Source organism: Coffea arabica, chromosome 2e (assembly GCF_036785885.1).
Source record: "Coffea arabica cultivar ET-39 chromosome 2e, Coffea Arabica ET-39 HiFi, whole genome shotgun sequence".
In the NCBI taxonomy this organism is placed as follows: domain Eukaryota; kingdom Viridiplantae; phylum Streptophyta; class Magnoliopsida; order Gentianales; family Rubiaceae; genus Coffea; species Coffea arabica.
In genome coordinates, this window is record NC_092313.1 from 22,459,909 (window position 1) to 22,527,778 (window position 67,870).

The window sequence follows — 67,870 nt, forward strand, 5'->3', positions numbered from 1 at the left end:
AATTTCTAGACTGCATTAAGATTTAGAAAGGCCCAATCCTAACTAATAAACACGCTATGAGAGTTTGTTTAAATTAGATCGTATGTTTTCCTGACATAAATTCAATCATGCCAGTTGCTACCGGGACCGAGATAATTGAACAATTACAAATCCAACTACCCCTAATTAGCAAAATAGCATACGTGAATAATTAAATATTGCACACTATTCAATCATACACAAAGTTATAACAATTAGAAGCAGAAAACATATAAATATCAATAAATGGAAGAAGCAGTTAAAATAATTCAGATGTCACAGTAATTGCCGAATCAAATCTTCAGTTGTCCCCTTGACTAGAATTAGGGAATTAGTTCTCCATTAATGGAGAACAAGCCATGCATAGGGAATTTGGGAAAAGTTGTCAATTTTTGCCTTTCAATTTCGGTCAACCGCGGAAGAAAAGCACAAAGAATTTCCGTTGTTGCTTCCAAATTGTCTTCAAAGCAAGACACACGAGAAAGTCTGATGCTCTCTATAATTTCGGTCAAACAAAAGTAAAAGGAATTTCCACAGTCAACAATGGCGGCCACAATCGTTTGTTTTCTCCCCAAAGATAAGAAAAGTCCAAAAGTTCAACTAAAGAGAAAAGTACAATCCCCTTTTCTTTGTTGGTAGTCCCCCAAATGAGAAGGAAAAATCCTCCAAATTCAGCCAGACCCCACTAAAAAAAAAATGTATCCTTTCTAGTTTTTCTCCTAAAAAGTTGGTAACCAACTACCAAAAACTTCCTAATTAATAGATCCTATTACAGATAACTCTCTTCAATTTGGGAGTGACCCCATTGCTTTCCAAAGTTGTAGTCCGCAGCCTCGCTCAATATTCTGGAGCTTCCCATGTGCGACTGAGTACGGCCTTTTGGGTTGGGGTTAGGCGTGGGCACGCCTAGATGTCAAGAAGTCCTTTGGAATTCGATTTTTCAACACTTTTCAGCATTACTTCCTGCAATTAACACAAACCACCAAACTCGAGTAGAATCCATCCAACTAGTGTAATATTTAGTCAAACAATCATGCAATAATATCCAAATATCCCGCTAAAATGCACCCTATCATTTACCGCTAGCGACAGGAATGCTACTGGTGCAAAAAATAAGACCCTCACAGTGTTTAGATATCAAGCTCATGTTCGCAGAGCATGTAAGAATTAGTAGCCACCCTTGGACCTTGAATTCGGAGCTTACCATTATTATACTTGCTATTAATAGTGAATACATTGTTATTATTTAAGTACTCTAGTTGAGCAACTACGCCATTTTTGCAGGAATCCTTGAAACCATTCGAGCAGCATTGCATCCAAGGCTATGCTTTCTTGATGGGTTCAAAGCAAGCTTGACCTTCATTATACCTGGTGTATAAGAGCAAGTTGGACTCTTCACTTAAGATGGAAAATCATGGTTGGGATTAGGCTCTATGGAGAGAGCCTTTTAGCAATCAAAAACGGTGCCAGCTAGGTAGTTAGGGTTAGGTTTTATGAGGAAATCTGGTAGTTGAGTGACAACTAACAAAAAGAGTGAGGGAAAAGTATGGGGTAGATAGAGTGCAGGAAGCGGTAGTCTGGGATCAAATTTTAGAAGCACTTTCTATTGTAGATGTGTTTTATAAATAAAAACATGGAAAAACATCTTTACAAATGGAAGGCTGATAATAGTCGTAGTTATCAACATGAAAACATATGAAATCATTTAGACAATTTTGCAATTTCATATTATTTCTCCTATTGAAGAAAAATTCCTCTCTTTTAGCTTGTACCCTAAAAATCCATTACATTCTTAAATTACCTATGAACAATGATAAAAATAGTTTATTTTTTCAAACAACTACTTTTTCTATTAAAAAAAGATTCAAAAACAGCCAAAATAAACACAAAAACACCTAAAAGAGAACAATAAAAACATCTAAAAAGAGTAAAAATACACTATTCAATTTCACATGTCATGACTTTCCCTTCCATTTTTCTCACTACATGTCTCACCTGGCCACCCATTCCCTTCACACACATATCATGACCTTCTCTTCTATTCCCTTCTTTGCTACTTATCTCATCTTGTAATTGCATCTTTCGTGTTACTCTCCGCTTACCTTCATCGTATTTCCCTTAACTTGTAACATCACTTTTCACATTCTCCTTCATCACTATTATTCTCCTCAATCTACTACCCTTTTCTTACGTTGTTACCGTACTTTTCTCTCTTCTTGCAATCATTTCCTTCCTCCACCTTGCAAGCGCTACTTCTCTATTTCCTATTCAATATCCCATCTTTCCACCTATCCTCATATGCTTATCTATCTCTTGTCTCACCCTTTTCCTATTAATCCTATAGCTTAACCACCCTTTCAGTTGTAAATTGCCTTCTCTAACTTGCATGTTTACTTACCCTGCAACCTTTCCTGAGTCATTGTATCACTTTCTAGATATTTTTTAAAATTTTAAAAATAATACTCCTAAAAAAACCATGCAAAAATATTATTTTTTCTATTTAAGTTCATGCAAGAAAAAACCAGTTCACCTTAAAAATCACCCTCATTAAAAGATTATTATATTGGACATATTCCCAAAAAAAATATTTTGAGCACATGATATAATACAACAATTTAGGAAAAGAAGAGTGAAAGAAAAAGGAAAAGCAACGTACCAAAAATTTATCTATTAAATTTGTATATCTATAGCTCACAGATTATATTCTAGTTTCAATTCATCATCATCTTTTCTTTTAGCATGGAAATAACATTAATTTCTTCTTCATAATTATTCAAATTTATAAAATTTAGGCCAAAAGAGGGACTAAAGTTCTACTTTTATTTGATGTAAGGCATATTTAGTTTAATGGTGAGCTAATCATATTTTGGTTTTATTTTATTAGGTTATTTATTAAGTAGGTTTCCTTTATTTATTATGGAAAATGTGGTCTATTTGGATTTCATTAGTGGATCTAAAACAAATGAAATTGATATAAGAATTGATTTAAGTATTATAATTTTTGTATTTGTTTTATATATGTATAGAAGAACAAGAATAACTTTCTTTATACTCAATGTTTAGATTAATTAAGTGAAAAAAAATAAATCTAAAAATGGATATGGGTATACTAATTTATGTATCGGTTTTTCAAGTGTATAGTTCAGATTTTATATTTCAAGTTTAGTTCATTTTCATATATTCTTTTAGCATGAACTCAACATCTAATTTTTCTTCCCATTCATTTTAATTTGTAAAAATTAGGATAATAGTGGAACTAAAGTTATGCTTATTTTGATATAAACCTTATTTAGTTCAATAGTGAGCTAATCATATATTGTTTCCATTCTATTTGGTTACTGAATATTGAATGGGTTTCTTTGATCTCCTTTGTTTATTATGAAAATATGGCCCATTTGGATATCATTACTGAATCTTTCCTTATTCGGCTTTCAAAATTTATGAACAATATGAAATTCAAAGCATATTAAACTTTAAAAAATTATATATGTTTAACAAAAATATCCATTAATTTTAACCATACGATTACGTCATTTCATGTGCTACAGAAGATTGACAACATCTTTGGGTCTTGGTTCCACTACTGTCTATGTGTGCTTCAATAAGAAGCAACTCACTGCTTTATTCCTCAAGAATAAATCAAATGCCCCTCTACTTTTATTTGAATCCCATTCATCATAGACCAAGCACCTGTACTTGCAATGATTTTGTTGGCCAAAACCCATACTATTTTTTTATAAGATTCCAATTACAATTCTAATTCCTAATCTCCAAACAAGCGCCCCCTTAGAGTTTCTTTTTGCTATATGTATTCAGTTTTTACTGTTGAGAAAACGTACCTACATGTTTGGACTCATTAAGAATTCTTCTCTGATCTCTCAATTGGTGGAGTTATTGTTTCTTCAGAAAAAAAAAATCTTTGTTGTTGAAAGAATACAAGTTGCAAGAAAACCTTTTTTGGTTTCGTATGGGAACAAATACAGCTGATATAGTCACAATTCACATTATATAGCTTGTTTTTTCAGTTGCATCCTACGGCCGCCAAATAAACCTAGGATGGAAGGCATGAAGTTGAGTAGAAGTTAAGGTATGTATGTAAACAATGGTGTAACATTTTGTCTGAACTATTTTCCAAACTTTACACCACGAAAGCTCCAAGAAAATTCCAAAGCTTTTGTTCTTGGATTTTTACTCCTTTGAATATAAAGACATGTTGTACTTCATAAATTTAGATTTGGAGGGTGATAATAAAGAGGGTAATAGTAGCAGTCTTTTTCTACTGGAGAGTAGGAAGGGGGTGACAATGATATGCTTCAGATGTTGCCATCATCTTCATCCACCCATGATCTGACATGGCAGTGAATCTATACAACTTTTGTTGAAAATAAGGAAAAGGTGTTCGAATTAAAACCTTCATTGGTCTAGAAACTATTTTCCTAAAAAGTTGTGATTCTTCAATTTTTCAGACGGTTTCTTCTTGACTTTTGGTTAGGAAGTCGTGGCTTTTGGTTCAAAAACTATCTACCAATGGTTTTAAACTGCCTCTTGTTGTTTTGATCTATAAATATATGTTAGTAGGAGAGAAATTTTATCATAATTCTTTTTATCTTAAAAGTTTTCTGTAAAATTTCCGTAGAACCATCTTGAGAGAAAAGTGAAAACACAAAGTTCATAGACTTCCTAAATTCCTGTGCAAATTTGAGGGAGAATTCATAGTTGAATCCTGGGAACAAATTGCTCATGCACTTCTGCATAAAGGGAAGGAGCAAAATTCTATTTTAGGATATTGATCAAAGATCAAGCCTCTGTGATTTATAAGTTAGTAAAGTTATTGTTATTAACATTATTCTGCTTTATTGTATCAGTGATTTGAAATTGTTTAGTAATAAGATTTGTTACTGGTAGTTTTTCCATTTCTTAATTCTTAGACTACTTGTTAGTTCTTCAACATTCTAAAATAGAATTTTTCTTGGAGTTTTTCCTGAGTCTATCTATATTAGTTCATTGACTTTGTTGCACTTGAAAGTCGTTGAAATATATTGCTTCAAGTTCTGGTGTGAAATCAGATGTTCAAATCTCTAAAAAGGTCAATGATGAAATGCCAGAAAAGTTTGAAGGAGTAGATTTCAAAAGATGGCAGTAGAAAATGCTATTTTATCTTACAAACTTGAACTTGGCACACATCCTCAAGGAGGAATGTTCCAAGCCTGCGGATCCGAATTCAAGAGAGTCTCTCTTGACCGTAGAGACATGAAGCGGTCTGACTTCCTTTGCAGAAACTACATTCTTAATCATATCGATAATACGCTATATGATATATATTTCGCGTATTCTACTGTGAAGAAAGTCTGGGATTTATCTAGAAGAAATACAAAACGGAGGATGTTGGGGCCAAAAAGTTTGTGATTAAAATTCCTCAAATATGTCATGGTGGATTTGAAGCCTATGACAAAACAAGTAGAAGAGATTCAAATTCTACTGCATGAGTTACATGGGGAAGGATGCTCAATTAATGAACACCTTCAGGTTGGAGCAATAACTGAAAAGTTGCCTCCGTCTTGGAATGATTTCAAAATCTACTTGAAACACAAGCGTGGAGAGATGTCCATAGAGGATTTGATCTTGAGGTTGTGAGTAGATGAAGATCATCGCAAGTGTGATAAGAGCATGCGCCATCCATGGAGGCCAAAGCCAATGTAACTGAGGGATCGAGTTCCAGGTCAAAGTTCCAGAAGAATAAAGGCAACAAAAAAGTAGGAGGGGCTGGAAATACTAAGGCACCTGAAGGCAAGAATTTCAAGCGGATCAAAGGATCATATTAGATGTGTGGAAAACTAGGGCGTAAGGCAATAGATTGTCACTTCAAGAAGGGCCAAAATGTTGCTAACTCCTTGATGAACAAGGAAGCGAACATGGTTGAAGAAAATGTTCAGCATATGGACACCGATGAAGACAATCTTATTGTTATAGTGACTGAAGTGAACTTCGTTTCTGATGTCAAGGGCCGGTGGATTGATACTGGAGCCACAAAGCACATTTGTTCCGATGAAAATCTATTTGTGAGTACAATAAGATCACAAATGGTGAACAACTCTACATGGAAAACTCCTCTTCTTTGAGAGTGGAAGGAAAACGGCCTATCGAATTGATGTTCACTTCTGAAAAAGTCGTAACTCTCAGGGATGTTCTTCATGTACCTGATATTAGGAAAAATCTAGTTTCTAGCCCACTCCTTAGCCAAAAAGGATTCAAACTTATGTTTGAGTCCAATAAATTTGTACTTACTAGGGGTGAAATGTATGTGGGAAAAGGCTATTTGTTTGATAGTTTGTTCAAACTAAATGTAATGGATACAAATGCTGTGAATAAAGATAATATTTCTGCTTACATCACTGATTCCTTTGACTTGTGGCATGCAAAGTTAGGTCATGTTAATTCTAGATCTTTGCATAGAATGATGAATTTGAGACTTATACCTAAATTTCACTTTGATGTCAAAAGCAAATATGAAGTATGGTGACTTTAAGTTACTTCCTACATGTGGTGGGAAAAATTATTTCATCACATTCATTGATAATTGTAGTAAGTATTGCTACGTATACTTGATCAAAATTGAAGATGAAGTTTTGGGAATATTCAAAATTTACAAAGCTGAAGTTGAAAATCAACTTGGAAGAAAAATAAAGGCAATACAATTTGATAGAGGTGGAGAATACAAATATGCTGCCTTGCAGAATTTTGTGCTATACATGGAATAATTCATCAAACTACTACAGTATTTGCACCTCAACAAAATGGTGTAGCAGAAATGAAGAATAGAACACTTAAAGATATGATGAATTTCATGTTAAATAGCTCGGGTTTACCTCATAATTTGTGGGGGCAAGACATTACTTACTGTGAATCATATCTTGAATAGAATACCATATAAGAATACTAATAAGTCTTCTTATGAGTTATGGAGAGAACGGTTACCAACATATAAAACACTTAAAGTGTGGGGTTGTCTAGCAAAGGTCTTAATTCATATACCTAAAAGGACAAAATTGGGACCTAAAACTATTGATTGCGTTTTTATCGGTTTAGCAAATCACAGCGCAGCATACAAGTTCTTAGTGATTAAATCTAAGAATTCAAATGTTCATATTAATACGATTATTGAATCCTATGAGGCTGAATTTTTTGAAGGAATTTTATCTTACCAAGATAATGAGACAAGCTCAAAGAAAAGAGGTTATGACACGAGTCAAAATGAGTTTCCTAAATTAAGTGTTAAAGATCAAGTCATGGAACCAAGAAAAAGCAAAAGAACAAAAATCTCTAAGGATTTTGGTCCAAACTTTATCAGTTATCTAATTGAGGAAGAACCAAGAACTTATAGTGAAGCGAACTTATAGTGAAGCGCTATGCGGTCACCTGAAGCTCCTTACTAGAAGGAAGCTATTAATAGTAAAATCCAATCTATTTTACAACACAATACTTGGGAATTGGTTGATTCCACCAGGAAGTAAACCAATTAGTTGTAAATAGGTTTCCAAGAGGAAACTCAAAGCCAATGGTTCCATAGACAAGAACAAAGCACATCTAGTAGCTAAAGGCTATTGGCAAAAGAAAGGTTTGGATTATTTCGATACCTATTTTTCGATTTCTTGAATTATATCTATAAGGATGTTAATAGCAATAGTTGCCATATACAACATGGATATATATCAAATGGATGTCAAAATAGCCTTTCTGAATGGTGAATTAGATGAAGAAATTTATATGGAACAATCGGAGGGTTTTGTGGTCAAAAATCAAGAGAATAAGGTGTATAAACTTGTCAAGTCTCTTAATGGACTTAAACAAGCACATAAACAATGGCACAAGAAATTTGATCACGTGATGTTATCTCATGAATTTATGATAAATGAATGTGACAAATATGTGTACTACAAGAAAATGAAGAATTCCTGTGTTTTAGTAAGCTTGTATGTTGATGATATGCTCATAATAGGAACTAGTAAGGATGTGATAAACTCAACTAAAAAATTGTTAAGTTCAATGTTTGAAATGAAAGATTTAGATCGAGCAAATGTAATTTTGGGCATTAAAGTCAAAAGAAATGATAAAAGATATGTCCTTACTCAATCTCATTATATTGAAAAAATACTGGAACGGTTTAATTAAAAAGATTGTAAACCAGTAGTAACTCTTTTTTATGCTAATTGCAAATTACAAAAACATATAGGAGATCCAATTCATCAATTGAAGTACTCTCAAGTTATTGGGAGTTTGATGTATCTAATGAACTCTACTAGACCTGATACTACTTATTTAGTAAACAGGCTAAGTAGATATATAAGTAGTCCAGGACATAATTATTAGAAAGCAATAATTAGAATACTAAGATATTTGAAGTTTACTTCAAATTATGAACTACACTATTCAAAGTATCTTCTTGTTCTAGAAGGATTCAGTGATGCTCAGTGGATTTTCGATAACATAGAAACTAAGTCGACTAGTGAATATTACACTAGGTGGAGCAACAGTATCATGGGAGTTCTCGAAACAAACTTGTATTGCACGTTCTACAATGGAATCAGAGTTTGTAGCATTGAATAAAGCTGCTAAAGAAGCATAATGGCTTAGAAACTTTCTAGAGGACATTCCAATGTGGCCAAAGCCTATCACAACCATTTGTATACGTTGTGATAGTATGGCTGCTCAACTTAGAGCTAAAAATAGTGTATATAATGGTAAATCAAGGCATATTAAACACATACACAATACAATTAGACAATTGCTCTTAAATGGAGTTATTTCTATTCAATTCGTAAAATCAAAGGCGAATTTAACAGATGCTTTGACGAAAGACCTACCAAGAGAGCAAGTCAAGTTCTTATTAAGGGGAATGGGTCTAAAGCCAATCAATGAGTAGAACCCGGCGGAAACCTAACCTAGCAGATTGAAGATTTCGATAGGCAAACTAGTTGGATAATATTCAAATAAGTATAGCACATGAGTTGCTAATTTCTATGATAAATATGTGTTATTGTTGATTGTTGTAAGGTATGCATAAGCATTTAATGACAACTATAAGAGTTCTTCAGAACCTATAGTAGAGTTACCTATGTGATAGTAAATGTGGGGTCGCATTTATGAGAATGATAATGGCTAAGTTCTCTAAAGCTATAATGAAACCAAAATTTGTTCAGGACTAAAATTGAACAACAACGTTGTGACCTATTGTACTATTAGACATAACTATGTATGTAGTATATTGTCTTCATTACTACAAATGGCGATTGTTTCAAGATTAGCTATATCCAATGCATCATCAAGTAACTCTGGTATATTCTCATTAGGTAAAGTTCAAGTCTTTTATGACATTTCACCTAATACATGACATGTTAATTTTCTCTCAAAGGTGTATTATTATTATATTTATTTTTGAAGTTTTAATTCAAATATGGGGTATTGTTGAAAATGAGGAAAAAATGTTCGAATTAAAATCTTCATTGGTTTACGTTCTATCTTCCGAAAAAGTTGCGATTTTTCAATTTTTCAGATCAGTTTCTTCTTGACTTTTGGTGGGGAAGCCGTGGCTTTTGGTTCGAAAACTATCTACCAACGGTTTTCAAATTACCTCTTGTTGTTTTGGTCTATAAATATATGTTAGTAGGAGAGAAAGTTTATCATTATTCTTTTTAGCTTAAAAGTTTTCTGCAAAATTGCCATAGAACCATCTTGAGAGAAAAGTGAAAACACAAAATTCATAGACCTCCTAAATTCTGGTGCAAATTTGAGGGAGAATTCATAGTTGAATCTTGGAAACAAATTGCTCACGCACTTCTGCACAAAGAGAAAGAGCAAAATTCTGTTTTAGGACATTGATCAAAGATATTCAAGCCTCTATGGTTTTTAAGTTGGTAAAGTTATTGTTGTTAACATTATTTTGGTTTATCGTATTAGTGATTTGAACTTGTTTAGTAATAAGATTTGTTACCGGTAGTTTTTCCATTTCCTGATTCTTGGACTACTTGTTAGTTTTTCAACACTTTTATCTATTCAACCCTAGTCTCCAAGAGCTGATCAGGCTACCAGAGCTGGTGTAGCTCTCATTGAGTCCAACTTTGGTGATATATTCTGTCCTTTAAATAGTGTGGGGTTTTGATTCATTGCCACAAGGAATGAACATGTCGTGATCCACCTAATTTTCTCAAAAACCATGCCTTGTTCTATTATAGGGATGGAGGAAGGCTGGCGACAATAGTCCTCATGAGATAAAAGGTGAGGAAGTGAATCGGTGTGGAACATCTATAGACGGGATCTTTTACTGGAAACTTTTTGGACTATATAATCGAAGCATTCTCTCCTTCAATTTGGATGAGGAAAATTTCGAAAATTTTCTCCTCCAGCGGCTCCAGATTTTTTAGACCTAGATAGTGGGTTTTCAAATTTGGTAAATGAAAGGAAATCATTGTTTGGTGGATGCATCAGCAGCGACTACAGAGTCCACCCCAACAATGGAGATATGGATGCTAATAAAGGAGAAGAAAACTAATACCAAGACTATGATATCAACATGGACAAAAGAACTCAGCATTGCATTGCCAGGTTTTGACCCTGAACGGGGAGATTTCGCTGCTCTCGGGGATCGTGATGGCGATGGCAGCTTAATTATTTACCAGACAGGTAAGAGCACTACTGCAACTCTGCAGCACGGGGAAGAGCGTGAAAAATTCTTCATGCGGGAACCTAGTTTGTGGTACTACAACAGGCAGAGTAATGATTTTAGGCTTTTAGCAAATTGCAAAGCTTGAAAAACTTTAACATACCGCACTATGAAGCTACGCGTTGCTTGTGTCTCCACGCTGATAACTTCTTCTCGTTTCGGAGTGATACAAATATTGAGGCAAATAATAAGAGAAGCAAAGGATAAATGTTTATTTCTTTGTAAAACTCACACAACTTATAACATGAAATTACTCTATTTATAGAGTTTAAACCAACTCCACTAACTATCCCACTAACTCCACTAACTATCCCAATAACTCCACTCACTCCACTACTAACTCCACTAGGTACTCCACTAATCCCACTAGTTATTCCACTAACTCCACTAACTCCACTAATTAGGTAGCATAAACAAATATGATTAATTAACAACGGTAAATACTTCTAACAATTCCTCCCTTAAACTGAAAGTTTATCAAACGTTCAGTTTAATATGATTTATTAACTGCACAGACTCCAAGCAGCTTCCTTAATTTCTGAAACGTGGATAACTTCAATGGCTTGGTCATTATATCAGCAATCTGATCTTCACTTTTGCAGTAGAGAAAATCAATTATTTCATCTCTTGTGAGCTCCCTTAGAAAATGAAACCTCACATCTATGTGTTTGGTTCTTCCATGTAGAACTGGATTTTTAGAGAGCTTGATGGCAGAACTGTTGTCACAATAAATTGTAGTAGCTCCTTCTTGCTGAAAATGCAACTCTTCAAGAATATTCCTTAACCAAATTGCTTGACAGGCACAGGCGGTTGCAGCTACATACTCTGCTTCAGTTGTTGATAACGTAACAATTGGTTGCTTTTTTGAACACCATGAAATAGCTGCTGAACCCATCATGAACACATACCCAGACGTACTCTTTCTATCATCAGAATCGCCTGCATAGTCACTGTCAGTAAAACCAAACAAATTTGATTTTTCACCATTCTTGTAAAATAATCCATACTCAATGGTTCCCTGCAAGTATCGAAGAATCCTCTTGGCAGCTAGAAGATGTGTCTCCCTTGGACTTTCCATGTATCTACTAATAAGACTTACAGCATGCATAATATCAGGCCTAGTTGCTGTCAAATACATCAAACTTCCCACAATTTGCTTGTAAAGGGTGCTATCAACCCTCTTTCCTCCTGGTTCTTTGATGAGTTTTAAACCCACTTCAACTGGCGTACTAACAGAATTACAATTCGACATTTGAAATCTGTTCAGAATTTCTTGCACATATTTTCTTTGAGAGATAAAAATTCCATCAGCAGATTGCACCACTTCAATACCCAAAAAATAATGCATCTTTCCAAGATCAGACATATCAAATTCAGCCATCATAGATTTCTTGAATTTCTCAAACATGGCACTATCATTCCCAGTAAAAATAAGATCATCAACATATAAGCAAACAATCAGCAATTTACCTCCATCTCCAATCTTTATGAAAAGTGTATGCTCATATGGACATTTCTTAAATCCCTCCTTAGAAAAATAAGCATCTATACGACTATACCAAGCACGCGGGGCTTGTTTTAATCCGTATAATGCTTTCTTGAGTTTGTATACCTTATGTTCACTTCCAACCTTCACATAACCAGGAGGTTGATCAATAAATACCTGTTCCTGTAAATCACCATGTAAAAATGCTGATTTCACATCCAATTGGAAGATAGGCCATGAATTTTGAGCTGCCAATGCTATCACCATCCTAATCGTGTCATGCCTTGCGACTGGAGCAAAGACTTCTCCATAATTCACCCCAAACTCTTGCTTATAGCCTTTAGCTACCAGACGTGCCTTGTACTTGTCAACTTCTCCATTCTCCTTTAATTTCGTCTTGTACACCCACTTGACACCTATAGATTTTTGTCCTTCTGGAAGATTGGTTAACTCCCAAGTGTTATTTCGTTCAATAGCTGCAATTTCTTCATCCATTGCCTTCTGCCACTTCAAATCTTTGACAGCTTCTTCAAAAATTGTAGGATCACAATCGGAAAATAGTGCAAAATATGTAAGTGGGTCTTCAGATTGATCAATTCCAGTTACCTCATAATCAATCATCCATGCAGGTCTTTTTCTAATACGTTGAGGCCGTCCTTCATCTTCTGCTACTGTTTGGGAATTATCTGGACCATTTGATGGAATTTGTTCTGTCAACTGCTGCCTGTTTTCTTCATCAACTCTATCAAAATCAGCGGGTATTTGTTGTTTAATAATATTGTTGCTCCATGGCCAAAAATTTTCCTCATCAAAAATTACATCCCGACTGATGACAATTTTCTTGGTGATAGGATTATAAAGCTTATAAGCTTTTGACTGATCACTAACACCAAGAAAAATGCATTTCTCCCCTTTGTTGTCTAGTTTTGTCCTCTTTTGCTCTGGAACATGAGCATAATCAATGCATCCAAAAATTTTGAAGTGATCAACTGTTGGTTTCCGTCCGCTCCATGCTTCCTCAGGCGTCATATTTTTAACAGCAAGTGTGGGACTTCTGTTCAATATATGAATGTTCCAGTTGACAGCTTCGGGCCAAAATTTTTTTGGAACACCACTTTTTGTCAAAATGCTCCTCACCATATTCAATATTGTACGATTCTTCCTCTCTGAAACACCATTCTGCTGCGGCGTATAAGCGGTTGTAAGCTGCTTCTGAATTCCATGCTCCTCACAAAAATTTATAAATTCTTGTGAATTATACTCTCCACCACGATCACTGCGAAAAATTTTTATGGATTTATCTGCTTCCTTTTCGACAAGAGTCATGAAATTTTTGAACGTTGAAAATGCGTCAGATTTTTCCTGCAAAAAATAGACCCAAGTTTTTCGACTATAATCATCAGTAAACGTCATAAAATAACGTTTTCCACCATTAGATGACGGATTTATGGGTCCGTGACGGGTATTTTACATACGTACAAGTTAAAAAAAACCGAATTACACCCGTTCACTGCAAGTATACAGATCAACTAGTAGTTTAGGGTATATATCGAGTCGATCCCACAGGGAAGAGTGAACAATTACCGGTATTACTAAAGTTTCTCTATTATTTAGACTATCAATGAATTATAACAAATTAAAACCTACTGAAATTATGCAAGAAAATAGTAAATGAAAGCTCCTTAGGTTGTGGTATCCCTAACTACTCATGCAAATGCTATATTTGGATCATTAAGTACTACATCTAGGCTAGTTATGGTGTAATTTCCTTATGCATTTGAATCCTACTTTCGTAGTGAATCAATTATACTCATAACTAATCCATACCTATTTTCATGGTTATGAAATTAGCTACAAGTTCATTTCTTCAATGAAATTACATGAAATGAATCACTAAAAACCACATAAGTGCACCTCTACTTTCGTGAGTGTACTCCCTATGTTTAGCACTTCTTGAACTAGTGTTAAGTCTCAATTTCCATTGCAGAAACAACACCTTAGATAATCACAATCAATGGTACCAGATTAATCATGATTTAAGCAGCCAAAGTGCTAAATAACTTGCTCAAATCATAGCAGTCAAATAACCAAATAATAAACACTAACAATTATAGGAAGTTCAACCAAACCCAAGGTATAAACTTTAGAAACACATAATGAACACAAAATCCAGAACTTGTATATTAACTAAAATTGGAATCAAATACAAAAGATAAAGAATTTGGAAGGAATACAACCCTTGTCACATGAGCTTTCTTCCTTGCCTTCTTCATCCTCCATCCTCATCCTAATCTAGATAATAAACAAGAATGGAAAAGCTACACTACTCTATACTAAGCTAAACTAACACTAGGAAGATGAAAGAGCTACATTTCTGCAACTTCAAGCTTCTCCCGTATGTCTCTCTCTATATTTTGCTATGGACTCCCATTCCCCTCTCTTGCAATGAATTTGGCTCTTTTAATGATGAAATGTGGTCAAGGAATGAAGCTTTACACTTTCTCCTTACAGCTGGTAATGTCTCTCACATGTCTAGCATCATATGTGAGTTGGTGGAGGTGAAATTGAGTTTTACGCGTACAGAGCAACCTTTTCTGACCACAATCCGGCCAGGAATCCGGCCACAAATCCGGCCAAATTCAGGCCGGATTGCTACAGTAAATCTGGGCTGCTACAGTGATCCGAGCTGCTACAGTACCTCGGATCCGTATGGATCCGAGCTCGGTTCCACTAACCCAGAAACAACCGAGGGTTCGGATGAATAGTGGATCCGAGTGTGGATCACTTGCTCTGTTTTTGGCCCAACTTCAACCAATCTTTTCTTGATGTTAGAGGCTGAACCAGCTCATGTATAAAACACGAAAGTTGTAGCCTTTTGAGTTATCTTTCTAATGCATCAAGAATCACCTCATTTGGATCTGTGTAGGCTGAGATATGACTGAAATATCCTTGCCTGCTCCATGCCTTGTTCCAGTTTCAACCAATAGCAATTGACTCTGTACTTCGGCCTTTTGACCTGGAAAACCTTCAAACTGGATTCAGATGTCTTCACCAAAGTTGTAGATCTATCTCTTATCTTCAAATGGGTTCAAGAATCATCCCAATCCGATCATTTTAGCTCAAGTTATAGCCGAAATACGAAAATGTGTCAAAACTGTCAAAATACACAAAATCCAAGTAAAAAGTGATAAAAACCTCATTTAATCACTTAAAAGCATTTTTCACCAATTATAGCCAAAATGATTCATATTCTACCAATAATATAACCAAAGTGACTAAAAATAATATAAAATGTCATACAATTATCACGTAAATTAGTCACTTATCAAACTCCCCAACACTTAAATCATTGCTTGTCCTCAAGCAATTCACACATAATCAAATGCAATGATTCAAGAGGTGAAACAATATATGCACTTTGTCCAATTTAATTCCTCAAGACTTGGAAAATATTCATTATACAATTATTCAATTTACATTAAATACTCATAATATCAAATAAAGGAAAGATAATTATACCCTAAATTCAACAAGTTAAACTTAATCTCTTACCCTAACTTAATTTTACAAATAAGCAAATCACATAGTCAATTTATAGCCTTCCTCCTCCTTATAATCATCTTTTTCTCAAAATTCTATAACTAAGAGGGATTTATTCACACAAATTTTACTTAAATAGTGAGAATGCCTTTTTACGCGAAAATCGACACTTTTAGGTGAAGATCCCCGGTTACTCAACATTTCACTTATTCAAGTTGCTAATGCATACTTTTAATTCAAGTACCTTTTTACGCGAATGTCGACATTTGTAGATGCCAACCCCCGGTTACTCGGTACGAGAATCATTGGAGTAAAACAATTTTTATTTACTTTCTTTTCTTTTCTCTTTTTTTTTCTTTTTTTTCTACTTTTTTTTTCTTTTTCGGAAATAAAGGACAATAAATAGATATTCCCTCTTAGAAAATATATAAGAATAATCAAAGGAGGAATATAACCTTTATCGACTATATCAATCACTTACTTGCAAAATTAAGTAAAGAGAAGAAATCTCATTAAACATGTAAAATTATAGGCATAATTTTCCTCATTTTACCAAATATACTTTCTAAAATGTAAAAATTCTAATTGCGTAATAAACATTTCCAAGTTAAATGAGGACTAAACCTTCCAAAATACATATAACATTTCAACAATTGGAAGAATTAAACACTTAAGGTTGGAACAAATTGGCCCTTTTTGAATGAAAATGCAAAAATTTGAAGAAATTTTGGGCTATAGTGAAATATTGGAAAAGATTTTAGAAAATTTTTTACAGAGTTTCTCCTTATAAATGGAAGAAAACTCCCTGCCAACTAACCTATTTTCTAGCAAATTATCCACATGGCAGGCATTTCAAACACAATTCCAACATTTCTAAGCATTTAAATCCACAAAATATCATCACCTAGCAAGTAAATGCAAGTTCAATACTTTCCTCCCCCACACTTAAACTTCACATTGTCCTCAATGTGAGAAAAGGAAAATAAATAAGGAGTAAAAGAAAATACTGCTCAATTGAACTTGCGCAATCCGAATCCATGTCCAAGTGATGAATTTCCAACCGTATTTGAGAAAGAATGGAAGTTCACTTATTGCACCCTGAAAAAGACAAAATCAAAACAAATAAATTTCTTAAAAATAAAAGGTTGCAATCAACAAAAAGAAAACATGCAAGTCAAGGAAAAAGGAAAGATGATCAAGCATGTGGAACCATACAATGTTCAAGGGATAAAAACATGAAATGAGCTAATCCTTGCTAATCAAATATATGCATTAGTATCCAAAGCAAAGGGAAGCTAATTTCACACAAAAAATCCACAATCCTGAATAAAATAAGTTCCATTTATACATTTTGTCCTCAATGATCAAATCCCCGCAAGTACAAAAGTAATCTCAAAATGAAGGCAAACACACCAAACCAAAATATAAATGACCTTCGTGAGAATTCATGAAATACTAAAAACTATTGAACCACAAAAATTGTAAGTGCATTTATGAATTTCATCAATTAAGGTCATCTTCAATTCACCTCTTCTTTTAGAATTACCTAAGAATTCACAAAATCATTCAATCAAGCACCTTTTCATTCATTAGATAATCTAAATTACTCACATAAATATAAAAAACTCCTACTAAGCTAATTAAAATGCTACATTTGGCTACTTAATATGCAACTTCGTCATCAAGCCAAATTAAGCATAAAACTAGCAAGAATTCACCAAATAAGTACAATAAATGCAAATCACAAAATATAGTTATCACTAACAATCACCAATAGCATCAATAAGCTGAAATAAATGCACCTAACTTCACATATTAAAAGTTGCCTAAAAATAGAAAATATTCAATCATGGCAAAATTCAAATAACAAAGTTAGGTGAAGAATTGTTACCTCAAGGTGGTTTGGTGATGTTTAGAGATCAATATGATGTGAAAACCCTCAAGAAACTTACTCCAATTTGACCTCAATTGAGTGATTTCAAGAAGGTAGAACCCTAACTAATGGTAAGCTTGAAACCACTTTAGAGTTGTTTTTGAAAAAATATGAACTATGAAATTCACTCTAGAGGATGGGAGAAAGTGATTTGGTGAAGGTTATTTGAAGATTAAATGGTGAAAAGTGGTGTTTTAGTGAGTGGTGTGTGTTTGAGGTGTTAGTGTGTGAGTTGGGTTGAAGAAGAAGGGAGAAAAATTGTGAGGAATCCGTGAAACGGATTCATCTTACGCTGGTTACTGTTCACAATCCGGCCAGAAATTGGAGGGATTCGTGGAGGGATTTTGGGCAGAAATTTTTTTTTTTTTTTTTTTTTTACTGTTGTATATCCGGCAACTTTATGGCCGGATTTCCGGCCGGATTGCTGGCCGGATTTACTACAGTGGATTTTATTTTTTTTTTTATAATCCGGCCATTTTTTGGCCGGATTTTCGGCCGGATTCTGTCCAGAATGCTCGAAAAAATTTTCTTTTCTCCCCTGACTATCCGGCCTTCAATCCGGCCAACATTTGGCCGGATTTATGGCCGGATTTGCTGCAGAAAAAGCTGTTTTCTGCAGTTTTTCCTCCAAATTTGCTTGGCCAACCTTCCACATTCAACCTACTTCATGTTCTTTGAATAAAATTCAAATTTAACATGATCATGCATGAATATAACTTAAACATGAAACAATTTAAATGCATGAAATGCAGCAATTGAACATGAAAACTCCCTTTTTGTCTTAATATAAACACCTTTGCAATTGAGATCATTTGCATGAACTCTTGCCATTGCCACCTACAAAACACACAAAAACATTAATCGAACAACTAAAACTTACTAAAAACAAGCCAACATGAAGAAAAGTGGAGTTGAAAAGTGGAGTTGAAAAGTGTTTAAAGCCTTCGTTTTTAAAAGGATCCGAGGTCGGATCATGACGATTGAGCTCGGATCAAGAAGCTCAAAGTTTTTCTCTGATTGCAGAAGTGGATCCGAGGCCTCGGATCCATTGAATCTGCACTTATTGCAGAATTTTTGCAATTTTCAGTTTGACCACAATTATTCAAAATACACCCTAGATCATTTCTATATCAAAATAAACCATTCACGCACATGTAAAATGATCTAAACATGCATTCTAAACCTCTTTAATGCATCAAAAACCATAATTACTGAATTTGAGGTATTGAGATCTTTGATCAAACTTCGCCTTTTCACCTCTTTTGGTCACTTTTCCAAAACCTACAAATGAAAAACAACAAAATTACTCAAACTTATGCTTTAAACATAAAATCACTCCAAAGTAACACTAACTTAAACAAGCATTGGGTTGCCTCCCAATAAGCGCTTCTTTAAAGTCAATAGCTTGACTATTTCACCTCATTTTTCAAGGAGGTTTAGTTAACGAATAATCCACCATTTTAGGTCGTGGTGGATCATTAAATGGTGACTTTATAGCCAAAGCCACATGATCTAATGATGTGAGAAATGGAAGTGGCTTACCTATCCCAAGTGTTTCATAGATATTACCTTGAATATGCACCACTTGAGAACTTACCAAAGGAAATGTCATAAGAGTATCTTGGGCAGGAATACCTTTAGAACCTATACTTTCACTGCACTCCTCAAGAGGGGTGAAAAATGAATCATTAAAACTTACCTCTTGAGGTTCAAAGTTAGTTCCAAAGATATTATCATGTGAAATGGACATTTGCTCATTGAAACACAATTGAAATTCATCATTTTCATCAAAATGTAACCCATTTTCACATACAACATTCCCACCATTCATGCTAGGATCATTTTGTAAATTATTAGAAGAAATAACTTCACACAATACATGTAATTGATCTTGTATTCTACCAAAGTGAGAAGCCAATTCATCTATCCTTTCCTCAATCCTATCAAAACGGTCGGAAGTCACATTAGCTAATTTTTCTATAGCTAACTCCCAAGATGGCTTAGAATCATTAGCTACCATTTCAATTGCCAACTCCCAAAATGGTTTTGATTCATATTGGACACTTTCAGGTTGGTAATCATAAGAATATGGAGAATCACTATATACACATTGATTATCCCAACCATAAGCATTAGCACTATATCGATCAAAACAGGGATTGTAATGCTCTAATTCATCATAATAATCCACATTTTGTGCTTGCATGCATGTGTTAGTAGAATGATAATCTCCACACAAGTCACAAATCACATGATAAGAATTAAAAGCATTAACATTCCTTCTCTGCTCAATTTCATGCATCATGGTGTCCATTTGAACTTGTAACTTAATTACATCAAATTTTGCCTTTAAGCACCTTAAACCATCTTCAAAAGACATACATTCAGTAAATTCTTGGTTACCTCTGTTGAAGGAGTTTTGCACTTGGTAACCATCCATTGCCAATCTTCCACTTCTCAAGCATTGTCCTCCAAATTGTCCTACCCTTCTCATCACCTAAAATTGCTTTTAAACAACTTAAGAGCAAAATTAGTAAGAAGAATAGGTGATAAAATGCATACACACAGAAAATACTAAAATGACAGAAAATAACATTCACACAATAACTAATAAAATGTCTAAACTAATAAAGTTACTCTTCACACCGATATTGCCAAATCTTCCCCGGCAACGGCGCCAAAAACTTGACGGGTATTTTACATACGTACAAGTTAAAAAAAAATCGAATTACACCCGTTCACTGCAAGTATACAGATCAACTAGTAGTTTAGGGTATATATCGGGTCGATCCCACAGGGAAGAGTGAACAATTACCGGTATTACTAAAGTTTCTCTATTATTTAGACTATCAATGAATTATAACAAATTAAAACCTACTGAAATTATGCAAGAAAATAGTAAATGAAAGCTCCTTAGGTTGTGGTATCCCTAACTACTCATGCAAGTGCTATATTTGGATCATTAAGTACTACATCTAGGCTAGTTATGGTGTAATTTCCTTATGCATTTGAATCCTACTTTCGTAGTGAATCAATTATACTCATAACTAATCCATACCTATTTTCATGGTTATGAAATTAGCTACAAGTTCATTTCTTCAATAAAATTACATGAAATGAATCACTAAAAACCACATAAGTGCACCTCTACTTTCGTGAGTGTACTCCCTATGTTTAGCACTTTTTGAACTAGTGTTAAGTCTCAATTTCCATTGCAGAAACAACACCTTAGATAATCACAATCAATGGTACCAGATTAATCATGATTTAAGCAGCCAAAGTGCTAAATAACTTGCTCAAATCATAGCAGTCAAATAACCAAATAATAAACACTAACAATTATAGGAAGTTCAACCAAACCCAAGGTATAAACTTTAGAAACACATAATGAACACAAAATCCAGAACTTGTATATTAACTAAAATTGGAATCAAATACAAAAGATAAAGAATTTGGAAGGAATACAACCCTTGTCACATGAGCTTTCTTCCTTGCCTTCTTCATCCTCCATCCTCATCCTAATCTAGATAATAAACAAGAATGGAAAAGCTACACTACTCTATACTAAGCTAAACTAACACTAGGAAGATGAAAGAGCTACATTTCTGCAACTTCAAGCTTCTCCCGTATGTCTCTCTCTATATTTTGCTATGGACTCCCATTCCCCTCTCTTGCAATGAATTTGGCTCTTTTAATGATGAAATGTGGTCAAGGAATGAAGCTTTACACTTTCTCCTTACAGCTGGTAATGTCTCTCACATGTCTAGCATCATATGTGAGTTGGTGGAGGTGAAATTGAGTTTTACGCGTACAGAGCAACCTTTTCTGACCACAATCCGGCCAGGAATCCGGCCACAAATCCGGCCAAATTCAGGCCGGATTGCTACAGTAAATCTGGGCTGCTACAGTGATCCGAGCTGCTACAGTACCTCGGATCCGTATGGATCCGAGCTCGGTTCCACTAACCCAGAAACAACCGAGGGTTCGGATGAATAGTGGATCCGAGTGTGGATCACTTGCTCTGTTTTTGGCCCAACTTCAACCAATCTTTTCTTGATGTTAGAGGCTGAACCAGCTCATGTATAAAACACGAAAGTTGTAGCCTTTTGAGTTATCTTTCTAATGCATCAAGAATCACCTCATTTGGATCTGTGTAGGCTGAGATATGACTGAAATATCCTTGCCTGCTCCATGCCTTGTTCCAGTTTCAACCAATAGCAATTGACTCTGTACTTCGGCCTTTTGACCTGGAAAACCTTCAAACTGGATTCAGATGTCTTCACCAAAGTTGTAGATCTATCTCTTATCTTCAAATGGGTTCAAGAATCATCCCAATCCGATCATTTTAGCTCAAGTTATAGCCGAAATACGAAAATGTGTCAAAACTGTCAAAATACACAAAATCCAAGTAAAAAGTGATAAAAACCTCATTTAATCACTTAAAAGCATTTTTCACCAATTATAGCCAAAATGATTCATATTCTACCAATAATATAACCAAAGTGACTAAAAATAATATAAAATGTCATACAATTATCACGTAAATTAGTCACTTATCAGTCCGCATATATCAGAGTGAACCAGCTCCAAGACATTTTTTGCTCTCCACGATTTTCCTTTTGGAAAGCTATCTCGATGTTGTTTGCCAATAACACATTCTTCACAAACTTCTGAAGGAGTTGTGATTTGAGGTAAACCAGCTACCATATTTTTCTGTTGCAAAGTTCTCAGTCCACCAAAATTCAAATGTCCATAACGAAAATGCCATAACCATCCCACATCTTTCGATTTTGTCGAGAAACATGAATGGGTCAAGTTCTGCAAATCGAGTGGGAACATACGATTTGCCGTCATCTTAACTTGAGCAATTAAGCCCAACTTTGCATCTCGAATCTGACATACACCACCTTTGATTGAAATCTCGTACCCTTTTTCGAGCAACTGACCCACGCTAAGCAAATTTGTCTTTAAGTCTGGAGCAAAAAGAACATCAGTAATAGTGTGGGTAGAAGAATTTTCTTTAGCTTGGATAATTACCCTTCCTTTTCCCATAACAGAAATTGTAGAGTTATCACCAAACTTGACAGTGCTACGGAATGACTCGTCCAATTCAGAGAATGCCTTCTTATTTCCACACATGTGATTGCTGCAACCAGTGTCTAAATACCATGTGTTTTGTTGAGTTTCTTCACTCATGTGGCACACCATCAAAAGAGACACTTCTTCTTCTTTTTCTGCAAAATTAGTCCTTTCTCCATTTTGTCTATTCAAATTAGTTCGACATTCGGACTGATAATGGCCATACCTATGACATTTGTAGCATTCAACATTGGACTTGTCTGCTGACTTTGGCCTTTGATTTGTTAATGGATAGCCTCCTCGTCCTCTTCTTCTTCCTTGAAATTGATTTTCTTGGTGCTGGTATTGTTGTTGTTGGTTGCCACGATCATTATTTCCTCTACCTCTGCCTCTGCCTCTGCCTCTGCCTCTGCCTCCTCTCCATGTTGAGTGAATTTCTGCTGAAGCCACTAGTGCTTGCTCCTCTTTCTCTTGCTGGTTAATTTTTTGCTCATGAACCAACAAAGAACTCTGCAACTCATCAATTGAAATTGCATCAATATCTTTCGATTCCTCTATACAGCATACAACAAAATTAAATTTTGTTGTCATTGATCGAAGAATCTTCTCGACAATGGTGACGTCCTTCAAGTTTTCTCCATGGATCCTCATCTTGTTAGCGATTGCCATCGTTCTTGCGAAATAATCAGTGACTGATTCGCTTGACTTCATGCGTAAAGTCTCAAATTCGGTCCGAAGAGCTTGAAGCTGCACCCGCTTCGCCTTTGCATTTCCTTGATACTTTTTCTTCATGGAGTCCCAAATTTGTTTGGAGGTATCTTTGCTAAGAATTGTCTCCAAAATGGCTCGATCAATAGCTTGAAAAAGATAATTTTTGGCTTTAAGATCTTTCAGTTTCAATGCTTCCAACTCCATTTTCTGCACCTCTGACAATATTTCTCCGGCTGTTGGCTCTGCTACTCCAGATTCGACAACCTGCCAATACTCCTTGGATCTCAAGAAGTTCTCCATTAGCATACTCCAATGATCATAGTGACCATCAAAGCGAGGAATTGCTGGCTGCACAAAATTGTCGGTGGCCATCGTAATTTACAATTCTCACAACTCACTTTTGTTTTCACTCACTAGCCTAGCTCTGGTACCACTGATACAAATATTGAGGCAAATAATAAGAGAAGCAAAGGATAAATGTTTATTTCTTTGTAAAACTCACACAACTTATAACATGAAATTACTCTATTTATAGAGTTTAAACCAACTCCACTAACTATCCCACTAACTCCACTAACTATCCCAATAACTCCACTCACTCCACTACTAACTCCACTAACTCCACTAGGTACTCCACTAATCCCACTAGTTATTCCACTAACTCCACTAATTAGGTAGCATAAACAAATATGATTAATTAACAACGGTAAATACTTCTAACACGGAGCAGAGGAGCTTCTTCTCCTTTTGGAGCAAAGAAGATATGGGAAGGATGACTGAAAGGTTTATGGAGGCGTGCATGCATGCATAGTATGGTAATAGTTAGTAGTCTACGGTGCATGTCTGGACTCTTGATCGATCCTCTCTGCTCTCTTCTGTTTCCACAACTGCAGTGGAACTATTACATCATTTTTCTTGAGATTTGAGACACTTTCTCAAATCTTTGCTCTTTTCGATAATCACATTCTTCCCGTCATTTCTAAAAGTTGACCGTTTTTTACTTTGTTCGAATCTTGTAATCTACGTTATCCATATATTTCAAATCCAAATCCAAACCCGCTTAATTATACCTGTATCTTATTCAAACCAGATACCTGACACGTTTTAAACTTTATTCTCACAGATTCAAATCCGATCTAGTCCATATCCAGTTGAATATACCCGGCAAAAAAAGTTAGATAAAGAAACGAAGAAAATATCTTTCTAAACAAACATTAATTACACACCACAAATCTCAATTAAAAATCACACATCACTTTAGATAATTATTCTAAGGTCTAAAAATTACAACTCCTAAAAGATCCAAACAAATATTAAATACTCAAATATATTATCAAAGCAATTACTTATTCAAATGGGTCCAGGTTAAATCCGAATCAAAACTCAATATTTCATATCCGAACCACTTTTAACTAGCATTAAATGGGTCTAAATCTAGCCTGATAAAACGGAAATAGTGAACAAAGACCTAGTTCTAAGATACTGTAGTTAGAAAGTAAAAACGAAGAGTAGCTCAAGTATGTCATTTTCACTGCCATTGGTTGCCCTGAATTCTTAGAATCGAGGCAGGCCACGAGTAAAAATGTGTGGTTTGCCCTGAATCGATCTTTGTAGGATTCTGGGAATGGAAGGCCATCGACAATTTGAATTAGTCTCACTTGACCATGTTACTTTAAAAGATCTTCTTACGCCGACTCATAAAATTGACTTCGCAAACCAACAATTGGTTTTCAAAGGTCTACATTCTGAACACATTTTCAATTGCTCGTAGATCAGTTTTCAAGTATAAACACTTGCAGTAGAATGCAGGAATAAAAAACTTAATCGTCGTAGAAGCAGTTAAAGTTATATGATCTTGATTCTTGCCTCCAGATAAATTAGGGCTCTACAGTAAAATGAAAGATCACATGTGCTTCAGTTAGAGAGTTGCAGGAATGAGATCTCTGCGAACATAGGTTTCACAAAATCTGATTCGCCCTTGAATCCTAGATAGACAATTATTTTACGACAAAATCCGGAAAGAATCTATACTGCCTCTAGCATATCTGATAAACCAATTGGAACCACACAGGCGTAAAAAAGGTGGAAGAAGTGCAAGTATGGCGTTCAGACAGAAATTCCATAATTGCTGATCTTTGTGACCTCTTTGTTGAGAACACGTCTTTCTTTTTTTGCCTCTTTAGCAAGGTTCGAAACCTGCAATTCATCCGAGTCATAATCAACTCACTGAGTAAAACATAACGAAAGAAGATAAGGCTGCCGCAGTTCAGAAGATAAGACTATTTGCAGATACAAAACTTGCACTGAGTAATACTCAAGTTCTACTCAAAGGTACCAAATTTCTGCTAGTAAAAGCTTTGAAAATTCTGTATTTTCAACAAGGGGCAGTGAAGCTCTTGGAACTAAAAGCATCTTAACAGTAGAATTTTTAGTGACAAAGGCTGATTTGGCTTGAAAAGATGATCATCTGACAATTCATCCCAAACAATAGGAGCCTGTAATCAACTCTAACCACCTGTTTGGTATGGGGTAATCACCACTATTCAATGGGTTTCAAGCTCTCAAAACCCATACCTGGTGTTTGGTTGGTATCTATAGGTATGGATCCATCACTATGGAGGACCCAAAAGTTGTCAATGGCCATTACCAACCAAATTGGGCACTTTAGCACTGATTCCGGAATTTGAAGCTAGGCAACTAAATAAAAAATTAGTAACAATAAAGCAAAGGGTGCATCTTCATCTCTTGTCTACTCTTCTACCCCACCACATACAATGCTTGTCGTTCTCTCCAGTCCAAAACCTTAGCCAGAAAAATTGCCACTCCAGCCATGATAGGTTTTCTTTCTCTTGTGATCCACGCTCAAAATTAGGGAGATTTACAACATTTGGCATCCAACTAATGTTTATGTAAAATTTTTGCAATTATCCTACAATTTCGATGGATTGGACTGATCCATGCCTGACTCACAGAAGATTATTTTTGTTTTGGTTGACTGTGGATTTAGATCAAAATAATGAGATTATCTCTCAAATTTGGTATTGATTTGATTTGAAGAATTATGAAATTTGTCATGATTTGGTGATGGTTTTGGCTCCCTTCTATTGAAGGTTTGTTGATTTTGTTGGAAATCATGAAGTCAAAAGAGAAATTTAAGGTTGAGCAATGGAGGTTGTTGAGAAATATCCATCACTAGCAGTTGGTGAGAGCAGACAATGGAACTGAAAGCATGAAGATGATGAAGACAAAAAGAAAAAATAAAAATAGAAGATTTCTAATCCAATGCAAACACTACCAAACATCATTCTTTGTCAAGGGAATCCTACACAAACCCATCACCATGGAGTAATCAAAGTCATTGCGATTCCTTAGCAGGAACTAAATGGGTGGTAAGTGTGTATGTGAAAAGTAAAAAATAATAATAAGGCAGCTTCTCCAAAGCACCTAACACGGTTCAGGTGAATAAAACTCATAGCTTGACAGAGCTAAAATGCAGCAAAATCATCCATTCTTAAAATTACAAGGCACTCAGAAAATTTTCTCATAGTAATAAAGTTTTAAACTGAGTATCTTGAACATGTTGTGCTATTTCATTTGTTAAATTGCAAAGAGAGCAGTAGACAAACTCAGCAAAGTAACTTTTATCTAACAGGAGCTGAATAAATTCAAGGCAATCAATTAGTAAGACCAGCAATACGATTGTCAAGTCATCATCCCCAGTTTATGTAGGGCACATGTTTGTACTTACTTCCTTTAGTTTACTCAGTTAAAAGTTATCTTGAGGCCAGAAAACAAAGCAAAAAGTTAGGCATATAAATTATTAGGAAATAAACAAAAAAGGAACATACTTGCGATCGAAAACGAGAAGCTTCTATGCTGGGGAGGTCTCGTAAAACATCTTTCAAACCTACCATAAGACAAAAGAATAAAGCAGATACCCCACTTAAAAACTTAGCTGCCACTCAAAACATAAAGCAGGTGTATTTACACCTCCAAGCATGAGAAACTGACAGATGGAAAGAGAATTTGCATACCCACAGCTTGTCTCTCTATCTTATAAGCTGAGCGAACAACACTCTGGATTTGTTTCCCAGCTTGTCTGCATGGTGATCAATATTCAACAGGGGAAGATAATTTTTCAGACAAAAGAACCAAGTAAACAATTTAGAGATGCACGCTAGGCACATCATCTGCCGATCAAACCTGAGTTTTGTTCTTCCACGTGTCATCTCCTCCTCAGCTTGCAATGCTGCTTTCTGAAGCAAAGAATCTGATTTCCAGTCAATGAATAATATTGTAACGTTATCAAGAAATACACTCTTCAGTAATCCTTAAAAATTAAAACTCCATATGAGAGTTTGAAGAAACCAAAACTGAGGATCTAAGGAGTACAGAAAGGGGACATGCTTCTAAAATTTTCTGATTTTAACTGCAAAATGGTGAAGACAATACCAACAAAGCAAAAAAAAAAATCATGAATCAGCTATGTAATTTGCCAGACTTCAAAATAACCATTTATCTCCTGACAGCACAGAGAAGAAACTGTTTTTCAACATCTTGTTGGAAGTAATAACCAAGGTGAGAGGCAAAAATAAAGATGAGAAAACAAAGACAGAATAGTCTTCCTGAATCAACAGAGATGAAGCTTGCACATGAATTATCTAATTATTCAAAAAAAAATTTGAAGATCACCTCCAATTTTTCAGCTTCAGCCTTCAAAACTTCAAATGATTGCCTCAATTCCTTGACTTTTGCATCAGCTTTTGAAAGCAACACCTGGACCAAAATATATGTAAAGAATGCGGTGTTAGAGGTCCAACAACTAAATTAGGATAGTATGAATTATTGAATGGTTTTTGCAGCAAACATAAGCTGCTTCAGTTGCAAACTAAAAGATAAGGCACATACAGACACATTTATCTACAAATTACGGGGGTTATCTAGAGACATTTATTGCATCCGAATTACAGATGAAACACAAAAGTACTTGACAATCTTGATTGTTGAGCTTTAGACCTTTGAAATCATATATCATAAAATATACAAGTATATGACTAACTTTTCCACAAATAAATATCTTTACAAACAGTTGCATAAAGAACATTTGCATATCAATTTTCAAAGATTTGATCATATTATCTACCAGAACCACAAACAGCAGGATGTGTGACAACATTACCTGTTCACTCGCAAAAAGGCGCCTTAATTTGTAGTACAATATACGCCTCGGCCCTGCACGTGGTATAGAAGACACGGTAAATTACACAAAAGTGCAGTGTTGCACAAAAGATGTTAACTGTTATGACAAAGTTACAGGCATGATTATTGCAGACTAAATAAGCTGAATTGCTGCCACACCTTGCAAATCACTAGAACTAAACCAACAATTTCAACCTCGATTAAGCAAAAGAACAAAACCAAAACAGAAAATTAAAGATAAATAAAACCTCATTCTGCAGGATAATGACAAATAAAGAAATCTGATGACATACTTTTCAGGCCAAGAAGTCCTACAGCAAAAATAGATCCTGCTGCAATAAATGGGTTTGCAGCAGCAAGATTAAAGCCCTCTGCCCAACAAAAAAAAAACCTTAAAATAGATTGAACTGGAAGTGACTTAACATGAAAGATGAAAAATCTTATTCTTTGCTATCAAGTCACAGATCACTCAGCTGAAACAGACCTCTAATCTTCCCAATAGCGAGGTCCTCATAAGCATTAAAATCAGACTTGGCATCTTGCAAAGAATCCTGCCAAAAAAAAAAATATTCAAACATGTACTTTTGAAGCTCAACAGCCAAACCCTTATGCAAAGATCGAATTTTTCTTAGAAAAAATGCATTCTTCTCTCTCCATATCTCAGCTTAATACACATTTCCCCACCTGTCCTCTATTACACTCAAGCACATACCAACATTACAGAACATAATACATCTGCACTCTTAACCAGGAAAAGGCAGCAGCCTGTGTAAACCTTCCAAATTCTAGACTCCAGTTTCCACTAGATGATACATAGAGGCACAAACACAAAATCCTTTCACAACACATTAGGATTTGTCCTCCTTTCTTTTCTTTTGCATTTATCACAGTAATAACTACATATCATACTACCTGTCTCCCCACAGATAAAACGCTTTCCAGCTGCTTTTTTTTCCCCTTTCTTACAAGGATCGACCAGTAAAGACCCTTAACAACCAGGCAATATCCCGTTATCAATATGGTTTTTAGCTTCCAAATGGTCAAAGTACAACTATCAATCATTCAAAGAAAAATAGCTGCATCAATTCTCTTCCTCTCTATAAAGCAATGCTTATTATTATCTTAATTATCTTTTAAACACGTATATAAATAAAATAAAATCAAGCACCAAAAAGCTCAACAATTTCCTGATTTTGTGAGAAAACACCAACTTACTAGAGTTTGATTGAAATGCGCGGAGGAGGTGGTGCGAATGCGGTCCAGCCGAGATTTGGTGACCTCAATTGCATCCTGCAGGTGGTGCCCGATCGTCTTATGAGCTGCTTGAGCTTGTTTGAAAGCGTAGTCGATCCACGGCGAGGCGGTTTCTTCTAGGGTTTTTAATTTCTCCACGATATCATCATTAAATGCGGGGACTATTCCTTGTGGTGGCGCTGAGTTTGATTTTTCCGGTGATGATGCGCCGTTGTCGGCAGTTGTCGTCATAGCCGTGGGAAGAGCTTCCAAGAAAAGCTGATTTGTGCTACTTTGGGAATTTACAGTTTTTTTATTGACTGAACTTCTTTTTTTTCCCCTCGATAGTGCTCGTTGCTGTATTCTTTTTTCTTTTTCTTTTTTTGTATTATTTCTTAGTGGGTCGATTAAGTGGAATGATACTTCTAATTGTACTTTTGACAAATGAAATTTTGATTGCACTTCACTTTTTATTACACTTTTTTACTATTTATTTTATCTTATATTTTAATAAATGAAAACCATAATACATACTGCAACCCTCTCTCCCCCCTCCCCCCCCATTCCGCCTCTCACAGTGGTCCGCTTTCCTTGTGGAGCATTCACGAGAACTATAAAAATTTGTTATATGATTATATTATAATCAAATTTTAATCAATAACCAAGTATCTAAAATATCAATATATAACTAAGTCATTATACATTGTAATTTTACAATTAAAATCTATAAAAAAAATCAAACAAAAACTATTTAAATACAAGTGTTGTTGTTTTTTTGACAAAAAAAATGTAATTGTATTAAGTAAATGTATTAGTAAATTTAGTATAACTAATTAATAATTTTTATTAATATACATGTATAATGATTAATATTATATATATTAATATACGCAATATAATATTTATAACTAATAATATATTTATAACTAATTAAGTTAAATATTATATATATATATTAATTTTTCCATTGGATGGCGGGATGAAAAATGGGGCAGAGATATACTTCCCCGCCCTCCACCCTATTTTTAAATGAAGGGAAAAATCACCCCCGTTTCGTTCCAATTCTCACACCAATTGTAATGTACTCTCACCAATTATTTAATAAATGAAAATTATATGATAAAAAAAATAATGAAAGTGTGATTAATAAAAAAATAAAATATAATTAACATTCGTTACCAAAATAATCAAATAGCACGACATGTTATTCAACCTTTTAATGCCTAGACATCTTAGTGATTTTGCTCCTGCCAAACAACTTCTAGCAGCATTAGTAGTAAATATGACCTTGGCGGCAGGGAAACATTAAAGATGTTGCAAATGTACTAAGGCCAATTACATGTGTTTGCGTGTATTGGCAATGTTTCATCCTATAATTGTTGCACTATTCTTTATTTGTTAAAACGAATAATGGACTGTTTAGAAGTTTAACATGTTATTAATTCAGCCTGCTCAATATTATTATGCACTTGTTCTCCATATTTCTTCTCTTATCACATCTTTTCTCTTTTAGGCAAGTTCTTCATATTATTTTGGGTGCAGTTCCAGTGTTTTAACTATGTGCCGCGTAATTGTGTAGCAAAAAACCTGTTTCAGGTTGGGGACTTGGGAGAATCTGAAAGGCCTTCTTGCTTAGGATAGAGATAGGATTTCTTGATTGCCTCAAAGGCTCAACCCCTCTGAAAAATGACCCTCAGTTTCATCGTGTTTCCATATTACTAGCTGTATCCTCCTAGATATTGCATGGTGGAGGAGTCGCCGGCAAATAAACCCAGGATGATGGAAGGCACCAAGTTGACTGATCTTCCCCAACATCTCCTGGCTAAGATACTGCTTGTGAGATTTATTCGAGTGAAGAATTTGTGCACGTTAATGTGTGTGCGCAAATAGTGGCGTAACCTTTTGTCGGACCCTTTTTCCAAAGTTCACACACCATGAGATATCCAAGAAAAATCCCACACTATTGTATTTGGATTGTTTCAAGAAGAAAGAGGAACAAACGCTCCTTTCAATAGAAAACAGGTATTGTACACCCTGGATTTGGATAGCGATGATCAAGGTGAAGAAGATCCAGAATGCTGCAACGCCGAATGGTGGTGAAAACAAGCTTGAAATATCCGAATCATCATCTTCAGCTTCATGGGCTCTTGATCTATTGTGTCTGGTCAATGATCACAGCTTTTATCACTGTAATCCTAGCGTCCAAGAATTAGTCAAGACTACCACAGCCAACTGCGACAGAGCCGCACTATCCTGTAATGGTAGGGAAATTTGGATTCATTACCAAGGATCAATATGTCGTGACTTCGACTAAGAGACAAAAAGTTTACACCATATGCTACTGTATTTGGACAGAGATGTTGATTTCAGGAACCGAAAAGCAACAGAAGCAAAAGATAGGAACCAAAACTCAATAACAGCATGCATCCACAGATAGTGGTGGAATAATATCCGTAGCACCACTACGCTTTAACATCAAATCCATTTGTCCAGAAACTATCAAGAAATTTTCAGCAAAATTAGTGTTAGTTGAATATCCCAACACCTTTTATATATATATATACATGACTGAAAATCCTTGGAATCAATGACGGAGCCAAGGGGCTGAGGGGGGGGGGGGGGCATGCCCCTAAATTTTGAAAATTTTAATTTATTATATGTAAATATATGTATAAGACAAAGTTGGCTCTCCTAATTTTTTACAATTTTAGTTTATATTATGAGAGTTTATATATATATATATTTGTGTGTGTATCAATTAGCTACCTTTGATTTAATTTTTTCTTCAAAAAAACTTATTTATTTTTTATTGTGCTAATTATTTAACATTCAAAAAATAAAACATATAATTTGATAATCCATAGGAAATTGACCCAATTTGATATATTATAATAAAAGACTCAATTCATAATTATCAATGGGTTAAAACAAAAATAATTACTTTATTGGTCCATATACGAATATACAACTTAGCCTAATTGATAAAAATTTTAAAATTAGTGATATATACTCTTGTTGACCCATATACAAATATACAAATAATTACTTGAAGGCTTGGTGAAAATAAGAAATTGAGTGATCTATCCTGTTGTTGACAGATTGATTATATTTGTTCTCACTCTTCCTATGTCAACCGCAACTATAGAATGTGCATTTTCAATAATGAATATAATCAAAACAAAGATCCAAAACAAAATAAAAGATAATTTCTTGAATGATTGTCTAACAATGTACATAAAAAAAAGGAAGTTGTTCAAAAATTTAGTACTGATTCAATTATAGATGAAGTTAGTTCCATAAAAGAACGTAAAGCTCAGTTTACTTTTAAGAAAAGAGGTTGAAATTCAAGGTATGCTAACATAACTTTTACTTTTTATTAATTGAAAATAATTATATTTATATTGCATAGTTATATTTTTGTTTTTGCACAAGTGACATATTGGAGCATTTTCTCATAATGTACAATTTGGGTAGTTTGTGATGTTATAAGATATTTAATCAAATGTTATTTCTTATCCTAATTTTTGTTATGACTATACTACATATTTATGAAATTGACATACCTTTATAATTAAAATTAATATTTGATATTTTAAGATGTCATATATTTAAATAGATAAAAATTATTTTGAATATAACATATTAAGATAATTTTTTAAAAAAATTTTTGCCCCCCTCCCAAGGAAAAAATCCTGGCTCCGTTCTATAGTCTATAGAATGGACATTTTCAATTCTGAAGATAAACAAAACAAAGCTCCAAAACAAGATAAAAGATAATTTCTTAAATGATTGCCTAACAATGTACATAAAAAAAGAAAGTTGTTCGAAAATTTAACATTGATTCAATTATACATGAATTTAGTTCTATAAAAGAATGTAAATCTTAATTTACTTTTAATAAAAGAGGATGAAGTTTCAGGGTATGCTAACATAACTTTTATCTTTTTTTTTTAATTAAAAATAGTTATATTTTTTTAAATTAAAAATAGTTATATTTTTGTTTGTGCGACTTAGGCTCCGTTTGATAACACTGAATCTGAATTCTGAATTCTGAATACTGAAATAATTAATTTGCTGAATTTTAAGCACTGAAAAGAGATATATGAATGTCTGAATCTTAATACTGAATCTATTTATACTGTTTGATAAATATTCATAATTTAATGCTTAATAAGTTAGATTGTACAATTTTGCCCTTCTATCTTTTAATCCAAAAAGGAAATAAAACCTATGATTTAATTAACTTAAAATTGTTATGTATGAAAATGACAATGATTGTGAAGAGCAATGCATACAATGACAATGTTTCTTTGTGTGGGAAAAGGGTATGGTTTCATCGTTTTGAGAATGGGAAAACGAGCTTTTAATACTCTAAAAGCACGTTCAATTACATTTCTCAATCTTGCATGTGCTTGGTTAAAGCGTTCTTCTTTTGATCTTGGACGAGAAACATTTCGAAAATCAGACAACCAATATCTAATATTTCGATATAGTGTCATAAAGTCACGTGTGTGTGGATAAGCTGCATCACATAAATAATATTTATCTGTACAAAAAAAATATATATCAAAATATAAATGTTTGTGGATGAAAATTACTGCAAAAAAATACTATTGTTAAAAAAAAATTTTGAATAGAGAATATCAGGTTATTTTGTTTAATTAGATAAGGATTTTGAATAAGGAATATTAGGTTGTTTAATTAGATAAGGATTTTGAATGTAATTAACAAACAGGGATATATTTGGTAGATAAGATAAAGTAGTTGAAGTAAATCTCTTGATTCTTATCAAATTAAGCATTCAGCTACGATTCTTGTGCTGAAAAAAATACATATAAATTTAGCACCACTTAATAAGTTCAGCAGGTGAATTTTTATTTATCAAACACCCACAACATCTGAATGTCTGAATGAATTCAGTTTCAGCACTTTTTTATGTTATCAAACAGGCACTTAGATTGTCTGTGATATTATAAAGTATTTAATTAAAGGTTATTTCTTGTTTTAATTTTAGTTATGACTATGTTACATATTTATGAAATAGGCATACCTTTATAATTAAATTTAATATTTGATATTTTAAGATGTCATATATTTAAATAAATAAAAATTATTTTGAACATAAGTTAATTTTGTTCAAAAAAATTTTGGCCCTCCAAGGAAAAAAGCATAGCTCCGTCACTGCTTGGAATATCAACGTGGAATATTCAACTGTTAGCTTTAATGCCAATTAAGTTAGACATCATTAGCTTATTACATGGCAAACAAGAGAATTCCACCATCATCGTTCGGTCACGCAAGGGCAGAATACGCCCAGGAAACATGTGCCATACGGGATCTGTATGAAAAGAGAAACATGTAACCAATTTCGTCAGCCAAAACTAAAGATGCCAACCAATTTCGTCAGCCAAAACTAAAGATGCCAACTTTGATAGAAAAGTTTCGACCTTGTTACTTAAAATCAACAAGAAAAACTTCTTAAAATTGAATAACAGAGAAATATGCATTTTAAAAAAATGTTGTTTTTCAGCAAATAGTTTTTGTATTCAACTTAAAAGGTAGAAACTTTATTGAGTTTTGCGGAAAAAGATTTGAACTTTCAGCACTTATCTTCAAAATGCTACTATCCTATTAGATTTATGAGTCTTGAAGATACCATATGTTCTCGAAAGTATTATTTTGCTCTCTACTGAGCTTAAGCAGGAAGAGGGGCCTGAGCAGCAGCAGGAAGAGGATTAGCTAATCTGAAGGTTTCACTATCACCTAACCTCCTTACTGTGATGTCCATTCCGTCATCCCCTTTAATTGCACGTCTCCTCAGGTCATTTTGTCTCCAAGCTCTTGCAGTTGGACCGATTGCCGTTATCGCAGCCAGTTCCCACCTGTAAGTCATTTTGCAGAGATACGTCGGCCGAGTGGCATTGAGAGGAACAGGAAATTCTTGAAAGGGGTATGGCGGATTCTCTGCGGGCTTTCTAGTTCTGGGTCTTGCGGCTGCCATGCTTCTGGACTTTTGCTGGTTTTGCCGATTTTGAGACGGGGAACGGCGATGAAATGTACTACATGGGGTGGCTTGCAGTGCTTATATGCGTGCTGAGTCTTTAGTCTATTAATGCATGCTATCACCACCACCGTCCATCACAGCATACCGTCCTTTCTTTTTTTTTTTTTTTTGGTTATCAACGACAGTCAAGCAGCTCAATACATAGATACCGTCCTTTCTTTCGCATCATCATCACCTCTTAGGATTGCAGCATAAATATAAATATTTTCTTTACCCTATTATAATGTGCCTTTTATGATAGTTACTCTAACCAAATTGGTGTATGAAATGCATCAAAAACTTAATCAAACTATCTTATTTGCAACTAGAATCTTGACCAAAAAAAATTTGTACAACCACCTGATTTTAAACAATTAAAAATCATAAGAACCATTAGAAACTAATCTTGTTACGAATGAAGTGCTATAAGAATTCGTAGTTATTTATACTATACATATATATATAAAGTAGGAGGCTAAGAGCAATTATTAGGAGTATATTAGCCTTTCGGTTAGACTAATTCTTTAATGCTGTGTAGAGTCTTGTCCCAACAATATACAGTGAGTCATCACATGGAATCGATCATGGGACTTGCTGGTAACTATCAGACTATGGAACCAGTCGCACTATCCGCGAAGGCAATGTCACGTAAATATTTATCGTCACTTTATAAATTTCTATCCTTTCATCATTATAAAAACTAAACATTTTCTTCAGTTATGTAGAACACTATGCCAATAACCACCTATTGGCAATTTTTACTTTAAATACCTAACTACATATTCATCAATATAATCACTTTTAACTATTGTAATCACCGCGAATACAATAGTCATCATTCATTGAAAGAATATTAAGAGATCATTGGAGCGGATGTTATAGGAGTTTCTTTCGTATAAGAACAAAAATGAAATTTTTGTAAAAATTTGATTCACACAAAACATTATACATTGTCTAAATTGCATCTACACTGATGTGTGATGATCTGCCCTTAGCACTATGAAAAAGAAATTCTCCCTTCATAACTCTTTTTTTCGTTTTGGGATAAACATCTTTTTTTTTTTTGGGATAATTCTCCCTTGTCGGGTAACTTAGCTGGTGTTGCTCTTAAGTAGTCCCCGTCTTGTAAACGTTTAAACTTATTTATTATATATATATATCCCGTTTTCTACAAAAAAAAAAAAAAAAACTAGTGTTGCTCTTACTTTTTGGACCAGTTAGTAATTAAGTGCCTGGGCACGCTATTGCAGAAGGCCTCAGTCGACCAATATAAATACCGACCTGGTCACGTTAGTCTAGAATTTGCCACAGTCGGCTTTCATATCTTATTTTTCTGACTCTCCCAATTTTCTCCACCGAGTACCTCTGTCTGTTTTGCATTTCGCCCATTTGTCCTCTTCGTCTTCTCGATACTCTCAGTCGGTAAAAACCCTAGTGGTGCTCACCTAGCTCTTCTGCGCGATGATCCCGTTTGCTTTGACCGCGTCTACTCAGATTCGGTATCTGCTGCAGAGCTTGAACGCCTCCAACTCCGATGCCGTCCTCCAAGAACTCTGTCAGGTTTAATTACTCGACCATACCCCTGTATTTTGACATGGATTAATAATGTCTATTGGTGATTTCCCTGTGCATAGTTTCTTGAACTAGTCGACTTTTCTTGAATCTTTATGTCGTTTGAACAATTTGGTTTTTGTGATTTGCAATATATTCGAGCTCTATATCAATTTGCTATGATCGTGAAGCTGGTATGGAAATTGGGTTAAATGATGTGGCTTTTTCTCTAGAAAATTGATGCTGTCAAAGGGAGTTGGGGGAAGAGCACAGGAGTTCTGATGAAGTTTCTGTATTTTGTATTTCTGAGTGTACTATTACCCTATGTGACGTTTGGACTTTGTGGGTGGAGTTAATTATGGAAGTAAAGGGCCAATTTTTGTTGAGTTTATGGTAAAATGAAGCTATGAAAGGTTGTTATGTTAGTATTTTAGTATTCTTGGCACCTCTAATGTGCTGCAGCTCACTTATTGAAATGTAGCGAATGACTTGATAAGATGATAAAGAAGTAAAATGCAGCTACTAGATCACGCCTAATGTTGATTATTATTATTGAGTCAATGACTTGATAAGATGATAAAGAAGTGAAATGCAGCTAGTAGATCACGCCTAATGTTGATTATTATTATTGAGTCAATTTCCTGTATCGTTTCCAGTGCACTAGTATTTGTCTCTGCCATTCATGTCATACCTTTCTCTGAAATGTTTACTTTCCATTTTTCTTTATTATGATAGGCATTATCACAAATAAAACAAGAACATGTTCACCTTATCAAAGTTCATGCTAAGCTGTGTTACGTCATTGGTAAAATGGAAAATGGTACTTAAATGTCAGGATGTGCTAATTTCACTTGTAAAACTCCATTATTGTGGTGCCTATGCTAGAGCTTAGTTTTGCTAGAATACTAATTATTTGGCAGATCATCAGAGTTTTTCCCCCCCTTTTCCACTTCTTAATAAAAAATCTTAAGCTGTGAAATGCAACTTTAGATGTCCTTGGAAAATGGAGAGTTTCTGTTTGTTGCGGGTATGACCTCAGTAAACAAGGATTGAACATTTGTCTTGATGATTGAATACTCTTATCACTACTATTAGATTTCGCTGTACTGTCCAATTTTTCTGTTGCTTAATGATTAAGACGCCCAAAAGTTGAAGGGCATATAGTCTGTAGACAGTTGGTTGTTTCCACTATGACGCTGGAGTGGGCCCATGCTTTGGGCCATGGACCGGCATTCCATTTAAGTATAATTCATAAGTGTTCTTGAGTGACAATTTTGAAGTTTCTCTTTAGGTTTCAAGTCTCCGAAGTTGACATTTTTGTCAATACTGTTAACCGCTTTTCAATTTGTTGAAATAGAACTGTTGCTGCTCAGGAACTGTTCATGATGGGTTGTTCAAACCATTGTTTTCTAGGTGAAGGATTGCTTAGGGCTTAGCTGTCATGGGGTATGGCCTGGCTTGCCTCATTGAATAAGTGATTATGATCAAGTGTCAGCATTTGTGCTGAAGTGAAAATTCATTCAATCAAGCCAACCCATTTTGATTAATAAAGGTTTTTAACTGAAAATAAACCAACCCATTTTGATCATGGTGTGGCAGAAAAAAGCTTAAATAAGTAGTACAAAGAAAAGCTATTTGAGCCACATGCAGGAGAGCATGAGGAGGTGAGAGGATAGAGTGAGAGAAGCATGCAGGGGTTATAGCTAGCACTGGATTGGTGCGGGTTAGTTTGTTGGTAGAGATAAAAGAAAAGCGACATAAATTAAGAACAGAAACAAACAAGGAGGAGGAGGAGGATAAAAAGAAGAGATGGGAGGGCAAGAGGACGATCTTGCCCTGGGTACATGCAACTGTGAGATGGGACTGTAGATCAAAGCTGATTGGATCAATACTTGATCTTTCGGGTGTACATTAGGAATTGTTAGTATATAATTGATGGGATGGTTCAACCTTTATTGTCTTGCTTATATCTTTTCATTTTGTGTGCTGATCTTGCTCAAATGTGTCATCATTTCTTCCTTGATAAGGCCTTCTTCATGATTCTTCCAACTTTGCTGTGCTCATGAATTTTTTCCTATGGCTGTTGGCTCCTGGTGACTGTTTTGAAAGTATAATTTATCCAAAAAATTTACTTGCATTTGAGGTTCTGCCTTTGCATTTCCATTTGTTTTTAATGATTTTCTTTTAGGATGAAGTACTTACATTTCCATTTGTTTTTAAAGATTTTCTTTTAGGATGAAGGACAGCAGTGGTTTGTGTTTGAACCCTAAAACCAGTTGTTGACCAAATCTAGCATTTAAGCCAAAAGCTAGTCGATAATCATATCTAGCTTCAACTCTTAGATATTTGTGCTCATTTTGTGGATATGCAAGAGTTTGACACAAAGGATGTTAAGTTGCCAGTGGAGTGGTTAAATGCTTACAACATATAGAAAAATATCTACCCTGCACATTTTACTGGCTTTGCTTTGAACTGCATTTCAAAGTTGTAAGTTATCACAGCTCTTTTGATGCTGCTTTTGCATTGTGAGGAACAATCAATGTAATTGTTAAGAGGATTCTCAATTAAGTTGGAGTTCATGGAGGACTATACTCCATTAAGCCTGTTCTTTTAAGAGGTGTATCTGAATTGTACTTGTGCAGAGTACAATGTTAATGTGGGTGGTTTTTTAATGCGACTTGTCTGTCATTTGAATGCATTTGATATTTGAGACTCTTGTTAATGGTTTGTAAATAGAATCCTGTAATGTAGATTAGAATTGTAGTAATCTGTGTTTAGGCTCTGGCAATTATGAATCTCAGGAGGAGTTTGATTTATATGAGGAGTTTGGGAAAAGAATACTTTGACCAACAAGATTAATCATTCACTCAACTAATTCTAATGTTTTTGTGACAGTTCACTGCATATGGAGTTGAAGGAAGCATATTGTTACTTCAGACTTGCTTGGATCATCTAAATATTCATGGGAAAGATTTTAAGAATGTGCAATTTGAACCAGTGTTTGGTTCAGTGTTTAGATATATCCTGGATAAGCCCAATTTCAGCACAGTGTTCTTTCAATCTGTAAAGAATACAATCAATGAAGAATTTCTGGAAAGTCTTTGTAATGCTTTGCACCTCTCAGCATCTGAGAGGATTGCAGTTGGTCTTGCTCTGTCAGATTCAGAGAACCTTGACATTAGATTGTATGGTAAGGCTCGTTTTCCTCCCATATGCCTTCACTTGTGAAGGCGTCGAACAAAGTTATTCAGTATAATGTTGTTGGTTAAAATTAAGTAAATTGACTATTAGAGACGTGCAACTGTTGCTAATAATGCTCACCTGTTATTGTTCTATATATTTGTTTTACTTTGCAGGAAAAAACTTCTGCATGGCTCAGATTGCAGAATTATGTGCCGATCAAATGCCTGTTGACTCTGTGGAGCAAATTCAGCAGATTCTGATGTTCCTTCATCGGTCTGAAGGCCTTTCAAAGCATGTAGATGCATTTATGCGGATGTTATCTCTCGTACAATTGAAGGAGGGCACACAGTTCATCTTAGCTCCACTCTTTTCAGACGAACTTCGTGAGGCTAACTTCTTCAGGTATTCTATGTTGATGGTTGGCTCTTTTATTATTTCTTTGCTGAGTATCTTGAGGATGTTTACAAAGTCATCAATTTTTTGATCTGTTATTGTCTTGTTTGTAGGAACTTGAATTTTTCCAATCAAAATGATGAGGATGATTTTGATGCTGTCCTAGCTGAAATGGAGAAGGAAATGTGTATGGCTGATATATTGAAGGAATTGGGATATGGTTGCACATTTAGCGTTTCAGAATGCAAAGAGATGTTGTCTCTTTTCTCACCACTTACTGAGATCACTGTTGCTAGGATGCTTGGTACAATTTCCCGTACCTATACTGGCCTTGAGGACAATCAAAATGTTTTCTCAACGTTCCGTTCAGCCCTTGGTAGCAGCAGTTCATCTGATATGCCTACTTTGAACTCTTGGAATCCCGATGTCCTCGTAGATTCAATCAAGGAGCTTGTGCGTCTTCACTGTCAAGCTCTCTGTGTTTATCTGTATACATGTGCAACTGAATGTTCACTTGTGTATGTTTTATGTTTTATTGTCTTCAGGCTCCTGAAATTAACTGGACAGCTGTTATTGAAAACCTGGATCATGAGGGATTTTATGTCCCTAGTGAGGCTGCTTTTTCATTTTTCATGTCTGTTTATCATCGTGCATGCCAGGTAGGTTTTTTGATAAGAATATCTGCCATTATATGGCCTCAGAATAGGAGGATTATGGAGTAATTTCTGGAAGATCAAATATTATTGATACCTTGTACCTGTAGATGCTGAACTTCGAAACTGACTTTGTAGGATCCCTTTCCTCTTCATGCTGTTTGTGGCTCTGTTTGGATGAATACTGAGGGCCAGCTCTCTTTTCTTAAGTATGCTGTTGCAGTACCTCCTGAAGTGTTTACTTTTGCACATTCTGGCAGGCAGTTGGTATGGTGCTTTTTATTGATTTTAATTTTTGTTAAATAGATTTTCCCCTTGTTCTTGATCTTAATAGCTTATATGCTATTTTGGCAGGCTTATCTAGATGCTGTGAATGGCCACAAGTTTCAACTTGGACATGCAAATCATGCGTGGTTATGCCTTGATCTTTTGGAGGTTCTGTGCCAGCTGGCTGAGAGGGGTCATGCAAGTACTGTGCGATCCATTCTTGAGCAACCTCTAAAGCAGTATCCAGAAATCTTGCTCCTTGGGATGGCTCATGTTAATGTAGTTGCCTTGCTTGTTCTAATTACATGAATTGATCTTTTTCCCTTGTTATTACATTAATTTTCTAATCTTTTTATCTCAAATTGCAGACTGCATATAATCTCATCCAGAATGAAGTGTCTTCAGCTGTGTTCTCCGTGATACTCAAGAATTCAGCAGGGAATAGTATGCTTCTTCATTTGTGGCATGTCAACCCTAGCATGCTGTTGCGGGGATTTGCAGATGCTCTTAATGCTGACCAGGAGAATGTAAATAGGGTTTTGGATGCCTGCCTGGAGCTGAAGGTTGGATTTTGTCTCCAGTCAATTTTATTGAGCAGACTACCCAATTTGCTGCAATTGGATGAGAAATTAGTGGCTTGTTTTGTGTGAGATGTGGTATTAGAACTTGGCTAGGAGCAACTTAAGCTAAGATAAGATGTTCAAGTGGTCCTGGAAGTTTTGCTTTACTGTTGGGCTGTTTTTATTTTATTTTATTTTATTTTTAAACATAAGCATGGTTGCATCTTAAACTGATAGATATCAAACTTAGCTTCTAATTCTCTCTCGTTTCATTTATTTGAAAGATCTGATGGTTTGGTTGTTTTTCTTGTTATGATATTGCAATTTGCAAAATTCTTGATTTGGTATCATCTTGCTTCCTCTATTTCATCCAGTTTGGAAAAAAAATTCTGTTGTTAATTCAATGCATTGGCCCATGAAACCTGTTAAGTAATTTTTGGTTTCAAGTTGTTACAAGCATATGACTTTGACTTCAATGACATTGATGTATCAAATCCAGTTTCCTCATTCGTGGGGTGTGTTTTGAGCAGACATGTATAATTGTGTTCAATTTGTTCCAAAACTGAATGTGCAATTAAATTCTTCCTTCCTTTCCCATTCAGTATGATTCGTTTGGATATGATGTTAAAAACTAACTTTGTTGTTTTCCCTTCTAAATATCTCAACATGTCTGTTTTGTTTCCCAGATTCTATCTCCGGTGCTGGATATGATTCCTTCTTCTTTTGCTATTAGACTTGCTGCGGTTGCTTCTAGAAAGGAACCTATTGACCTAGAGAAGTGGTTGACCGCGAACTTAATGACATACAAGGATGCTTTCTATGAGGTGACCTCATTATGCCTGCGAAGCAAATTACTGATGTGTCAAATTCACTGTGTGATTCTGCAGTTTTGAGCATTTGTAGTACTTATACATGTTTGGAATTGAAATTCTTGTTTTTGATTTCAGGAGTGCATAAGATTTCTAAAGGAGGTTCAGCTTGCTGCTCAGGAAGTTTCTGCTAACCACTTCCAACCTTCTGGTGCCATGTGGAATATTTGTTCAGAGACTTCTTCTACCTTCTTAAAGGTTTTATTTAGATTTTAAGATGATTTAGTTATAATGCCATCTTCATCATGGTGCATTACCTTGAAATTTTGCTTGCAGGTCCTTCAATCGCATACAGACCAGTTAACCTCAGGCCACTTGCCTGAAGAATTGGAGAAATTGCATGAGTTATATATGCATGCCAATTCTAGACAGAAAAACGGTAGCAATGCTGATCCGTCATCAACTGATGGTTTTCCTGCTGACATTGAATCTGAAGCAAACTCTTATTTCCAGCAAATGTTTTCTGGTCAACTGACCATTGATGCAATGATTCAAATGCTTGCTCGTTTCAAAGAATCTCCAGAGAAAAGGTCATCTCTCCTTTCTGGAGTTTTTTTTAGGATGTTGAACTGTTATTTATTTATTTATTTTTGTGTTGGTTCGCATGTTGATCTGCCAAATGAAGATGGGATTTGATTCTTACAACAATATGATGTTTGATTTTTGGTTATCATTTTGGTATTTTGTGACAATTTGTGGTCTTATCTCAATAAAATAAATTTGGTATTTCTTCTGGAGGTGCCTTTTCACATCCTATTAACATTAGGTTGCACATATGCTGCCATTATCATTTTGGAGCACAAACGCAATGTCTTTGATAGTGCTTTTGTAAAAACGACGTCAAAAAATTTGAATTTGAAATGTTGTAGAATTCTCAGGGGTTCCAATCATAAATGGTGACATTATATGAACAGTGTTTGTTGTCTCTGACTGTATATGTACCTTTTGTTTGAATTGAATAATGATTCTGATCAGTGGGATTTTTGTTGACTGACAGGGAACAATCAATTTTCGAGTGCATGATCGCTAATTTATTTGAGGAGTACAAGTTTTTCTCCAAGTATCCTGAAAGGCAGCTCAAGATTGCTGCAGTTCTTTTTGGTGAGAGTTTATTGTATTTTGGTGTCTCTTAGGTTACGGGTGTTCTCTCTTGTGCTTGATATCATTGGTTTTCTCTCTGATTTTTCCTCATTGTTAGTAGAAAGTTTTGTAGATGATTACAAATTGGTTAGTACTCAAGCTGTGGCATTATCTTATCTTTGATTCTCTGCCAAGCTTGATTTTTTTTTCTTTTACTCTTTGCAATTGGTTGCATTTTTTTCCCTCTGAGATGTCGCTTTCTGTTGGCTGAACTATTTCCAGTTGTGGTAGGAGCTTGGTTATATGCTTTGAAAGTGGCAGTTTGTGTGGAGATTATATTCTTTTTTGGAAAATATTAGGCACGATGTTCATGTTGGTGGTATGGGGAACCAGTAGTTTACCCATGTAACTTTGCCATTTCACACATGCCATTATATAGATAGTTCTCATTGTTCACTCTGTCTTAGTTTGGATGTATATGGCATATCTATGTGCTTGCTTAGAATTGCTATGAAGATGGTGAGAGGAAGTGTTGTCACATTTATTGAGGTGCTGCCTGGAGTTATCTGTAGTTTGTCAAGCTATCTTGGAATATGACTTAGATGCCAAAAAAGTGTCCGAGGGCACAGGTGGAGAGCAGGTGTATGGTGAAAATAACGGGGAAGATTTACTGATTTTATTGAGGAGGGTTTCAACGAGTGAATCAAACGATCTATATAAATTTTAGTGAGGATGAAGAGGCTGCTTGTAGAGCTTGCAGTCCATTATGAGATGGGACTAGGTCATTGAAAGAGATGTGGGGTTTGGGAAGCATTTTTTCGATTACCTATTCTACTATTTTTGCTTCTTTGGCTAATATCCTACTGAGCATATGGATACATGAAATATTTACACCCTCTTAACTGAGCATAAGGATATGCCTAAAGATTTTCTCTTGTTTCTTGTAGTATGATAATGTACTGGTGAATATTATCCCTTTCCCCACTGACAAGGTGTTTGCTCATTAACCATTAATTAGTGGCCTGAAGTATTGGTCCGCACAATCCTAGCACTTAAGCCTCATTTACTGCTATGGCTTGCCATAGTCTTCTATTTTGTCTATTTGGAAGAAATTAATCACAGTTCTTTGCTGTCTCTGTGTTGATTTCTGTTGCAATGATTAGTTCTGTTAAATATATTTATTGTGTTTTGCAGGATCTCTTATCAAGCATCAATTGGTGACGCATCTCACGCTTGGTATTGCTTTGCGGGCTGTTTTGGATGCATTGCGCAAACCTGCAGATTCGAAAGTGTGTTCTCCTCTTTTGTCTTGCAATATAGAAGACCATTATTATCTCTGCCATGCTTACTAACAGTGTCTCCATGTGCATGCAGATGTTTGCCTTTGGGACTAAGGCTCTGGAACAGTTTGTGGATCGCCTGATTGAGTGGCCACAGTACTGCAATCATATCTTACAAATATCTCATCTACGTGCTAATCATTCAGAACTTGTTGCTTTTATTGAGAGGGCGCTTGCCCGAATCTCTGCCGCACATTCAGAATCTGATGCACTTCATGGTGCTGCTGGTGATCAACATGGTGCTATTCAGGCATCTTCCCCTAACATGGAAGTAATGATCTTTGTCAATCTTCTCATGTTTGTTTCATTTAGGGTTTCATGCTTTTACTACTTTAAGCTTAAATGAGTAGATAATACACGACCTGCGCATGCTGTAGATGTGAATTTTGCATCACGCAGTTTTGACAGCTTGAAATATTATGGTATTACTATACATCATGCTTGTTGGTTTGTTTGTGATTGATGTGATGTAAATGTTGTTTTCTTAGTTTTGACATGCATTTGGCTGATTAGTTGTCGCATTAGATTTTCTGTTAATATCCTATAATTTTTGGTAGTAAAATAGTTTATGGTTTAGAAGTAGCAAGTTGACTTACACCCTCAAACAATTAGATGCTTTGACACTGCTATTACTGGATCTGTTGGTGGTCTATTTGTCAGTTTTGGATTATATTGCATTTTTAAGATTTTTGTTTAACCACAGGCAATAAGCTTTTCCTTTTCCGGTTCAGGGAGGGTTTTATTCTTTAATGTTTATTTTATGGTTTGTCTTCTTTCTAGTTGTAAATTGGTAGATGATGACGTGGAACATCTCATCCTAGCATAATTCAGTTTCTTATGTCGTGCAAGGGGAGAACATAATTCACGGTTTTCACAATGTACCAGCTCGTATTAAATGCACATCGATTGTTAGAACTCCCTTCTATAATAAATATATCTGAGTGATTCTAAATCTCTTAGAATTAGACTTGGAATTGTTAACTTTTGTTTTGAAGCTAAATAGATACAACTGAATTGTTTCATTTCATGAATTCTAGTCTGTTGGTGTACCTCTGCTTCCTTTAGTTGGCATTTTATCCCTCTTTCCAATGTGGTGGAAAGAAATGCTGGCATATCTAGATGAACACTGTTACTGGTCTGCTATGCTGGAAATTCATTTTAATGCTTCCACGAAATTCCATGGCTTACATGTCTCATATTTTCTGTTGTTCATGACGAAGTCATGGGCCCAGAATTGGTTGAATCCTACATAAGGAGGAAGAAGCGTGTCGGTAGTTGGTGGGTTAGTGTGGTAGATGTACTTGAGCTTTTATGACTTTCAAATGGTACGTGGCGCCACCAGGCTGCAAATAGTGAAGGAAAGAAATATTTAACTGCTGGCGAATTAATGAATGAACATTTGACTAAGACCTGGCAACATATTTTGCTGAGCACAATCTTCGGTTCATCAGATTTTCCTGCCTGATATTAGACTTGGAAAGTTTCACTTATTATTTCATTCATATATCTTGAAGTTGGTCATGAATGCAAACTTTTTAATCTAAATTTTCTGCTAGAAATATGTAATAGTTTGATTTTAGACTGCCTCAAGGGATGAGGAAACTGTCATTTTGATCATCCAAATCTCTTAGCAGCTACGTAGACTTCTGAGTTCCATAGGATTTTCTTCATAATTGGTTTATGAAGTTGAAGTTTATGGCTTTCTAGGATTTTCTTCATAATTGGTTTATGAAGTTAATGTTTATGGCTTTTCTTTTCAGATGTCAAGCTCATCATTTCCCTTGGTTGGATCTAGTCATTCACAACAAGGCCTGCAAGTTTCTTCTGCAATCCAGCTCCCACAGAGGCAGCAAAATCAATTAGATGAGCGGAAAACCTCTGGAAGCCTGCCCAATTTCTTAAAACCTGCTTTATCCTCTGCAAGCCAAGCTGCTGGTCCCCTAGCAAGTGATACTTCTGGCATTCAGAAGGTTTGCTTTATGTAGTACATATCATGGATGACACAGAAACTTCTTCGTCTCTTATTTCACATTATCTTACTGCAATTTATTCCTGCAGTCACAAAATGCAGTTAGTGCCTTGGCTGCACACACTTCATCTCCTGGTTTTGTTCGTGCATCACGTGCCATTACCTCAGCAAGTACTTTCAACGATCCCTGCATATGTGCACTTTTATTTTGTTCTCTATGCGTGCATGTTTGTATATATTTTGTATCTTATTTATATGTACCGTGTTGTTTTTTGACTGTTAGCTTGATTTACAGGGTTTGGCTCTGCTTTAAATATTGAAACACTTGTTGCTGCTGCAGAGAGAAGAGAAACTCCTATAGAGGTATTTTCTAAACCAAGTAATGTTGTCCAGGAGTAACTTCTTCGGTGATGCATGGTGGTGGAACCTCAGTTTTTCTTAGCAGATAGATTAAATAAAGTACATCAGGATATGATTATGGATGCATCTATCACAAAGAAATTTGCCTTTGCAACTAATACACAGTGTTGTAAACTGCTTTCTTGGTTATGATTATTGACACATAATTTAAGGATATGTCAACTTTAGATCATCAGGTTTTTGGTTTTATATGGAATTTGTTCAATGGTTTTCCGTGAATTTTCTATTTTGCTTCAATAGTTAGGCTTATGGTGCAATCTTGGTTGTAGAGGTAGTGTGACTTCCCTCTCCTTCTCCCCCAACATTATTCAAAGGAATGAAGCACATTTCCTTACAAAATTTTTTTAGGAGCAGGAATAAGAAAATGTTGTTACCACTGGTCCTGAGGAAGCATCTCTATTCCATTTCTGGTGTAGATTGTCTATATGACTTTAAGTTTCCAATTGCGTCTTCTAATGACTGCTATTTTTCATATTTTATCTGTTTTGCAGGCTCCAGCATCAGAGATTCAGGATAAAATATCATTTATTATCAATAATCTATCTGCTGCAAATGTTGAAGCTAAAGCGAAAGAATTTACTGAGATATTAAAAGATCAATACTATCCCTGGTTTGCTCAGTATATGGTGATGAAAAGGTTAGAAATTTCTAATCAATTTTGTTGTGGTGTATATTTTTTGTGAATATAGTGAAATGCCTTATTTACCTCTGCTTTTATACCTTGTGTCGTTTATTAATCTTGATGGATTATTTGCTTTTTCAATTTTGCCCTCACAGTTGGTCATTTTATTCTTCCTTTTCAATATGTGTAGGGCGAGCATTGAGCCAAATTTTCATGACTTGTACTTGAAGTTTCTGGAGAAAGTGAATTCAAAGCAATTAACCAAAGAGATTGTGCAAGCGACCTATGAGAATTGCAAGGTTTTTGTGCTGCTTTATTGTTTTTGCCTTTTTTTGAGTGGAGATAAATGTTTTGGGTGGATATATTGAGCGGCATGTACAATATTGTTCAGGTTCTTTTGGGATCAGAGCTTATAAAATCAAGTTCGGAAGAGCGTTCGTTGCTAAAAAATCTTGGGAGCTGGCTTGGAAAGATCACCATTGGCAGGAATCAAGTATTGAGGGCACGGGAGATTGATCCCAAATCCTTGATTATAGAGGTTATTGTTCTGTGGCTATATCTGTTTTTGAATTTTAATTATTCTGGGCTCCTCCCTCTGTATATAGGTCAAATTTTTACAATATAGGTCAAATATGTTTTTGATACTGATATGTGCAATCTATTCTATTTCATCTGCAGGCATATGAGAAAGGATTGATGATTGCAGTCATTCCCTTCACCTCCAAGGTTATGGTTATTCGGTTGTTGATGCTTTGGTTACTCTTTATCTTTTTTTTTTGTCAAATTTATTATTTGATGCAGGTTCTGGAACCAAGCCAAGGTAGCATAGCATATCGACCCCCTAACCCATGGACCATGGGTATTCTTGGATTGCTTGTAGAGATTTATGCTATGCCAAATTTGAAGATGAACCTAAAGTTTGACATTGAGGTATCTGTCTGTGCACGTCTTTTTCATGTAGCTGGCTCTCCTCGTGTTAATATGTTTCAAACTTCATTACCATATCTCTGATCCGTTCGGACTTTTAGGTGTTGTTCAAGAACCTTGGTGTGGATATGAAAGACGTAACTCCTACTTCTCTCCTTAAGGATAAGGTCAGAGAAGTTGAAGGAAACCCTGATTTTTCCAACAAGGATGTCGGATCTTCCCAACAACAGATGGGTGAAGTCAAATCTAGCATGATACCTGCAATAAATCAAGTTGAGCTGCCTCTTGAGGTTACTGGTCCAGCACATCCAGGCGGACACTCACGCGTATTATCTCAGGTTTGTCTTACTTCTGTACTATCCTGATTGAATGAGGATATGGACTTGTGATGTAACTGTATCAACTAATTTGTGCTTGTTTTAGTATGGTGGCCCTGCCCCTATGCATCTTTCATCTGGGGCATTGGCAGAAGATGAGAAGCTAGCTGCTCTAGGATTATCTGATCAGCTTCCTTCTGCACAAAGTCTTCTACAGGGGCAGTCACCATTCTCTGTCAATCAGGTTTGCAAACATTAAACTGAGTTTTTCCTTCATAGTGCTTTTGCAAATATTGATTTAATGGGCTTGGTTGTTGTCAGCAGCTTGCTGCACCAGCATCTAACATTGAGCAACAAGTGATTGTCAATTCAAAGCTTCATACATTAGGCTTGCACTTGCACTTTCAGAGGTTTGAAGCTACATTCTGAGCCAACTGGTGTAATTGCTAGTACATGGATGATTTTATAAAGACTAAACTTTTTATTTGCTGCAGTGTACTTCCAATAGCGATGGATAGAGCTATCAAGGAGATAGTTTCCAACATTAAACAACGAAGTGTTTCTATTGCAACTCAAACAACTAAAGAACTTGTTTTAAAGGTTTTTGTGGCAGTTGCTTTATGTTGCTCAGTTGTACTCTTAATGTTGTAATGGGAGGAGGTTTTATGTTTTTATATAATTTGGGATTCCAGGACTATGCTATGGAGACAGATGAGACACGCATACGTAATGCAGCACATCTTATGGTTGCAAGTTTAGCAGGAAGTTTAGCTCATGTTACTTGCAAGGTAAACATGGAAAATCTTTTTTAGTGTTTTGACTCAATCTTGTTTTGAGACCAATGCCCTTGGCTGTACTTTGACATTGACTTACTTTCTGTTTCTCACGTTGATACTTGCTGCTAGGAACCCTTGCGAGCCTCAATATCAAGTCAGCTCAGGAATTCACTGCAGGGCCTGAATATTGCAAGTGAACTCCTTGAACAAGCTGTTTTACTTGTGACCAATGACAATCTTGACCTGGGTTGTGCACTGATTGAACAAGCTGCCACAGAGAAGGTCAGGATAGATCAATTTTCTATTAATTGGTTAGGATCTGTGGTTTTGGATATATCTGCTTTGGCATTGATTTTATATTCTTTGGGCTGGGAAGCTTCCTTTTTGTCCATCCTGGGTTGTATGAACTAACCTTGACTTTGCATCTAATCCCTTTGCCATCATGCTTCCCTTCATGTGCATATCTTTGTTAATTTTGAATTTCATATTATTTCTTTTCAGTGGAGATTTCTGGTTGGATAATGAGGATGTTGTTTGGCTTATGTCTTGACTTGCTTGGCTCTTAATTCATGTATTTCACGAACTGGTTATAATTTCCTGACTTGTCTCTTCCTTCTCAAAATCCATCTTATACATTGTCTGCCATGTTCCCATGTATTTTGATTTTCCTTTCAAGTTGTGGATTACTCATACCCTTGTATGACCTCTGGAGCTTATCCTACTAAGTCCAATGTATCTTATGAGTAAGTTCATTCTTAATCTCTCGTCTTTTGTTGATGGTGAAGCTTGCATATATGCTGGCTTTCGATTTGCTATAGCTCTCACCGCGATAGTGGTTGTAAACATTTGTCTGATGTTGAATTTGATAAGCTCTGTTGCCAGTTTGTTGGAAACCACCAGAATTTCTTCTCTCTTTGTGAAGCTTGGTTTAGTTGCATTATGAAAGTGATTCGTAACCAACATACATCGTGGAATTTCAACATGCATCAGCATAGCCGCATGTTTTCTTTGAACCCTGTATTACACTCTGCGTTCTGTCCTTCTCCCCACCCCCACTTGCTGTTTCTTGAGTAGTGTGCCTTTCATTAGTAAAACCTGAAGCAGTTCATCCAAAAGGGGGCATACTTGCAGCATTTACAACTTATGGTCTATCCAATGTTACGACGACTTCTTGAGAATATAAATGCTCAATGATCCAGTCTATATCCCAATGCCTACTATGTAATTTTATTAGAGCGTTTATCGGTGTTTATAGATTTTGCCTTTATGACTAGATTAGTTAGATAATTTCACAACCTTTACCTCTCAAAACTCTTCTTTTTCCACCTTTTGTAGTTAGATTACTTTTATAGCAGCCTTATCTGATCTTTTTCTTTTCTCCACTTGTTTTTTCCTTTGTGTGATGCCATAAGCAGGCAATACAAACCATTGATGGAGAAATAGCTCAGCAGCTAGCTATAAGAAGGAAGCATAGAGAGGGCGTTGGTCCAACATTTTTTGATGCAAGCCTCTATACGCAAGGTCATATGGGTGTTTTGCCTGAAGCTCTTCGTCCTAAACCAGGCCGCCTGTCCCATTCTCAGCAGCGAGTTTATGAGGTAAGTTTATCGTGTCCGAAGGGAGATTAATTTGGTTTCATTGTTTGATTGTAATATATCACATTTTTCCTGCAGGATTTTGTGCGTTTACCCTGGCAAAATCAATCTACCCAGAGCTCAAATGCATTGCCTGTTGGCCCTCTAGTATCATCTACAAGCAGTAGTGTTTCGCGGGGATACATGCAAGCTTCAGGGCAATTAAATGCTGGAGTTTACTCTTCTGGAGCAGTAAGCTCAGGAATGGGTTCTGTTCCACAGCCCTTGGATGTTACGTCCGATGATCTGGATACAAGTTTGACTCAGATTCAAAGGTAGTAAATTACTTTGTTAGTGCTTCTGTGCTTCTAGTTTGTGTCTATGCTTTGTAGCAAATGATGTGCTTATCTGGCTGCTGCTTTTTTTTTTTCCTTCCTCTTTTTAATACTGAGTTTATTCCTTGCTTTCAGTGTTTCATCAGCTCATGTTGGGTTGGCTGACAGTGTCAGTCCACGCAATGTTGAAAGTGAAAATGTAGTTGCATCATTTTCTTCAGTGCCTACTGAACTACAGTCAGTTGAATCTGTTGTGAAAGTAAGCAAATTCTTTTGGTCATGTGTGCTAGTGGTGGTTTGTGTGTACAATAGACATTTGCAACCTATCATGTGACATCTTCCTTTCTTACAGGAACCAGGAACAGCAATGCAGCAACTCAATCAGTCTTCAGCTTCAGAGCGCTCTGGAAGCAGTGTACCAGAACCATTATCTACCACTGGTGATGCACTGGATAAGTATCAGGTTTTTGCTGAGAAGGTATTGAATCGCCTTTTATTTTCCTGTCTGATTTGTTTACTTCGTGAGGAAAAGGTAAGAGTAACTTGTCGTATGTAAGTCAGGGTTTCGTTCAGGCTTGTACATGGTTTATGTGATGTATAATCTAGCTTAGAATATTCAGCATGCGCATAGTTTGTGATTGTCGCATACTATATCGTCTTTCCCTCAAGGCATGTGGTGAAACAAAAGCAAAACAAGTATAATACACAGAAACAAGTCTATTATACGTGCATATGCCTTCATTTACCTTGTGTTTTTCCTCCTCTTCTTTTTCTTCTCCTGCTCCTCCTACACTTTTAGCTAATGGTGTTCCTCATCTTACTGGCGCACATCTGTGCTAGCAGTTTCTAGAGAGAACATTTTTTATTTTTGTTTGACTCTTAACATATTTTTTTTCTATGATTTACTTGAAATTGTCAGCTTGAAAATCTGTTGACTGGTGATGCCAAAGAAGCAGAGATTCAGGTATATTTCTTCCCATCTTAGTAGGGGATTCAAAATTCTGCTAAAAAGATACCCTCTGCTATTTTTCTTTTGTTTCACATCGATATTAATTGCTGATGGCAATATTAGCTTCTGCATGCTTGCATTCTTTGCTTGCTTTACTGTGAGGATGAATCTATCATGTTGCTTCCCAAAATACATGCTATATTTCTTCAAGTACTTTTTTGTTTTCTTTTTCAAGGGAGTAATTGCTGAAGTTCCAGCAATAATTTTAAGATGTATAAGTCGAGATGAAGCTGCATTGGCTGTGGCTCAAAAGGTGTGGCATTTTCCTTAATTTTTTTTTTATCAATGTCTGAAATCATATCTGAAGCCTGCTTTTCTATTTTATTTTTAGGCTTTCAAGGCTTTGTATGAAAATGCATCAAATATGGCACATGTCAGTGCTCATCTTGCTATCTTGGCTGCCATGCGTGATGTCAGCAAGCTTGTTGTTAAGGAGCTCACTAGTTGGGTATGTCCGAAGTGCTTCTCTTCAGTAGTAGTACATAGTTTAGGTGCTTATATGAACCATAAGCAACAAAAAATCCTTAAGGTAGTAGGAAGGGCAAGAAATTTCCTTGGGCTAGCATGGTAATCAATTTCTCATCCTTCTGCAGGTGATTTACTCTGAAGAGGAGCGCAAGTTTAACAAAGATATAACAGTTGGTCTCATACGAAGTGAACTACTAAACCTTGCTGAGTACAATGTGCATATAGCCAAGCTCATTGATGGTGGAAGGAATAGTATGTGCAATGAAAGCTTGTTTTAAGATATTTTCTTGGAATAAGTTACATGACTAACTATGATGTATGAATGCAGAGGCTGCTACTGAATTTGCTATTTCTCTTATTCAAACCTTGGTTATTGGTGATACCAGAGTCATATCAGAGCTGCATAACCTGGTTGATGCATTGGCTAAGGCATGCTTTTTCTCATCTTATTTTTTCAAATAATGCTATTAGTCCATATGGTAGACTAACATACTGTAATAATGCAGCTTGCTGCTAGACCAGGATCTCCCGAGTCTTTACAGCAGCTTGTTGAGATTGTGAAGAATCCATCTACAGCTGCTTTGTCTGGTATTGCTATTGGGAAGGATGATGCCACCCGACAGGTCAAAGACAAAAAGGTTACTGAAGATTGTCCTTTCACTCATCATTGTTTGCTACTTATTCTTCAAATGTTTATATATTTGCTTAACTCTTCAACAGGGGGCAGTGCTCTCTGCAGCAAGCAGGGAAGAGTATGGTGCAGGAGCAGATTCTGTTGAACCAGATCCTGCTGGCTTTCGTGAGCAGGTACATGCTATTCTTTAATTTATATGTATTATTTATTATCCTACAATTTGATGATGACTCGATGGAAAATCCTCTACTAGACTGTTACATTTGGATGACTTGATTATTATACAGCTTTTATGGATTAGTGGATGTGTGAAACTTAGTTATTATACTCGTGCTTTGCTTTGTAAGTATCTGAATGATCATGGCTGCTTTGGTTGAAGAACCTGATGGCGGGGGGAAGGAGGGAAGTTATCCTAGGATTTTAAATTTGGGGGGAGGGTGACTCGATGACTTTCTGGACATTTATGAGATTGGCTCTGGATTTTGAGATTAATACATATAATGCTTGTATGGTGTTTGTTTGTCATTGGCGTGAGGCTTTAACATGTATAGTGCTTATATTTTGGTGGACCAGTTACATTTTGAGTCTCAATCAATCGAGCTTATGTTGGTTGTTTCACGTTAATCACCATTTGTCCCATGCCAAGTATGTGTAATCATGACCTGGTATTAGGTTTCTCAGAGGATCTGGAGGTAAGAAGACGGAATTTTCTTAACGGTTGACTTGTTTACTAATCATAGCGACTAAGATGTTGAACGTGGAGATTTCGTCAAATTGTTGGATTATCAGTCCGATTAAATTAGGACGCAAATTTTTTATTTTGGTTATTGGTCCCCGAGCTAGTTCATCCAGCCTCTCTGCCGAAGTGGATTATTGTAGTGGTGATTGTTGTGGTGGTGTTTGGTAAGTTTTTTGATGACATTGTCTATATAGTTGCACAGAGACTATTCAAGGAAGCAAGGATTGAGTGCATTATGTTCCTCTATTGATGATGTATAGTGCTAACTATATTATCCAGCAAGCGATGCCTTCCATCATCTTTATATCAAGTAACCAAGATTCTTTCAAATGCCTTTCTCATGGCCAGTGCCTGCGGTCTAGATTGATAGATCGCAGACATCTTAGAATACAATTAAATAAATGAGATTCAATCAATGATAAGATCGTTCTTTACAAATACTGGCTCCTCTCCAACTTTTTTAGCCAAGTTGACATAATTCCAAAAACAAGGAAGACTGTGTTGCCTGCTCTCTTTAGCCAAGTTGACATAATTCCAAAAATAAGGAAGGCTGTGTTGCTTGCTGTATAAGCAACTAAGAATCTTTATGTTTTGACTAAAGCTTCTGATATTTTTTATTTGTGATGGTTTGGAGCCCAAGCTCTTGTAGACAGTACAATTGCTCATTATCAGAAGTTCATCGCTTTAGCTGTTGGTCTATGCAGTCAAGAATGAAGTGTATAACTTCATTTATTACTTTCTCACCATGCCTTCTTTACTGTTTCTCCTCTTTTGTGGGTTGGTGGGACACCAATAATCAGGTTGGGTTGTGCAAGAGCGATCATGGTGGCAGAGAATGTAACTAAGGGTGGTATATTGGATACTATTAGCCCCAGTGAACGGAGAGTTAACTTGAGATCTTTAAACAAATATAATTCATTTGAAAATACATCTGTTTTTGCATTTCCTCTGCTATATATTTCCATTATTCAGTTTCTTTACATTATGTTTTATTTAGTAACTTTCTTTCTTCTTATTTACTTTTTTACTTTTTTTTTGGTGGGGGGGGGGGTGGGTATCAGGTTCTAGGCAATCAGTTTTGAGGATATTAATTTCAGTAGCTCATGGATTCATTAGATGTCTGGTTGAATATATTTTAGTTGTTGTTATGCATGTGGGTTAGTAATATATTTTATCATGTTCTTTTGGACTTGGTAGGTTTCCATGCTATTTGCGGAGTGGTATCGAATTTGTGAACTTCCTGGGGCTAATGATGGAGCTTGTGCACATTATGTTTTACAATTACAGCACAATGGCCTACTTAAAGGAGATGATACCTCAGATCGCTTTTTCCGCCGCCTAACAGTAAATTTTTGTTCTTTTTCTTAGATTTTTTCCCCTTTGCCTGAATATGAATTTCACTATTCTTTCGTTAATGTGTCAGGATCTTTCAGTTTCACATTGCCTAACTTCTGAGGTGATTGGATCTGGTCCTTCCCAATCACATCAAACACAACCTTTATCATTCCTTGCTATTGATATCTACGCCAAATTAGTATACTCAGTTCTGAAGGTAGGTTATTTTATCCAACATTATCTGATAGGATGTCTTTGGATCTGAAAATAAATACTTGAATATTTGGCCTTAACAATTTTTTTTCTTGGCTTTCCATTACTTGTAGTTTTGTTCTGTAGACCAGGGATCTAGCAAATTATTTCTTCTTCCTAAGGTTTGTATCCCTCCTAAATGTTTTCTCAAATTCTGATTATCGGTTTTGGAAGCTGAGTATGCCTTTCAAATAATATTTGGGCAGGTTCTTGCGGTGACCGTGAAGTTCATTCAGAAGGATGCTGAGGAGAAGAAAACATCCTTTAATCCAAGACCATATTTTAGGCTCTTCATTAACTGGATCTTGGATTTGTGTTCTCTGGAACCTGTTTTTGATGGCGCGAACTTTCAGGTACTGAAATATGGTATGTATGTGATGGCTGCAGCTTCTTCATGAGCTAATCTGTGATTGGTCTTTGTCAGGTATTGACTGCTTTAGCAAATGCCTTCCATGCTCTCCAGCCCCTTAAAGTTCCAGGGTTCAGGTCTGTACCAATTTTTGAAGCCTCTATATTTACAGATACTGTTTTATAATTTCTGTTCTGACTTATTTCTATCCAAAAGTCCACATGCCATCCACCCGTATCCTTTTCTGGGCTGGTTCACATATGACTGCATTTTGTGGTCCTGTTTTTACTCCTTTTCTAATGTTGTGATTTTTGTCAAATATTTCATGATGAAGCTTGTTTAGCCTCGTTGCAAAAGCACGCTAGATCTAGAAAAATTTGAAACCTACTACCTTGTGGTAATCTGTATGGTCAAGTAACGAGTTTCTTCTATCCCTTAGATTAACCAGGTATATACACTTAAGTACTTACCTTGGTAATTTGTGAATTTATTTGCAGCTTTGTGTGGCTTGAGCTGGTGAGTCATAGAAGCTTCATGCCAAAATTACTTGCCGGAAACGCTCAGAAAGGGTGGCCATACATCCAGCGCCTCTTAGTTGACATGTTTCAGTTCATGGAGCCATTTTTGAGAAATGCTGAGCTTGGAGAACCGGTTTGCATCATCAACTCATTGTTTTTTTCTTCTATTCTTCTCTTATTACTGACCAACCCTTTGTCAATTTTTAGATCCATTTTCTCTATAAAGGGACACTAAGGGTGTTGCTGGTGCTGCTTCATGATTTTCCCGAATTCCTATGTGATTATCACTTTAGCTTCTGTGATGTCATCCCTCCTAGTTGCATACAGATGCGAAACATTATCCTGAGTGCATTTCCTCGCAATATGAGGCTACCTGATCCCTCAACTCCAAACTTAAAGGTTTTTAACTTGATTTAAGAAGTTATTGTAATCTTTTTACACGAAAGTGTTTTTTTTTTTTAACTTGATTGTTTCATATATAAGATTGATCTTCTGGCGGAGATTAGTCAATCACCACGGATTCTATCGGAGGTTGATGCTGCACTTAAAGCAAAGCAGATGAAGAATGATGTAGATGAATACCTAAAGGTAATCCTCAAATTACTTTCCTTCATTTTTGGCACGTGTAAAGTGGCCAAGTGCAGAAAATTAGGTTTAATAAGAAACAGGTGACAATTTTATTTTAGCTGCAGTCTCCTTTTTAGTTCTTTATTATGTTCTGTTTTTAGCTTTTTCTTATGTTTGTATATGCTGCAGACAAGGCAACAAGGGTCTACATTTCTCACTGATTTAAAGCAGAAACTTCTGCTTTCTCCAAATGATGCTGCCAGAGCTGGAACTCGTTACAATGCACCGCTCATCAATTCCCTTGTGCTGTATGTTGGGATGCAGGTAAGCTCAAATTCACTCCTTTTGCGGCTGTTATTTCCTACTTTTTGGTCTGATTCCTGCTGCTTTATTTGTTATGAGGAGCCATTTTTAGACCTGTCTGTTGGTTTACTGTATTGTGTGGTTTGCAAATGAAATGTTGCCGAACACTGCTGCAGGCTATACAGCAGCTGCAGGCAAGAACCCCACCTCATGCACAGTCAATGGCCAGTAGTGTTCCACTTGCTGTTTATCTGGTTGGTGCTGCTCTGGATATCTTCCAGACATTAATAATGGATCTAGACACTGAGGGACGTTATCTCTTCTTGAATGCGGTTGCTAACCAGTTGCGTTATCCAAACAACCACACACACTACTTCTCTTTCATCTTGCTCTACCTATTTGCAGAATCAAACCAGGTAAAGTATTCCTGCTTTCTGTTGACTTGTGGTATTAGGAATTTTGTGCTGAATGGATAGTGTGGTACTTGCTGCCATCAGGAATTGACATTGATGTTAACCTTGGGAATGTGGGGGGCCTGTAGGGACCTTGTTGAGCTGATTTGGTGTCATTTAGTTTTGATTAGACATGAGAAAGCTACAAATATTAGACTGAAAAGATGTAAAGAAGCTAGACATATGTAGGCCTTCTACTGTTTTGTCATACTCCAACATTTTCTAGTGGTACGAAACCTGGAAAAGGTTTTTGTGTGATCGCATAAAGAATTTGGATGTTAACTGATGTCTTGTTTTATATAGTTCAAGTATGCTTTTCATTCAATACTCTTTTTTGGGCTTATTTTAGAAAAGCACTTGTGTTCCAAAACTGTTCAATTCTGAGTTGTGCGTCATGGGTTCTTCTATTTCACTTCTCTTTTGACAAGCTCCTATCTTTGGTATACCTTAGTTGTAGTTATAAATCTAAATTGTTCTCTTCGATATGTTCTAGACTTGCTCCAATGCTTTCCATTACTTGTGTGGAATTGAATGGGATTTAACTTCACGCTTTATTACGTATTTGTCATGCCTGTAGGAGATGATTCAGGAGCAAATCACTAGGGTATTGTTGGAGCGCCTAATTGTCAATAGGCCACATCCTTGGGGTTTGCTGATTACTTTTATTGAGCTTATTAAGGTGACCTTTCTGCTTATTTATAAATAGATGTTTGTTCTTTTACACATTGCAACTGTTTCAAACATTTTCTGTTTCATATCCAGAATCCTAGGTACAACTTCTGGAGCCGTACTTTCACTAGATGTGCACCAGAGATTGAGAAACTCTTTGAATCTGTTTCGAGATCTTGTGGTGGTCCTAAACCTGTCGATGAAAGTGTAGTTTCTGGTGGGATACCTGACAACATGCATTAAGCCTTGTGATGTTGCCATGGCCTGTTGTAACTAAATGAAATTTGTACCATTTTAGGGAAAGGCATCTATATGTTTTATACGTTTGCACTGTAAATGTTATTATTATTATTATTTTAGCTCTATTGCTACTTGTTCTGCGAATAATCTGATGTATTAGCGTGGGCACTTGTGCATTGTTCTTTGCCTTCTCAATGTAGCAAATCACTACTACCTCAAATTCAATTGTTGGTCTATGGAAAAAAGAAGGTATAATTGAATCAATTGTCTCTCATATATCGGTCGATGTGAAAATCTAGTCTCTGAAAACGAAAATGATCAATTTTAGCTCTTAACAACATAAAAATGATCGCCTGGTCCTTTTTGGCTTTTCGAGCAAATTTTGATTGGATCAAGTCATGCCCGAGTTACATGCCAATTTTTAAAGGGTAAAAATGATAGATTGCCTCGCTATTGACCAGAAATGTGTGGGGCTCCGCGCAAAACTTAACATTTATTAAAAAGCACAAAAATTAACCCACCACTGCCAACTATTCATTTCAACCTAAAAACAAAACCTAATAGCAGATTAAAATTCATCCAAAGGAAATCGGTGATTGAATGCCTGCTGTTAGAGAAAGGTCCAAATGTAAGTATATCTTTAACCAGAAATTCAATATTCAGATGAAGTGATAAAGATTATATAATGGTAATTGTTAGCAATTGAAAGCATCATAAAATTATGATAAATGTACTATGAACTATTCAGTCTATTGTTCTGATTGCACAAAGGTGGATTATTGTCATTTCTATTAACATAGCAGGAAGATGAAACGAGCTTTTGTTAAATGACTAGACCAACTCCTAATAAATCAAGAAAGGTCTTCTTCACTGTCTGTCGTCCAACAGATCGCTTCAAATAGTGCAACCATTGTTATAAGAAACATGGTCAAAATTCATAATATTAGATATAGTTATTACCACAATGAGCATCTTCACATTCTTTTTCTCAGTCTATATTTTGAGAGTAGTCAAATATGACAACCTTTAAAATGACTGAATTACGTGATAACAATATGGTATGCCCTTTGCAAATTTCAAAGTGAAGTAAATAGTCATAAAATGTTGTTAAAATAATAGCAAAAATATAATGTTAAATAAAAACCTTTCCAAACATTCTGATCTCATCTCTTTCTTCATTTTTGTAAACTGGTGTAGCAGACCATACAAAATATCCTCTTGATTTTCAGAAACGTATCCCATGTAAAATTAGAGTCCAACGTTTTAGAAGCTACCAAAGCTTGAAATCAGCAAACGAGAGCTGAACTCTTTATCGCTCACTGAGTCGTTCAAGCAGATCTCCAAAGTCTAACATTGTATTGCTTGTTGACGGTAGACCACATAGCTTTCATCGTCCACCAATAGGCCCTTGGATTGGTGATGCACCAAAAGCTCATCTCTGCGTGTGTACCACGAATCTCAGGCAATCCTACATCGAGTACTCTCCAAACCCATTACATTTCAGGAGATTGAAGAATGATCCGCGAATATGACCATTCACCGCTTTAAACGCCCGACGATGGGATCAAATCTAGATCTTGATTACCATTCTGATTCCAATTAGCAAATGAAGATCTAAAACTGATTGCTCGTACTTGACCCACATACATTCATTAAATCTCATCTCGTATATCATTGAATTTCCATGTGTTTACCATTTAAACATTAAAATGCATAAATTGATCCCACATTTATTAAACCACTGCCCTCCCCCAAACCCAAAAAAAAAAAGAAAAAAAAAGCGCTCTTCCGAAATCTTCTCCTTTCAGACGAAGACTGTGTGGTGAATCGCTTGTAGTCCTTCGAGTTGCATTTTCCTAACCGACCTTGGTCATAATTCCTTACAACCAAGTGACTGCAACTTACATCTACAAGTAAGAATCGAGAGAAGTTCCTTCAACTAATAATACGCCGGTTCCTGTCAAACATCTAGACTTGAATTGCTAAGCTAGTACAATCGAGTTCAGACTGCAATAAATAACATTAAGACAAGCCCAAGCAATAATGCTGGCAATCGAAGTATTTAGTAAGGAGAAAATCCAAGCCTCCAACCAACGTTGAGGGGGAAAAAATCTTTGCCTAATGCCTTTATTTTTTATTTTTTATTTTTATTTTTAAATTTAATCAGGGTTATGCATTATCTAGTTAATAGTTGTGAGTTGGTTTGCCGTCATTCTGGTGATAACTGGAGTAGGAAAATTCTTACTACTCCAAAGAACACTATTATCCTAAACAGAAATAGTAGCGTAGCACTCTGTCTTGTTTATATTTGGCCAGAACGAACACATCATGAACAAAACAATGTCAGTTGATGAATACATCTCCCTTAATTCAACATTAATATGACCCAAAACTCCCACTTCCACTCTAAGTTTTGAAATACAAAACAAAGTAAAAAAAAAAAACTATAATTAAAACTGTCTCAACTTCAACTAGTAACTTTTCTTATTCACGCCAGATGTTAATGGGTATCACATCATAGTTAAGCCTCCCTACGGACAAAGTACAGCTTACCCATGACATGAAGAATTGCAACAAATGCTATGAAACCAATGCTCATGACAAGCACAACATTGGGAGAAATCTTGAGCCCTGGAGCATCATCTGTGTAAAATTGAAGCATGGTACCACCTGCTCCTCCTGCAGCCCCGCTGCTGCTTGGCCTCCTCCGACGCGTGTTTGCAGCAGCAGCCGCTGCAGTTCCTCTTTGTGGAGCTGCCCCACCCAATGCCATCTGCATACAAAACATTTGAGACATTTAAAACCAAGCAATTTTCAGTAATTTCCAGCAGTCTACAAAAGTCCAGCTAAAATGATAGGTAAAAACAAAAAGTGCTTGTAGTGGAATGGTCGCAGATAAAAGGGATCAGAAGACAGGACACATCTATCGAAGTCCACATTAAGGCAGGAGGATTTCATTACAGACCAGTACTTGCCTCCCAGAGATCATCAAAGGAAAAAGACTAAAACGCAGATTGGTTACCACAAAAAGCCAAGCAATTTATTTCACTCATGGTTAGAAACTTTATTCTTGATGAGAAGGGAAACTGAACCAGTATCCTAAGCAAAAGAAATTCTGGTGTACTGATATTTTAAAAAGCATATAAAAAATCCCCACCAATTGCACCAAAATCTGTATCATCTCTCCAAAGCAAACCATCACCCTTTCACTGGTCTAGCTGGAAACTTGGTCAAACACAACAGACATCGAATTCCAGGCAAACCATTCCCCATACCACGCATTGCTGCATTCAGCAATGCTTTTGTGCAAACCAGTCAAGCAAACGTACACTACATTGTTCAATAAAACTGAAATTGTATTCTATTAATTCACAAATCAAATTCCATAAAATACAATTCTAATCGCACTCGTTCTAAATCTAATGAAGCAAAGTTACACAGCTCGGCTGGCATAGGAACTTATAACTTGTAAGGCGTGAAGCCAGAGTCGATTCTAACCTATTCTTATCCATTTCACCTGATCAACAACCATAATCGAGCCATTCTTGTCAACAAATCAGTATATCAATTCTTCATTACAACCATAACACTTCAGTTTCCAATGATCTTTCTCAACACGAGAAATTAAACTTAAATTATTTAGCCTCCCCTCGTTCATAAAATGAAATTCTACCCCAATAAAAATGAAATTCAACTAAACACACGGGAGGATAGATAATTAAGAAGCAAATCGAAGAAAATAGATTAAGTGGGGAAAAAACATAGCAAGCAGATCTATCAACAAGACACTCCACAAATCAGAACATCTAAAAACATCCCAATTCACAAAGCAAAGATTCCGCAGATAGCATATTAAGATCTCATATTATTTAGAAAACAAAAATAAATCAGATCCGACAAGAACAAGGAACAAAGCTGACGTAGATACATTCGCGAGATGTAAATTTTAAAAATTTAGACTGACCTCAGCTTCTGGAGAATTTCCGGAGAAGAATAGGGTGGAAGACGATGATGCTGTCGATTTTAGGGTTTTTTGGTCGGAAATAGAATCCCAGATTCTGTTGACTGGAATTGCGTACAGCTATACAACTTTTTTATGTGTGTACATATATATATACACACACCCAGGCCACATAGGCTTCCCCAATCAGAACTGTCCACGTCAGATTGGGGGCTTCTCTCATCTACATCTACTTGGACCGGATGTTTTCAGGCTATGTTATATCAGAATACGTGAGAAGTTAAGCGAATAGTACCGTACTAGCATTTGTGTGTTTTTTTTTTAATGACACGATATATATATATATATATATATGAGATAAAAATGTAGTTGAAAATGATGTAAAATTTGTTATTTGAGAAAATTTTTTGTGAAGCATAGATATAGATGTGATGTGAGATAATAAATGACAGCATTTAAGAAAAAGATTTCAAAAACCAATTTTTTTGTTTTAAGAATATGTTGTCGGAGGAGGAACTGTTGCAATTTCCCTCAAACTTTCTTTCGGGATTATAAAGCTACTTTCACTTCAGCTCTGCTGATCTTTTACCGTGTCAGCATCATCAAAGAAAGAAAGAAAGAAAGAAAGAAAGAGCAAAATATGCTTTGAGAGTGTGTTTGGATAGGAGATTGTACGCATGTTTCTTAGTATTTCTCTTTTCTTTTCTTTTTAAAGATTTTTTCAATAAAATTTATCGAAATTTCATTCTCAATTCCAAACGTTTTCATAGTTTATTAGTCATAATAATATTTTAGGATACCACTAAGCGTATATATATATATATATATATATATATATATGTAATGTATCCCATTTAGTTTAAATCTTTATTTTTTTTAATAAAAAATTTGCAATTCACAATTTTGAAAATTTGTCCGTCTAAAATTACATATATGAGATTGAATTTTGTCTACAGTTCGCTCTCTTTGACCTGCATATTACAAGCATACGTCCGTCATCCTATGTGTCAATTGATCATATTCATACCATACCACTATAACAAAGTCTAATTTGCAAAATGTTTCCCCAACTCTTCGTGATAGAATAATGTATGGATATGATTTTAAATAGCCAATGGATATGTTCAAAAATGCTCGCACAAGTACGATGGATGGAGTACTTCGTACTTGTGGAAAGGTCCGTCCAAGCATATGATAGGCAAAATAGACAAAGAGGATGTATCATGTATGAGGTAAAAACCAGCCAAACTTGTGGCCATTCTTGAAGGGGTGAAAAGGTGTAGTCCAGCTTTATCTTCATGCCTCTACAACTGGGAGGGAGAACATCACAGTACCACACGGCACGCAATTCTTTGAAACAAGGTAGAAGAAATTCCAGAGAATAATAATTGCTGGAGAAATTCGAGACTCAGGACACAAACTGTAAGGTAGAAGAAAGGAGCTCAATTCTTTAATGACATTTAACTAAGGCTACAAAAATGTTTTCCAGAGAATGACAAATCATTCCCTTCCACTTGCAGATTACTACCTTCTCTATGCTTTGAGGTCCTAATGAAGTAAAATCCATGTAAACTGCTCTTCTGATGTTTGAATAATTCAATCAATGCACAAACCCACAACCTAGTTTGAAGTCGGCATACTACAGTTACATGCAAGCAAAAATGAAATATCAGGCAAAAATCGGCATCTTACATTGAAGAGAAATAAGCTCATTGAATGTCTCGTGGAGATGAAACATCTGCTTGCAATTATATGTATATCAAACATGGAAGGATTAAAAATGTATAAATTGAAGTGTAACGTTCGTTTATTCTTTTCCAAGGAACTGAGTACAATTAGTCAATACAGCTAAGCTTCTGTTACAGAAAGTCAAGGTTACAGATCAACTAAAGTACAGTGAGAGAGAGTCAGCTGTATAGTTTGGGCAAACAGGTAACGCGGCATACATACAGGGTCAATGAAATCAATAAACCTAAAATGCCTAATTGTCTCTGTAAGTTGAAGAGATGATACATTCATAGGAAAAGAAGACAGTTTATCTGAAGACGTAAAACTGTCAAACTCTGTATATTAAGACTTCCGCCGATTCCATCCCGAGTCATCTAAAGTATATATTAAGAACAAACTCAGTTGATCAGCATCAACTGTCAAGCCTGCCCTTCATTACAATCTGAAGGATCTACCACCATTCCGTCCCACTCCTGTCCCTGCAAGACCTGATGCCAAGAGAGACAGGGAATCGGGCCGCCACTTCAACTCTTTAAGAACAGAAAACAAGGTTGCCAGTTCTGGGGTGATATCACTGTCCTTTATATTGTTGCAAGAAACTACTCTAAGCCTTGTTAAGTGCTTCCAAGAGAGGATTATCGATTCTAAACCTTCTGTAGTAAGCAATGAGCATCCTTCTAAAGAAAGGAATCTTATACTCCTACAAACGAAACGAAACAAAAACAAAACATCAATCAGTACCCAGAAAGTCTTATTTACCAAACCAGATTCTTCTAAATAGATCATATTTGCAGACAGACAGACAATCAGACAAGTCATTGCTACGCCAAAAAGTATCAGCCTTTTCCAATTATGATGACGATGGATCCAAAATTTAGACCAAAATATGATGTCTAATTGTAAAGTGAACTTAACATCAAGAGGATATGATCCTTCAATGATGCAAATGAACACTGTCATATTTTCAGCTAAATTTTGGTCAGGGAGTTAATTTGCAAATCTCATACTGCCAAGAACAAAGATTACTCGATACCTCAACCAAAACACAGAAAGTTAAGAGCAAAAGCAAAATAAATATCTTACGGCCCACTCATATTATTGCTTGCACCCACCCTCAACAAAAGGTGGAAAGTAAGAAGCCACCCAAAAAACTTCTTTTCTTAATGTAATATCTTTTGGATCATTAAAACTATTGATAGTGCAGATAAAGAAACAGTTGAATCAGACCATACCAACATTAACTTGACTTTCACTCAGCATTAACATATTCTAAAGAGATGAAAAGGTACAAGTTCAACTTCCATTAGCATCACAAGAAGCAGAACATTGACACGGTCATACCTACAAATACTTGTTGCAGCAAATGTACTGTCATCCAATCCCCAACAATCCTCAAAAACAAGCTCCCTAACAGCTTGACACACCAAGAACAATGCTCTTGCACCCTGCTTATCACGCAACTGGCCCTTCTTTAAATGCAACTCTTCAAGAGTAGGACAAGACCCCAAATGCTCATCTGGCCCTGGACTCGCATCAATGCTCTTAAAAGATTGAAGCTTCAAAGTTTTCAAATTCCCACAATATGATAAAGCCGCCAACCATCCCCCCTCTAACATGAAGCAACACTGCCCTATCGCCTTAATCCCATCATAACTCCCCTCGCAACCCACTAGCTCAAGCTTAACTAGCCGTCTACAGCCTTGAGCTAAAATCGTTAGCCCAATATCCGATATCAATGATTCATAAAACCCATCAACGCAACCAATCAGTCTCAATATCTGCAAATTCTTGCACCCAGAAACCCCTTTCAGTGCAAAATCATCGCAGTTGTGCAGTTCCATTTCCTGCAAC

At 35.8% G+C, this 67,870-nt stretch overlaps 4 protein-coding genes across 6 annotated transcripts in view; 1 reads left to right on the top strand and 3 right to left on the bottom strand.

Annotated features, from left to right (window-relative positions):
- Positions 1 to 25,296: 25,296 nt before the first annotated feature.
- Positions 25,297 to 30,329, bottom strand: LOC113731748 (RGS1-HXK1-interacting protein 1). 2 transcript variants are annotated; one of them, XM_027257159.2, is made up of 9 exons: positions 29,899 to 30,329; positions 29,168 to 29,234; positions 28,977 to 29,054; positions 28,664 to 28,716; positions 28,177 to 28,260; positions 27,688 to 27,740; positions 27,519 to 27,583; positions 27,333 to 27,391; positions 25,297 to 25,680 (listed from the first exon to the last, which is right to left on the bottom strand). In XM_027257159.2, the coding sequence occupies exons 1-9, from the start codon at positions 30,166 to 30,168 to the stop codon at positions 25,591 to 25,593; spliced, it is 819 nt and encodes a 272-aa protein (XP_027112960.1). In that variant the 5' UTR covers positions 30,169 to 30,329; the 3' UTR covers positions 25,297 to 25,590. The 2 variants fall into 2 exon arrangements, with proteins under 2 accessions (XP_027112960.1, XP_027112961.1); XM_027257160.2 differs by lacking the exon at positions 28,977 to 29,054 and having other exon boundaries at positions 29,899 to 30,300.
- Positions 30,330 to 37,264: 6,935 nt separating this feature from the next.
- Positions 37,265 to 60,477, top strand: LOC140036898 (uncharacterized). Of its 2 annotated transcripts, none has more exons than XM_072079989.1 (51): positions 37,265 to 37,519; positions 40,406 to 40,700; positions 40,867 to 41,095; positions 41,200 to 41,539; positions 41,632 to 41,745; positions 41,878 to 42,006; positions 42,094 to 42,285; positions 42,375 to 42,569; positions 43,253 to 43,390; positions 43,514 to 43,633; positions 43,712 to 43,965; positions 44,433 to 44,536; positions 45,710 to 45,804; positions 45,890 to 46,126; positions 47,616 to 47,825; positions 47,914 to 47,995; positions 48,120 to 48,187; positions 48,736 to 48,881; positions 49,057 to 49,165; positions 49,258 to 49,404; positions 49,545 to 49,592; positions 49,668 to 49,796; positions 49,895 to 50,131; positions 50,217 to 50,354; positions 50,435 to 50,520; positions 50,605 to 50,710; positions 50,803 to 50,898; positions 51,016 to 51,168; positions 52,302 to 52,484; positions 52,560 to 52,795; positions 52,931 to 53,054; positions 53,148 to 53,273; positions 53,715 to 53,759; positions 53,980 to 54,057; positions 54,136 to 54,252; positions 54,398 to 54,524; positions 54,601 to 54,701; positions 54,779 to 54,910; positions 54,993 to 55,079; positions 56,843 to 56,989; positions 57,069 to 57,197; positions 57,307 to 57,354; positions 57,439 to 57,585; positions 57,657 to 57,718; positions 58,079 to 58,232; positions 58,307 to 58,498; positions 58,583 to 58,687; positions 58,856 to 58,990; positions 59,146 to 59,385; positions 59,999 to 60,100; positions 60,184 to 60,477. In XM_072079989.1, exons 1-51 carry the CDS (start codon positions 37,421 to 37,423, stop codon positions 60,331 to 60,333), a joined length of 7,263 nt encoding a protein of 2,420 aa, XP_071936090.1. In that variant the 5' UTR covers positions 37,265 to 37,420; the 3' UTR covers positions 60,334 to 60,477. The 2 variants fall into 2 exon arrangements, with proteins under 2 accessions (XP_071936090.1, XP_071936089.1); XM_072079988.1 differs by having other exon boundaries at positions 37,275 to 37,519; positions 50,432 to 50,520.
- A 2,121-nt stretch (positions 60,478 to 62,598) lies between these two features.
- LOC113731747 (protein transport protein Sec61 subunit beta-like) lies at positions 62,599 to 64,553 on the bottom strand. Its single transcript, XM_027257158.2, has 2 exons — positions 64,295 to 64,553; positions 62,599 to 63,103 (listed from the first exon to the last, which is right to left on the bottom strand). Exon 2 carries the CDS (start codon positions 63,101 to 63,103, stop codon positions 62,852 to 62,854), a length of 252 nt encoding a protein of 83 aa, XP_027112959.1. The 5' UTR covers positions 64,295 to 64,553; the 3' UTR covers positions 62,599 to 62,851.
- A 1,523-nt stretch (positions 64,554 to 66,076) lies between these two features.
- LOC113731746 (F-box protein At5g51370-like) overlaps positions 66,077 to 67,870 on the bottom strand; it is a 2,641-nt gene continuing 847 nt past the window's right edge. The window contains exons 1-2 of the mRNA XM_027257157.2: positions 67,361 to 67,870; positions 66,077 to 66,719 (exon numbers count right to left, since the gene is read on the bottom strand). The exon at positions 67,361 to 67,870 is cut by the window's right edge and continues 847 nt beyond it. Coding sequence (XP_027112958.1) covers positions 66,455 to 66,719; positions 67,361 to 67,870 — 775 coding nt within the window. The 3' untranslated portion in view covers positions 66,077 to 66,454. The remainder of the gene's footprint in view (positions 66,720 to 67,360) is intronic.

Coding starts and splice junctions, on each gene's coding strand:
- LOC140036898 (XM_072079988.1), top strand. CDS start 37,421: ATGATCCCGTTTGCTTTGACCGCGTCTACTCAGATTCGGTATCTGCTG. Junction 43,634..43,711: donor CTTCTTCTACCTTCTTAAAG/GTTTTATTTAGA, acceptor TTTTGCTTGCAG/GTCCTTCAATCGCATACAGA. Junction 45,805..45,889: donor GCAAACCTGCAGATTCGAAA/GTGTGTTCTCCT, acceptor ATGTGCATGCAG/ATGTTTGCCTTTGGGACTAA.
- LOC113731747 (XM_027257158.2), bottom strand. CDS start 63,103: ATGGCATTGGGTGGGGCAGCTCCACAAAGAGGAACTGCAGCGGCTGCT.
- LOC113731748 (XM_027257159.2), bottom strand. CDS start 30,168: ATGACGACAACTGCCGACAACGGCGCATCATCACCGGAAAAATCAAAC. Junction 29,055..29,167: donor CGCTATTGGGAAGATTAGAG/GTCTGTTTCAGC, acceptor TTTGTTGGGCAG/AGGGCTTTAATCTTGCTGCT. Junction 27,392..27,518: donor GATAGAGAGACAAGCTGTGG/GTATGCAAATTC, acceptor GTCTTATGGTAG/GTTTGAAAGATGTTTTACGA.